Source organism: Nerophis ophidion, linkage group LG07 (genome assembly GCF_033978795.1).
Source record: "Nerophis ophidion isolate RoL-2023_Sa linkage group LG07, RoL_Noph_v1.0, whole genome shotgun sequence".
Taxonomy (NCBI): Eukaryota; Metazoa; Chordata; class Actinopteri; order Syngnathiformes; family Syngnathidae; genus Nerophis; species Nerophis ophidion.
Genome location: NC_084617.1, coordinates 66391212 through 66463300, shown reverse-complemented (window position 1 = coordinate 66463300; position 72089 = coordinate 66391212). Strand labels below are relative to the sequence as shown.

General features: G+C 40.9%; 1 protein-coding gene across 1 annotated transcript; it reads right to left on the bottom strand.

The window, feature by feature from the left end:
• Positions 1–20158: 20158 nt before the first annotated feature.
• fzd10 (frizzled class receptor 10) lies at positions 20159–26701 on the bottom strand. Its single transcript, XM_061906896.1, has one exon. It carries the CDS (start codon positions 26227–26229, stop codon positions 24496–24498), a length of 1734 nt encoding a protein of 577 aa, XP_061762880.1. The 5' UTR covers positions 26230–26701; the 3' UTR covers positions 20159–24495.
• Positions 26702–72089: the final 45388 nt, after the last annotated feature.

Sequence of the window (72089 nt, the reverse complement as noted above, 5' to 3'; positions counted from 1 at the left end):
TTTTCCCCCCCATCTTTTTCAATTTTCAATCATTTTTTAAAAATGCTCCAGGGAGTCACTAGGGCAGCACTAAAGAGCCGTGGGTTGCTGACCCCCGTCCTAAATGTCTCTATGGGTCTTGCTGTTACAATTGGCCTGATTACTACTATCAGGACCAGACAATCTGACCTACCACTGGTGTCCACGAGGCCAAGATTCTCTTTCCCGTGTTAGAGGTATCAAATAATCCCAAACCCTGGCCTTAGATACACTTGCAATCCCAGCAGTGAAGTCAGTCAACATTCCTCATTACTTTACCCAAATTGCTTCCAGTCGTGTGTCTGCATTAGGCAAGCTTGGAAACAATCTTGGAATGTTGCATTCAAACATATGTCACGTTTTCTGCCTGCCAATTCATATTTACTTAAAAAGGAGGAATGAAAGAAAAAAACGTTTAGACTTCTAAAAGCTGGAAATATGAGCAGGAAAACCACTAGACGACTGACAAATAACATAATTGTTGCAATATGGCTTTTCAAACACTACGGCCAAGCAAGTGGATATCAGCGATACAGTAGCTGGTTAGAGATCTGTTTCATTTTATGCAGTCGAGTTGGTTTAGTTTTTTTGTGAAACATAGTTAATTTAATTGTGTTGTACAAACCCCGTTTCCATTTGAGTTGAGAAATTGTGTTGGATGTAAATATAAACGGAATACAATGATTTGCAAATCCTTTTCAACCCATATTCAGTCGAAATAGCTACAAAGACAACATATTTGATATTCAAACTGATAAATACATATATATATTTTTTGCGTTTCCTTTCCGGGTATGCCTTAGAGATGCTATTTCAGTAAAAGCATTTAAGTCCCATCTTAAAACTCATTTGTATACTCTAGCCCAGGGGTCGGGAACCTTTATGGCTGAGAAAGCCAAAAAGCCAAATATTTTAAAATGTATATCCGTAAAAGTCATTAATAATAATATTTTTTTTACACTGAACACAATTAATCACGTGCATTTTTAAGTAAAACCAACATTTCTAGGGTATAATAAGTCTGTTATTCTCTGTAATAACATTGTTATTCTGAAGCTAACTGTGGAGGGGGTGTGGCCTGCGGGCCTGCCGCGAAGCGGGGTGTGCCAGGACCGGCGTCGAAATCAGCGACAGGTGCGCAGTCGGCCCACTTGGGCCTTGTTATCTAATCACCTGTCGCTATGTTACAAGCAGCAGCCATGAGAAGAGACGGGTTTGGGGCTTGAGCCAGAGTGCGAGCGAGAACGAAAGAGAAAAAGACAATTGCTGGAATGCAACTGAGAGACTTATTGAAAAATAAAACAATATTGTAACCCTGAAACAGGCTCTCATGTCGGTGCTTGGTGGTCTGAAGAACCCCCAGGAGGGCAAGCCCCACATTAATCAATAATAAATAACTTTTTACCATTAACGCAACTTCTTGAACAGGTGCGGTAGAAAACGGATGGATGGATTAAAATGCACGAGAATGTTTTATATGTTGAACGTTAGTTTTAACACTGTGATTACAAGCGGAATTATTCATTACTTAGCGTGTTATGCAGTGTCAGCTCGGATTTATCCGAGAGCCAGATGCAGTCATCAAAAGAGCCAAATCTGGCTCTAGAGCCATAGGTTCCCTACCTCTGCTCTAGCATTTAAATAGACCCCCTTTTAGACCAGTTGATCTGCCGTCAACTTTTCTACTCTGCCCTCCACTCCTTCGAGGAGAGGTTATTAGGTGACCACAGATGAAACGCTAGCTGTTTAAAGTCAGGACCCGGGGTGGACCACTCATCTGTGCGTCAGTTGGGGACGACTCGACGCTGTTGACTTGTCACCACTCAAGATGACCCCCTGCTGGCCCCGCTATGGACTGGACTCTAACACTATTCTGCTAAAACCACTATGGGCTGGACTCTCACACTATTATAGTAGATCCACTCGACGTCCATTGCACCGGTCGCCCAGTGGGCGGGAGTCCCCACATCTGTGGTCCTCTCCAAGGTTTCTCATTGTCATCCCATTGGGTTGAGTTTTTTCTTGCCCTGATGTAGGATCGGAGCCGTGGATGTCGTAGTGGCTTGTGCAGCCCTTTGAGACACTCGTGATTTAGGGCTATATGAAGAAACTTTGATTTATTGATTGAAGTCGGACTAAGTAGGACATCACTAAAGGCCCAGGTGGGAAAAGCACGGCCCGCCACTGCGTATAATAATCCGGGCTCTAAATAATCAATTTACAGTCATTATATTTTATGACAGAACTCTCTAAAAGGTCTTCAATGTCTAGTCTTCTCAAGTGATTTGTTTACAGTGCTTAGAAAAGAAACAAAGTACATGGCATCGACTCCATCAAAGTTCATTTTTGCATGCAATTATTGATTCGCTTTGTTGCCGAGCTTGAATGCCAAACGTCTGCGTCCTATTTATTCCATCGACATGTTGTCTCCAAGTTTATATGACAGTCTATTATGTTGTTGCCTTTCATGTGATGTCCCTCTGTGCCGCCACTCTTTGTTTGGCTTGGTAAGCGCATGTGTGAACCACAGGCACTTGCTCTCAGCAGTCTTCACAATCACCGCCAGATCCGCCATCATTCTCTCCTCCTGTGCATCCTTCCCGAGCTTCTATCACTGTCTGTTCACTCTCACTATCAAACATATATATCATTTTGTACGTGCAAAGACGGTCTGGTGTGCTCGCTCTCGCCATGCCACCATCACTTCTGTCACCACTTGGCTGTCACATGCACAGCATGCACACTTTTTCAAGTAACGGCATCGTTAGTGTGTACACTGGTGTTTACATTAGTAATCTGACTCTTGACTTTAAAATGTATTCAATCATTTATATCTAATTTCGGTTAGATACGATCCGCCAGCGTCCAAAATCTGTCCCGCAAGTAGTCCCGGGTAAAAAAAAACCCAACATATATATATATATCCATCCATCCATCCATTTTCTACCGCTTATTCCCTTTCGGGGTCACGGGGGGCGCTGGCGCCTATCCCAGCTACAATCGGGCGGAAGGCAGGGTACACCCTGGACAAGTCGCCACCTCATCGCAGGGCCAACACAGATATATATATATATATGTGTATGTATATATATTTTTTTTTATTGTTTTTATCCGTCTTTTCTAGCCCATCCATTAATCCATTTCCTACCGCTCGTTACTCTCGGGTCTCCGGGTCGCTCAGACAAATCATAAATATATATATATATATATATATATATATATATATATATATATATATATATATATATATATATATATATATATATATATATATATATATATATATATATGTGTATATACACATACATATATATATGTATATACACATACATATATATATATATATATATATACACATACATATATATATATATATATATATATACACATACATATATACAAATTGGTGATGTCTCTGCGCTGCTGACTTGGCTCCATACAAGAGGATCCTCTGCTGGTCTCACTATGGACTGGACACTCACGTTATTAACCGTATTACTCGCCATCCATTGCACCGGTCACTCACTCACATCTGCTGTCCCTACCAAGGTGCCTCCTGTCATGTTTTAAGGCCACGTTTCGTTTGGTTTTGGACTCATTGGATACTCTTGTTTGTTTTGTCACCATGACTACCAATTAGTTTTCACCTGTCATGTCACGCACCGGGTTTGTTTGGACTCACGCACCTGTCAATAATCACAGCACTATTTAAGCCTTTAGTTGCCAGGCAGTCAGCCTGGCGACATCACCTTTTACACACCCTCTACACACTCCTGACACTTCTGATTGCTCACTTCTTGCCACAAATTAATGCTTTTCACGTCACAGTAAGTGTTTTCGTTTTTGTTGTTCATAGTTCTGCCATTTTGCGAGTTTTTGTTTTCAGAACTAGTTTTTGTACCTCCTCTGTGGGCGCTTTTTGTTTGTACCTTCTTTTGAGTTAAGATTAAAAGATGTCATTATCTTCACGCCATGTCCGGTCCAGTCCATTTGCACCACGGGAAAACAAACCACACCCAAGTCCAAGTCTTGACACCTGTGAGTTTTTTCTTGCCCTGCTGCGGGATGCTATGATTCAGGGCTATATAAATAAACTTTCGTTGGGCTTTGATTTACTTTGGACATCCCTGATTTATACGTTGTGACGGACTCATGCCGTCACGTGGGTTCCCAGGACCATCGAGGAAGGACATTGCTTGAGCAGGTTTGACTTGCTTTATTTTTCAATCAGCTTGTCTACGGTCGGGTCGCTCTTCCACGGCGTTTCCTGTCTCCCTCTGCTGCTCGCTCCGCCGTCTGCTTTTCAGCCGCCCCCGTCGTCGTCGTCTGCCTCTTGCTCTCTGTTGCTTCCGCTCTTCATTCACCGCTGCAGGCTCTCCAACTCCTTCCGCCTCACCCCCTCCTCTGCTGCTACCCTTTTATACAGCGAGAGGAGATTCACCGATATTGTACAGGTGCGCGATCCACGCACCTGACCTCTATCGTTACGTCGCTCCCGGCACGCCCCGCCTCTCCGCTCGGTCGCCGTCCCCGCCTCCTCGCCGCCATCCTGGGCCGGGCTCCGCCTCTTCACATACGTAAATCGATTTTCTGCAAATTCTAACACTGGGAGAGCCAGTCGTCTAATGAGCTACAAAGGGCATCGTCGGGCTAGAAAGCCGAGGCTAGGAGAAGTCGCCGCCTGACTGATGTTTTATTCAGTCTGACTAACTGGTCCGCAGAGGAAGTGCGTCGCTGCCCCGCTTGTATACAGGGGGAGGGTCTGTTTGCGCAGGTCTCCATCAGTTAACACTAATCTGCCTGATCTCCACCTCAAAGTCACTCGCTTCTCCTCATGCAAATAAACATATTCAGTCGTCTTTCAAACCAAAGCCTCTATCAAACACTTGTTTGATCAGCAGAGGGCCTGCAAGGCGGTTCATTATGCATTTTTAAAAGTGCCCTGCCCCCTCCCGGACTAAGGAGAGCTCATTGTTGCCTGTTTTGATGTAATTACTCTCACCTTTGGGTGTTGAACAAGCGCCTGCATGGCACATGGTATGTGTCTGGGAGCTTCTAGACCAGTGGTTCTTAACCTGGGTTCGATCGAACCCTAGGGGTTCGGTGAGTCGGCCTCAGGGGTTCGGCGGAGGTCCAATCACACCCAACTCATTGTGTAAATACAATCTTCTTCCTATCTGTGTTTTACGGATACGGCAACAGCAAAAGTCACACTGATTTGCAGGTGTGTAATTAATTGTGAGTTTATGCACTGTGTCGATTTTGTTCTTTGAACAAAGTGATGTTCATAAACGGTTCATTTTGTGCACCAGTAAAAAAACAAAACATGGTAAGACTTCAGTACAGGGAACGTATTCAGCATTAATTAGTTGCTTATTAACATGCAAATTAGTAACATATTGGATCTTAACTAGTCAGTATTAAGTACTTATTAATGCCTTATTCGGCATGGTCTTATTATAACTCTAACCCTCCAACCCTGACCCTAACCCTAACCAAATAACTCAAAATTAAGTCTTTATTACTTAGAATGTGTACCCCGAGTGTCCATTACTCTAAATTAAGTATTTGTTACTTAGAATATGTTCCCCTAGTTTCCAAAATAACTCTAAATTAAGTCTCTGTTACTTAGAATATGTTCCCCAAGTGTCCAAATAACTCTAAATTAAGTCTTTGTTACTTGGAATATGTTCCTCTAGTGTCCAAATAACTCTAAATTAAGTCTTTATTACTTAGAATATTTTCCCAGAGTGTCCAAATAACTCAAAATTAAGTCTTTATTACTTGGAATATTTTCCCAGAGTGTCAAAATAACTCTAAATTAAGTCTTTATTACTTAGAATATGTATCCAGAGTGTCAAAATAACTCTAAATTAAGTCTTTATTACTCAGAATATTTCCCAGACTGTCAAAATAACTCTAAATTAAGTATTTGTTCTTAGAATATGGTCCCCTAGTGTCCAAATAACTCTAAATTAAGTCTTTATTACTTAGAATATTTATCCAGAGTGTCAAAATAACTCTAAATGAAGTCTTTATTACTCAGAATATTTTCCCAGAGTGTCAAAATAACTCTAAACTAAGTGTTTGTTCTTGGAATATGGTCCCCTGGTGTCCAAATAACTGTAAATTAAGTCTTTATTACTTGGAATATTTTTCCAGAGTGTCAAAATAACCCTAAATTAAGTCTTTATTACTTAGAATATGTATCCAGAGTGTCAAAATAACTCTAAATTAAGTATTTGTTACTTAGAATATGTTCCCCGAGTGTCCAAATAACTCTAAATTAAGTCTTTGTTACTCAGAATATGTTCCCCTAGTTTCCAAAATAACTCTAAATTAAGTTTTTATTACTTAGAATATGTTCCCCTAGTGTCCAAATAACTCTAAATTAAGTCTTTGTTCTTAGAATATGTTCCCCTAGTGTCCAAATAACTCTAAATTAAGTCTTTATTAGTTAGAATATTTTCCCAGAGTGTCAAAATAACTCTAAATTAAGTCTTTATTACTCAGAATATGTTCCCCGAGTGTAATAATAACCCTAAATTAAGTCTATGTTACTTAAAATATGTTCCCAGAGTGTCAAAATAACTCTAAATTAAATCTTTATTACTCAGAATATGTTCCCCGAGTGTAATAATAACTCTAAATTAAGTCTTTGTTACTTAGAATATGTTCCCCGAGTGTAAAAATAACTCTAAATTAAGTCTTTGTTACTTAGAATATGTTCCCCTAGTTTCCAAAATAACTCTAAATTAAGTCTTTGTTACTTAGAATATGTTCCCCGAGTGTCCAAATAACTCTAAATTAAGTCTTTGTTCTTAGACTATGTTCCCCTAGTGTCCAAATAACTCTAAATTAAGTCTTTATTACTTAGAATATTTTCCCAGAGTGTCCAAATAACTCTAAATTAAGTCTTTGTTACTTAGAATATGTTCCCCTAGTGTCTAAATAACTCTAGATTAAGTCTTTATTACTTAGAATATTTTCCCAGAGTGTCAAAATAACTCTAAATTAAGTCTCTGTTCTTAGAATATGTTCCCCTAGTGTCCAAATAACTCTAAATTAAGTCTTTATTACTTAGAATATTTTCCCAGAGTGTCCAAATAACTTTAAATTAAGTCTTTATTACTTGGAATATTTTCCCAGAATTTCAAAATAACTCTAAATTAAGTCTTTATTACTTAGAATATGTATCCAGAGTGTCAAAATAACTCTAAATTAAGTATTTGTTCTTAGAATATGTTCCCCTAGTGTCCAAATAACTCTAAATTAAGTATTTTTTACTTAGAATATTTTCCCAGAGTGTCAAAATAACTCTAAATTAAGTCTTTATTACTCAGAATATTTCCCAGACTGTCAAAATAACTCTAAATTAAGTATTTGTTCTTAGAATATGGTCCCCTAGTGTCCAAATAACTCTAAATTAAGTCTTTATTACTTAGAATATTTATCAAGAGTGTCAAAATAACTCTAAATGAAGTCTTTATTACTCAGAATATTTTCCTAGAGTGTCAAAATAACTCTAAACTAAGTGTTTGTTCTTGGAATATGGTCTCCTGGTGTCCAAATAACTGTAAATTAAGTCTTTATTACTTGGAATATTTTTCCAGAGTGTCAAAATAACCCTAAATTAAGTCTTTATTACTTAGAATATGTATCCAGAGTGTCAAAATAACTCTAAATTAAGTCTTTGCTACTTAAAATATGTTCCCCGAGTGTCCAAATAACTCTAAATTAAGTCTTTGTTACTTAGAATATGTTCCCCTAGTTTCCAAAATAACTCTAAATTAAGTCTTTATTACTTGGAATATGTTCCCCTAGTGTCCAAATAACTCTAAATTAAGTCTTTGTTCTTAGAATATGTTCCCCTAGTGTCCAAATAACTCTAAATTAAGTCTTTATTAGTTAGAATATTTTCCCAAAGTGTCAAAATAACTCTAAATTAAGTCTTTATTACTCAGAATATGTTCCCCGAGTGTAATAATAACCCTAAATTAAGTCTTTGTTACTTAGAATATGTTCCCAGAGTGTCAAAATAACTCTAAATTAAATCTTTATTACTCAGAATATGTTCCCCGAGTGTAATAATAACTCTAAATTAAGTCTTTGTTACTTAGAATATGTTCCCCGAGTGTAAAAATAACTCTAAATTAAGTCTTTGTTACTTAGAATATGTTCCCCTAGTTTCCAAAATAACTCTAAATTAAGTCTTTGTTCTTTATAATATGTTCCCCTAGTGTCCAAATAACTCTAAATTAAGTCTTTATTACTTAGAATATTTTCCCAGAGTGTCCAAATAACTGTAAATTAAGTCTTTGTTCTTTATAATATGTTCCCCTAGTGTCCAAATAACTCTAAATTAAGTCTTTGTTCTTTATAATATGTTCCCCTAGTGTCCAAATAACTCTAAATTAAGTCTTTATTACTTAGAATATTTTCCCAGAGTGTCCAAATAACTGTAAATTAAGTCTTTATTACTTGGAATATTTTCCCAGGGTGTCAAAATAACTCTAAATTAAGTCTTTATTACTTAGAATATGTATCCAGAGTGTCAAAATAACTCTAACTTAAGTCTTTGTTCTTAGAATATGTTCCCCTAGTGTCCAAACAATTCTAAATTAAGTCTTTTTTACATAGAATATTTTCCCAGAGTGTCAAAATAACTCTAAATTAAGTCTTTATTACTCAGAATATGTTCCCCGGGTGTAAAAATAACTCTAAATTAAGTCTTTGTTACTTAGAATATGTTCCCCTAGTGTCTAAATAACTCTAGATTAAGTCTTTATTACTTAGAATATGTATCCAGAGTGTCAAAATAACTCTAAATTAAGTCTTTGTTCTTAGAATATGTTCCCCTAGTGTCCAAATAACTCTAAATTAAGTCTTTATTACTTAGAATATTTTCCCAGAGTGTCCAAATAACTTTAAATTAAGTCTTTATTACTTGGAATATTTTCCCAGAATTTCAAAATAACTCTAAATTAAGTCTTTATTACTTAGAATATGTATCCAGAGTGTCAAAATAACTCTAAATTAAGTATTTGTTCTTAGAATATGTTCCCCTAGTGTCCAAAATAACTCTAAATTAAGTCTTTTTTACTTAGAATATTTTCCCAGAGTGTCAAAATAACTCTAAATTAAGTCTTTATTACTCAGAATATGTTCCCCGAGTGTAAAAATAACTCTAAATTAAGTCTTTGTTACTTAGAATATGTTCCCCTAGTGTCTAAATAACTCTAGATTAAGTCTTTATTACTTAGAATATTTTCCCAGAGTGTCCAAATAACTGTAAATTAAGTATTTATTACTTGGAATATTTTCCCAGGGTGTCAAAATAACTCTAAATTAAGTCTTTATTACTTAGAATATGTATCCAGAGTGTCAAAATAACTCTAAATTAAGTCTTTATTACTCAGAATATTTCCCAGAGTGTCAAAATAACTCTAAATTAAGTCTTTGTTCTTAGAATATGGTCCCCTACTGTCCAAATAACTCTAAATTAAGTCTTTATTACTTAGAATATTTATCCAGAGTGTCCAAATAACTGTAAATGAAGTCTTTATTACTCAGAATATTTTCCCAGAGTGTCAAAATAACTCTAAACTAAGTGTTTATTCTTAGAATATGGTCCCCTGGTGTCCAAATAACTGTAAATTAAGTCTTTATTACTTAGAATATTTTCCCAGAGTGTCAAAATAACTCTAAACTAAATGTTTATTCTTAGAATATGGTCCCCTGGTGTCCAAATAACTGTAAATTAAGTCTTTATTACTTAGAATATTTTCCCAGAGTGTCAAAATAACTCTAAACTAAGTGTTTGTTCTTGGAATATGGTCCCCTGGTGTCCAAATAACTGTAAATTAAGTCTTTATTACTTAGAATATTTTCCCAGAGTGTCAAAATAACTCTAAATTAAGTCGTTGTTACTTAGAATATGTTCCCCATAACAAACTGTTAACAAAAACATATAACTTTATCTTGAATTTGAAAAAAAAATTAAAAAAACAAACTTTTAATTTTTCACTAAAGAAGGGTTCGGTGAATGCTTATACGAAACTGTTGGATTCGGTACCTCCAACAAGGTTGAGAACCACTGTTCTAGTTGCTGCACATCGAGCATGTATACAGTATTTGTGTCCCCCTTGATGCTTTGCAATACAGATCAGTAGAGAACATAAAGGCCACCCACGCATCCTCGAACCATAATCCTCTGAAATCTGGATTTGTGCATCAGAGGACCTTGAGGGATGAGAGGGTGCTTTCATTGCATTCTTTGAAAACTCCTTGGGTCTCTGAAAGTTGACACTCTCTCTGTAAAGTTGTGCCGTCGCGTTGTCTCCAAGTTACAAATATTTCTTCAACGACCAAACAAAGTGTTTCATTTCAAGAATAACTTTCTGAAAGGCAAAAACATTTATACGGAGTTCAGCTGCCTCTTTAAGACAAACCAGTATGCACATTAGCAGCACATATGTTCAAAGGAGGCGCCCGCCCACCCCCGAGCACTAGTCAAGATTCCTTTGTGAGTATGTCTGCGCGTCACGTATGAGTCTGTGACACTGACACTCACATCGGCTTTGCAAAAACAGACAGGCCCGGACTGGTAAACAGGTGCTCCTGTAGCAGCTCAGGATGAGGACATGAGGGCGTTTCCAAAGAGCCAGATCAAAGAGAAGCTGCCTCAGCCGCCAGTCATCCCAAACGCTTGATTCATGTCACCGTGTCCCACAACTTTATGGCTACAGAAGCAGACTAAGTCAATTTACACACAAGCTTATATACAACCCCATTAAGAGAGAGGTGTGTCTGTTTGCCAATGTTGAAGCAGGACTCAAAGAAGGGTGAAGCTACTTTACCGCTTTAGCTCTCACACAAGATTTTCCTTTTGTCTTTTCACTGGTACTTTTTGTTGTTGTTTTTTTTTTTATTACAGGCTGTTTTCATTAGTAATCTGTTCCAAAAGGTATGACAGGGCAGATTTAGGCCCTTTTTACAATAAGCCAGCTCAGGTTATCCAGGGTAAATCCCACCTCACCTTGTCCTTGTCCACACACACACACACACACGCTATATGGTCGTTTAAGACCCCCTCCCCTTACGTCCGCCGGCGCAACGCGACCTACTACGCATGCACGGAAAATTTGCACGTTATAGTCACCTCTAGTGTTGCTTTGTGTGCGATTTCTTAAATTAAATATGACTTATCTGAACAATATCCAGTGTTGTGGTATTTCAATTTACTGGAATCCATTGTGATGTGGAGCCCTATTGTAGTGAATCACACCTGAGCCATCGACATGTGGAAGTAAACATTGTGATGACGAACATTTTACATCAGTCAATCGAGGGATCTAGATATCTAGTCAGATATATGTATATATATATATAAATATATATATATGTATATATATATAGAGAGAGAGAGAGAGAGAGAGAGAGAGAGAGAGAGTGAGAAAGAGAGAAATATACACACATATATACATAAATTTATATATATACATATATATTTACATATTTACATATATACAGTACATATATACATATATACATATAAATATATATATATATATGTGTGTATATATATATATACATATAAATATATATATATATATATATGTGTGTGTGTATATATATATATATATATATATATATATATATATATATATATACATACATATATATACATATATATACATATAAAAATATATATATATGTGTATATATATATATACACATATATATATATATTTATATGTATATAGGGCTTCACGGTGGCAGAGGGGTTAGTGCGTCTGCCGCACAATACGAAGGTCATGCAGTCCTGGGTTCAAATCCAGGCTCGGGATCTTTCTGTGTGGAGTTTGCATGTTCTCCCCGTGAATGCGTGGGTTCCCTCCGGGTACTCCGGCTTCCTCCCACCTCCAAAGACATGCACCTGGGGCAACACTGATTGGCAACACTAAAAATTGGCCCTAGTGTGTGAATGTGAGTGTGAATGTTGTCTGTCTATCTGTGTTGGCCCTGCGATGAGGTGGCGACTTGTCCAAGGTGTACCCCGCCTTCCGCCCAATTGTAGCTGAGATAGGCGCCAGCGCCCCCCGCGACCCCAAAAGGGAATAAGCGGTAGGAAATGGATGGATGGATGGATGTATATATATGTATATATATATATATATACATATATATACATACAAATATATATATATGTGTATATATATATATATATATATATATATATATATATATATATATATATATATATATATATATATATATATATATATATATATATACATACCGTATTTCCTTGAATTGCCGCCGGGGCCCTAATTAATTTAAAACCTCTTCTCACTCCAGCGCTTACCAAAGGCTTTCGGTACAAGTAAGCATGCGCTAATTATTTTAAAACCTCTTCTCACTCCCGCACTTACCAAAGGTATGCAGTAAAAATTTGAGTGTGATGTAAACTTGGACCTTAAATCCTACTGAATAGCTCTTAATCTTCTTCCCTTTATGTGGTATCAAATTACTGGTATTGAAATCAGCCTCCTCCATTTTGATATTCAATAGGCCCCCCCAGCAGGCCTATTGAATATCTCCCTAATTCTGAGATCTCAAGGTTGGCAAGTATATATTAATATAGACTCATTTCCATTTTTGTAAAATGTTACTCTACAAGTTGTGCAGAAAGTTGCATTAAACAAGTGTCATGCTGCATATGTTGGTCATGTAGGTTGTATACACTGTGGAAAAGAAACCTGCAGTATAAAAAAATTAAAGTGAAATAATAACTTGCAGTTTAAATTTCTTTTTTTAGCTACTGTGGACTGTCCAGTTGTGTAAATCCGTAACAAAAACGGCCAGACTGATATTAAAAGGATTTCCAGGATAAAGACTATGAGTTGAGAAAAAATACAAATAAAAAAAGCCTAGGGACTGAGTCTGCAATGAAGACAAAGTTAACAATGGAGATCACAGACAGAATATCTTTTTTGTCAACACATCATACGCCAACCCCGACCTTGCACCACACGTCTGCAAGAACAAGAGGCAAAAAAAAACTGAGGCTAGATGTGGAATAATGCTGAAAACTGGTTTTGTTTGAATATTCTTGCAAAAGAAAAGTTATATGTTACACTGTGACAACCCCTACTCCTGGAAAAAAAAAAAAAAAAAAAAAAAAAAACCCTTTCTCAACAGCAGCAATACTTTGCCATTGCTCTGAGCTGAATTTCTTCCCTTTGAAGGGAGAATACAAGTGAAGCCTGCATGGCTGAAGAAACCCTGGAGGGGGGGCGCTAACTGTCACTTATGTTTACAGCCCTCCCAGACACCTTGGGGGCTCTTATCCAGGTGGCCTCTGCCAGAGCTCTCGGAAGAGCTCACACCTTAGTTACAGCGTCAATAGGCAGTGCTGTACTTTGATTCAGCCACACAGCTTGTGAGTCATGGGCTTTTTTTTTTTTTTGGACTGTTGAAAAAAAAAAACAGGTTGGGTTGATGCTGCAACTTGAATGCCCTCGGGAATCAAACGCATCATGAGGATTCTGGAACTCTTACATGAAATATGCTACTTAATTGCTGAAGTCACCTATATTTGAAACAACGCAACACAAAAAAAATTTGTTCCATGTTTTGCTTAATTTTAGATGTAACAATTCTACCATTCAAATTTGAAGCCTATAATCAACATGTCATATTTAAGTGCAACATTGATGCAAAAAGCTTAAAAAAAAAACCACTTAGTTCAGAACCGTTTTGTGTGTTTTATTCTACTATGCTTCTCTGATTAAGACCGGATGACATATATTTTGTATTTCGGGTGTGCAGCAATCCTCTGAAGGCCTTCAAACTGTCTAATACTGTCCTGAATGAGAGCTGGATTATCGAACCAAACCCCTCCATTGGTCGGCACCGACACATGCGAGGGAGAGAAAAGCAGATGTCCGTCTACGTCAGGGGTGTCAAACACAAATACAGAGTGGGCCGAAATTTAAAATGGAACAAAGCCGCGGGCCACGGTTGAACAAATGAAGCTTTTAAGAGGGATCCAAAAAAGTTTTGCATTGAATATTGAACAGGGCTTCACGGTGGCAGAGGGGTTAGTGCGTCTGCCTCACAATATGAAGTTCCTGCAGTCCTGGGTTGAAATCCAGGCTCGGGATCTTTCTGTGTGGAGTTTGCATGTTCTCCCCGTGAATGCGTGGGTTCCCTCCGGGTACTCCGGCTTCCTCCCACCTCCAAAGACATGCACCTGGGGATAGGTTGATTGGCAACACTAAATTGGCCCTAGTGTGTGAATGTGAGTGTGAATGTTGTCTGTCTATCTGTGTTGGCCCTGTGATGAGGTGGCGACTTGTCCAGGGTGTACCCTGCCTTCCGCCCGATTGTAGCTGAGATAGGCGCCAGCGCCCCCCGCGACCCCGAAAGGGAATAAGCGGTAGAAAATGGATGGATGGATGAATATTGAACAAGCAAGGCTTATATAACTTTATAGTGACATGTAAAGTCCAGTTTCAAATCATCCATCCAGCCATCCATTTTCTACCGCTTGTCCCTTCTGGGGTCGCTGCAGCCTATCACAGCTGCATTCGGGCGGAAGGCAGTGTACACCCTGGACAAGTCTCCACCTCATCACAGGGCCAACACAGATAGAGAGACAACATGCACACCAGAGCCAATTTAGTGTTTCCATTCAACCTATCAATAATGATTTAAAAATATAAATGGCATGTCAAATAAAATTGTAACAAAAATTGGAGGCGGGGGGGGGGGGGGGGCAGGTTTGGTGGTAGCGGGGGTGTATATTATAGCATCCCGGTAGAGTTAGTGCTGCAAGGGGTTCTGTGTATTACGTGTGTTACGGTGCAGAAGTTCTCCCGAAATGTGTTTTTTCATTCTTGTTTGGTGTGGGTTCACAGTGTGGCGCATATTTGTAACAGTGTTAAAGTCGTTTATACGTGACCTGTATGGCTGTTGACCAAGTATGCCTTGCATTCATTCGTGTGTGTTAAAGCCGCAGATATTATGTGACTGGGCCGGCACATTGTTTCTATGGCGGAAAAGCGGACGTGACAACAGGTTGTAAAGGACGCTAAAGGCAGTGCCTTCGAGGCACGCCCCCAATATTGTTATCCGAGTGGAAATCGGGAGAAATTTGGAAGAATTGTTGCCCCGGGAGATTTACGGGAGGGGCTGTGAAATTCGGGAGGGTTGGCAAATGCGTTGTTACAGAGGCACCGCCCCTGTATAATACCGGCGGGCCAGCTCTAATCTTGATTTGATATCACCTCAAGGGCCAAATCAAATCACATGGCGGGCCAAATTTGGCCCACGGGCCAGAGTTTGACTCCCATGGTCTATGTGCTGCATTTTTAAAAATGGGGGAACTCATATCATAAAATGTTCTTTATTATCCTAAGAAAACTTAACCGTTGACTAATGGTGGCCATAAAGATATTAAACATTTAAACCTCAGAGAACAAAGGCTACATTTACTGTCTTTTCAACACATTTTAAATGTATTTTTGTAGTATTACTTCATTATACATGTTTTTATCATGTCAATTTTTTACATTTAAATGTCCAATTTGCAGTTTTTTGACAATACCTCAAAGCCAAACAATGAATAAAAGGGCATAAAATTATTTTGGATTCATTTTACTTGTTTTTTTCCCCAAATATCTTAACTACAGCCATGAACAACAAATAACAAAACATTTGTTTGTACCCTTTGAAGGCCTTTTAAACCACAGTCACAGTCGTAAATGTTTGTAAATTTGCATAACATTAGGGATTTTACTCATTTACATCACCCTGACATCATCTGAACAAAAGGCCTTCAAAAAAAAGGGGTCACGATTAAAAATATACCAAATTCACATTTGATATTTTTGCTTAAGACTAAAGTTTAAAGAAGAATTTAAGCAAAAATACAAAAGGAAAAAAATATTTAAAATGTTTTTACACCCTTCAAAGCGTAAGGCCCTGTTTGGCTTTGATGATAATTACAATCCAATGAGGGTTATGGCCCTATTTTTTGCACGACTCCAGAATTACAATACATTACAAGTTATTATTTATTTTAGGGATTTTGCATTTTTTTTGGGCAACATATGTATGGTTTGTTTAACTCAGTGGTGTCCAAAGTGCTGCCCGGGGGGGCTATTTGCGGCCTGCACCTAATTTTTGAATGGACCCTGAAAAATTATCTGATCAAAAGGACTCAAAAGGGGTCACGATTAAAAATATACGAAATTCACATTGGATATTTTTGCTTAAGGCTAAAGTTTAATGAAGAATTTAAGCAAAAAAATTAAAAAGGAAAAAAATATTCAATATGTTTTAACGCCCTAAAGCGTAAGGCTTTTCATGACTTGTTTTGGCTTTGAAAATAATTAAAATCAAATGAGGGTTATGGCCCTATTTTTTGCACGACTCCAGAATTACAATACATAACAATGTATTATTTATTGTAGGGATTTCACTTTTTTTTTCGGCTAAATATGAATTGCATGGTTTGTATAACTCAGCGGTGTCCAAAGGGCTGCCTGGGGGGCTATTTGCGGCCTGCACCTAATTTTTGAATGGCCCCTGAAAAATGATCTGATCAAAAGGACTCAAAAGGGGTCACGATTAAAAATATACGAAATTCAAATTTGATATGTATGCTTAAGGCTAAAGTTTAATGACGAATTTAAGCAAAAAAAGAAAAAAGGAAAAAAAAAATGTTCGAAATGTTTTAACGTCCTTAAACGTAAGGATTATCCTGCCCTGTTTGGCTTTGATGATAATTAAAATCAAATGAGGGTTATGGCCCTATTTTTTGCACGACTCCAGAATTACAATATATAACAATTTATAATTTTTTACTGTAGGGATTTCACTTTTTTTTTGGCAAAATATGAATTGCATGATTTGTATAACTCAGTGGTGTCCAAAGTGTTGGGAGTGGATTTTTCTCCATGTGGCCCCCGATATAAAATGAGTTTGACACCTTTGATATAGAAATTAGGTGTTTGATAATGAAACTAAGTAATGTATGATATATTTAAAAAACAATGTATGACTGAGGCCTTACAGCAGGGGTGTCCAATTTTTTTTCCACAGACTGAAAAATCAAAGCAAGCGGCCATTTTGACAATTGTTTTTATTTTAAAAACCAATACAATATATGTATGACCAATACACATTTAGGCCTCCACTCAGGCTTGATCCCGGAGACCCCAAAGGGTTTTGGTCAAAAAAATATCAAAACTGTGTCATTATTCAGTATTATTTTGTTTTATTATTATTCAAGTTTTAAATCTCCAGATCAACATTAGGTCTATCTGTCAATATAATGATTTTAAAGATTTAAGTTGTATGCTTTTTTTGTCAAAGAAAAAACACAAAATATGCAATATTATCACCCAATATTTTTTTGAAGTGGAATATTTGACATTTTATAATAATTGGAGCCTTAAAAAAGCCAATAACTAATAACACCATTGATTTTAATTCATTATTATTTTTTTGAGCAATGACACTTAAAAACAAATCACACTAAAATTATTGGGGATCCAAAATTGTCCTACTCATTAAAGTGTTAAAAAACAAATTATACATTTTTTTCTGTTTACTTTTAACCCAATAATCTTGAGATCAATTTCAGGTCTATCCGTCAATTCTAAGTTTTATTATTGTTTATGGTTTTTGTTTGTTCGTTTTAGGCCCTTCTTTAAAAGAAAAACAGCTCAGTTTATTATATGGCAAACACAAAATATGCAACATTTTCCCCCCAAAATATCTCAAAGTGGAATATTTAATGTGACGTAATCGGAGCCTTGAATAGGTCAATAATTCATAATGACATTGATTTTGATTCATTATTATTGAAAAAAAAAAAACAGCCTGCATGGCAGTTTTGTGTTATTAGAGTAAACATTGCAACATTTTCTTGTTACATTTCACCCGTTTGCTCCTTTATATCACTTTTTACGCTTAAATTTTTTTTCAATCGTACTTTTAAAATGTGCCGTGGGGCCGTTAAAAAAATTACCTAAGGGCCGCAAATGGCCCCCGGGCCACACTTTGGACACCCCTGGGATCAAAACTTGAGGTGAACCCTAAAGGTAAAAAAAAAATTATATATTGTATTGGTTTTCAAAATGAAAAAAATATCTAAATGTCCCCCAAATGCTTTTATTTTTCAGTGTACGGCCCTCAGTAGAAAAAGTATGGACACCCCTGGTGTAACCCAAATAAAATACTCCTAACTTGAAAAAAAACAAACACATATAGTCACAGGGTGTATTTGACCCAATGCCAAAATGTCAAATGAAATCCAAATTTTGCAATGAAAATCATAGCAAAGCAAAATTATTGCTCACTGATCACTTCCTGTTTAACTAGTTTTGCACTTTCAGTAAGTGGGCCTGGTCAGTAAGGAGGCGGCAGGTGTGGAACTCAGTACCTGGGGAGGTTAAACGGGTCACAACATACAAGCAAGGCCTTCACAAAAAAAAATGAAAAAGTGTCTTATCAACGCCAAATATGAGCCTGTTTTGATGCCATGATAAATGTTATGTTGTGATGTTTTATTTTATTTTTTATTATACCGTATAAGTATTCAGTGCTTTTTTTTTTTTTTCTTTGAAATTGTAATTTTACTGCATTTTTTATGCATCATGGCCATGGGGACTATATATAAAAAAACTAACCTTCTGGCTAATTCTGGCTTTTTTAACCATGTGTAGTCATGTGTTTTTTTTTAATGAAATTGCATTGTCCCCTTTGAAAAAAACTCATCTTATATAACCAAAAAAAGCAACCAGATGCAACACAATGCATTATTTTGTATTGGATCTAGTGTTGTAATGATATCAATGTTTTGGTACCGGTACTAAAATTATTTTGGTGCTTTTCTAAATAAAGGGAACCACAAAACATTGCATTAATTGCATTATTTTAACAAAAAAATCTTATATTAAACATATATCTCTTATTGCAGTTAAGTCCTTAAATAAAATAGTGAATATACTAGACAACTTGTCTTTTATTAGTAAGTGAACAAACAAAGGCTCACAATTTAGTCTGCTGACATATGCAGTAACATATTGTGTCATGTATCATTCTATTATTTTGTCAACATTATTAAGGAAAAGTGGTAGAAAATGAATTATTAATCAACTTGTTCATTTACTGTTAATATCTGCTTATTTTCTCTTTTAACATATTCTATCTACACTTCTGTTAAAAGGCAATAAGCACTTATTATTCTGTTATTTCAAACTTTACATTAGTTTTGGATGATATCACAATTTTTGGTATCAATCCGATATCAAGTAGTTACAGGATCATACATGAGTCATAGTCAAAGTCCTCATGTGTCCAGGGACATATTTCCTGAGTTTATAAACATAATATACATTTAAAAAAAAACTAAAGATGTTATGATGCCAAAAAATATCAACGTAATCATAGTAGTATCGACTGGATACATGCCTGTATTTGATATCATTACAGTGGATGCTAGGTGTTGATCCACTAATAGCGTTTGTTTACATTTTGACGCCGTTGAGCTACGGTGTGTAGTGAAGCATGTCTAGCTATTCCTCGTCCTGCAGTGATAATGATACTTGTAAGCAACTTACTTTATCTGACGCCATCTAGGCGAAGATTAGTGATTTAGAAGTAGCTAAAACACTCTCAACTGCGCCATGTGTTATAACTTCACCTTTATCATTAGTTTTTATGCCAAAATGCGACTGTTCTCCCTTTTCTGTCTACACACGGTGTCTTTTTGTAAGTACTCTGTGATTGTGCGCTGCCGAACATGCTCCTCTGGTGTTAACCCAGCAATGTCACGACGTGACTTTGACGCGGTACTTTTCAGAGGCGGTATAGTACCGAATATGATTCATTAGTATCGCGGTACTATACAACCCTAATTTGATCTAATAAGCGTATAGCAACATTTATGTAAAAAAATTAATAAATACATAAAAAAGCTTTTTATAAACTCTGTCTTTGACATAGCAGCATGGATTTTTCTGATGTGGGTCGGGGAATACCAAAAACAAGCTTGGCGCCGCTATGTAAGACAAACAACAACTGCAACACAATCCCCGGCTTGACCACCATTTAAAACAAGAACTTTAAAAAAAAAAAAAAAAGTTTTATTAATTGTTCTATAAAATCTGCAGTTTTAGAAACACATACAAACATTTCCCGGTGCTGTAAAACAACAACTGAAGGTGTTTAAAAAAACCAAAAACTTGTCAATACAGAACGCTTGAGTCATTTACAGCAGTGGTCCCCAACCAACGGTCCGGAGGACCGGTACCGGTCCCTGACGCATTTGCTACCGGGACATTAAATATTTGCATTTTCTTTGACATAACTTTCTCCTGTCCCAATAATACACTTCTTTATAGGGTTAAACCTAACCCTAACCCAATAAAACTCCTCATAGGAAGTTAACCATTTCTTATATTTGTCCTAACTCCGTGACATGAAACAAAGCACATTAATGAACATCCATATTCTACCGTTTGTCCCTTTTTGGGATTGCCTATACCAGCTGCATTCGGGCGGAAGGCGGCGTACACCCTGGACAAGTCGCCACCTCATCACAGGGTTCAACACAGATAGACAACATTCACACTCACAATCAAACACACAATTTTAGTGTTGCCAATAAACCTATCCCCAGGTGCATGTCTTTGGAAGTGGGAGGGGCCTATCCCCAGGTGGATGTCTTTGGAGGTGGGAGGGGCCTATCCCCAGGTGCATGTCTTTGGAAGTGGGAGGAAGCCGGAGCGCCCGGAGGGGGAGAACATGCAAACTCCACACAGAAGGATCCGAAGCCCAGGATTGAACCCAGGACTACTCAGAACCTTTGTATTGTGAGGCACATGCACTAACCCCTCTCCCACCGTACTACCCACATTAATTAAAACCTCTAAAGGCCTCAGTGGCCACATGCGTGGACAGCACCATTTAGCTCTTATTTCCAAAACTGGAGACTAGCTTGCAGTCATGCACTGACCAATATACAAGTCGATAATATCAAGAAAGCGCACCTTTGTGCATTCACGCACAGCATCAAACTTTTGGTGGACAAAATGAGACGAATAAGGAGTGGAAGATTTTACATGTAAACAAACTGTTGCGTCGCAGTCCACACTATGGTGAGTTCAAGAACCACCAAAAATTAGTAGGACAAAACAATGTTCACCCTGTCCCCCACCAAAAAAGAAAGGATACTAAATTAGTTCAAATATCGCTACAAATGAGGCATAATGATGCAATATGTACATACAGCTAGTCTAAATAGCATGTTAGCATTGATTAGCTTGCAGTCATGCACTGACCAATATACAAGTAAATAACATCAACAAAGTGCACCTTTGTGCGTTGCCGCACAGCATAAAACTTTTGGTGGACGAAATGAGACAAAGAAGGAGTGGAACATCTTACATGTAAACAAACTGTCGCGTCACAGGCCACACTAAGAGTATAATAAGTACACGTTTGTGTACTGTGTACTTATGGACTAAGTACGCCATATTAAAAGATTATTTTTTTAGTTTTTATTCTAAATAGGCTCCAATAAGCCCAAATAGCAAAGAGACATTAAAAAAAGGATGTAAACAAACAGCTTGGGCCTTAAGAGGTTATTTATAATTATTAAAAGCCTACTGAAACCCACTACTACCGACCACGCAGTCTGATAGTTTATATATCAATGATGAAATATTAACATTGCAACACATGCCAATACGGCCGCTTTAGTTTACTAAATTACAATTTTAAATTTCCCGCGGAGTTTACTGTTGAAAACGTCGCGGAATGATGATGCGTGTTTGTGACGTTATTGGTTGGAGGGGACATATTAGCGCAGCACCACTTGCGGCTAAAAGTCGTCTCTTTTCATCGCGCAATTACACAGTATTTTGGACATCTGTGTTGCTGAATCTTTTGCAATTTGTTCAATTAATAATGGAGAAGTCAAAGTAGAAAGATGGAGGTGGGAAGCTTTTAGCCTTTAGCCTCACAAACTCATGGTGTTTCCTCGTTTTAAATTCCCGGAGGTGAAGTTTTACTATGGATCAGAGTGGTCAAGCGAACAAATATCCCGACCACTTGTCAACCGGCAAGATTTCGGTGAGAAAATTGTGGTAAAAAGTCGCCTCTTACCGGAGATCAGCGGAGCTTGCGTCCTGCTGCAGCTGCGTGACTTGTCTCAGAGACTGGCGTCAACACACCCCTCCGACTATCAGGTACTATTTAACTCACTAAAACACTAGCAACACAATAGAAAGATAAGGGATTTCCCAGAATTATCCTAGTAAATGTGTCTAAAAACATCTAGTCCTTCACTCTAAATTTCCTCATCCACGAATCTTTCATCCTCGCTCAAATTAATGGGGAAATTGTAGTTTTCTTGGTCCGAATTGCTCTTGCTGCTGGAAGCTCACATTATAAACAAAGTGAGGATGTGAGGAGCCCTCACACCGGTGACGTCATCGTCTGCTACTTCCGGTAAAGGCAAGGCTTTTTTATTAGTGACCAAAAGTTGCGAACTTTATGGTCGATGTTCTCTACTAAATCCTTTCAGCAAAAATATGGAAATATTGCAAAATGATCAAGTATGACACATACAGTGGGGCAAAAAAGTATTTAGTCAGCCACAGATTGTGCGAGATCTCCCACTTAAAATGATGACAGAGGTCTGTCATTTTCATCATAGGTACACTTCAACTGTGAGAGACAGAATGTGAAAAAAAAATCAAAGAATTCGTAAATTATGGTGGAAAATAAGTATTTGGTCAACCATTCAAAGCGCTCACTGATGGAAGGAGGTTTTGGCTCAAAATCTCACGATACATGGACCCATTCATTCTTTCCTTAACACGGATCAATCGTCCTGTCCCCTTAGCAGAAAAACAGTCCCAAAGCATGATGTTTCCACCCCCATGCTTCACAGTAGGTATGGTGTTCTTGGGATGCAACTCAGTATTCTTCTTCCTCCAAACACGACGAGTTGAGTTAATACCAAAATGGCATTCTCCCAATCCTCTGCTGTATCATCCATGTATCCATTTTGGTATAAACTCAACTCGCCGTGTTTGGAGGAAGAAGAATACTGAGTTGCATCCCAAGAACACCACACCTACTGTGAAGCATGGGGGTGGAAACATCATGCTGTGGGGCTGTTTTTCTGCTAAGGGGACTGGACGATTGATCCGTGTTAAGGAAAGAATGAATGGGGCCATGTATCGTGAGATTTTCAGCCAAAACCTCCTTCCATCAGTGAGAGCTTTGAATGGTTGACCAAATACTTATTTTCCACCATAATTTACAAATAAATTCTTTAAAATTCCTACAATGTGAATTCCTGGATTTTTTTTTTCACATTCTGTCTCTCACAGTTGAAGTGTACCTATGATGAAAATTACAGACCTCTGTCATCATTTTAAGTGGGAGAACTTGCACAATCGGTGGCCGACTAAATGCTGTTGCTCCCAAGCTCTGGAACGACCTACCTTTGAGTGTTAGACAAGCCTCCTCTCTTCCTGTTTTTAAATCTCTCTTAAAAACACACTTTTATTCCTGGGCTTTTTAACACTAAGTGATATCCATCCTGCAATGGCGCCCCATTATACACCTGCTGTGAACCTGTTTTATGTTTTATTTATTTATTTCTTATCATGTTCTCTTTGTGTTGTGTTGGTTGCTCGGTCCTCGTATTATCTTTGAACCTGTCCATTGTACAGCACTTTGGCTACTAATTTTAAATGTGCTTCATGAATAAATTTGATTTGATTTGATTTGATAAATACATTTTTGCCCCACTGTAGAATGGACCTGCTAACCCCGTTTGAATAAGAAAATCTAATTTCAGTAGGACTTTAATGAACATTTGCAATATGAAGGTGACAGATTGTAGCCAAAGGTCGATTTTCTACCCGCAAAAAAACTAATTCAGCGTTATAGGGAGTTGTATTTTGGTGGAAAATTATTTCCCTGCAAAATAAAGGTTGGGGACCACCGATTATACAGCAGAAGGTCTTGCTTTCTCGACAGCTGTTCCCGCTCCAGTTCAAACATACATGACACCGCCTTGTCGCCATTTCCATGAAAAAAAAAAACAAAAAAAAGGAGGCTCCAAAGGCAAACACTCGTCTCTCTTGGCCATTTGCCGGCAAGTTCTTTTGTCTGTCGTCTGCCTGGAAAGCGAAACATCTATTGCACGTTATTCAAGTAACCGGTTGTTGTTTTTTTTTTTTTTTTTTTTTTTGCACCTAATTGAAGCAAGTTCCTCCGTGGGGGGAAAACTGAATCCAGATTTGTTTTTGGAACAAAAGGCAGCTCTTGTTGCATGAGATGAAAAGGAAACATGTCGCATAAATAAACGGCGCTGAATAAAAAAAAAATATACAAAAAATAAGGGCTTCGTAAGTGTTTTTAAGGGTTAGTCCGCGCGGCTCACACGCACGTGGGAGGCGGCCGAGTGGGTTCGTACTTGCCGGCGTGGCTTTTGAGTGACAGGTGAGGTTTGATGTAGGCCTGGCTGCTGGTGAACACGCTGCTGGCCTTCCTCCCCGTCCTCTTCTTCAGTTTCCTGCCGAACACGTTCTGCCACGACTGCAGGGTCTTGGAGGTCCAGATCCACATGCCGCTGGTGATGCCCACCACCAGCAGCATGAAGATCTTCACCATGAAGACCTCCACGGCGGGGATGGACGCCTCCATGAGGCACTCGGACTCGGGCCCGCCGCACGTGGCCTTCTCGGCCAGCGCCCGCCAGTGCTCCGTGTTGAGGCGCTCGTAGAAATAGCAGGCGATGACGCAGGTGGCGGGGACGGTGTAGAGCACGGAGAAGACCCCGATGCGCACCATCAGCTTCTCCAGCTTGTCCGTGTTCTCCCCTTCCGTTTTCATGATCTTGCGGATGTTGAAGAGGGCCACGAAGCCCGAGAGGAGGAAGGAGGTGCCGGCGACCAGGTAGCAGGAGAGCGGGATGAGCACGAAGCCGGTGAGGGCTTTCACGTCCATGCTGCCCACGTAGCAGACCCCCGTCAGCTCGTCCCCCGCCACCTTCCTCATCACCAGGATCAGGATGGTCTTCACCGCCGGGATGGCCCACGCCGCCAGGTGGAAGTAGCTACTGTTGGCCTCGATGGCCTCGTGGCCCCACTTCTTCCCCGCCGCCAGGAACCAGGTGAGGGTGAGGACCACCCACCAAAGGGAGCTGGCCATGCCGAAGTAATACAGGATGAGGAAGACGATGGTGCAGCCGGTGCTCTCCAGGCCCTCCTGGATGACGTACTGGACGCCGTCGTCTCGGTCGCAGGCGATGCTGTCGGCGCCCACGAAGAGACGGACCAGGTAGCCCACCGAGTAAACGCAGTAGGACATGGAGAGGAAGATGATGGGCCTCTCCGGGTATTTGAAGCGCTGGGGGTCGATGAGGAAGGTGAGCACGGTGAAGGCGCTGGAGACGAAGCACAGGATGGACCAGACGGCCAGCCAGACCAGGGAGAAGCGCTTGTCCCCCCGGCTCCAGTACACGTCCACTTTGGCGTGACACTTGGGGGCGCACGACTCGCTTTTCTCCACGCGGTGGAACTTCCCGGGGTTGCCGCACCCGGGCTTGACGTCGGGGTCCCGCGAGCGGAGCTCCTGCCCGCTCGACGGGGGCTGCAGCCTGAAATCCGGCGGCCGGGTGTGGGACACCTTGGGGGGGTCGTCCGAGCCGTTGTCGGGCGCCTCCATGCACAGGTTGTTGGGGTCGTTCTTAGTGGGCAGCCGGGCGCAGTCCAAAGAGTCGGGCCAGGGGAAGTTGAACTGCTCCAAAATGGGCAGGCACTTGACTTTGACCTGCTCGCACATGACCCGGCACGCCGGGATGGGGTTGGACACCTGCTCGGTGCACATGGGGGCGCAGAGGGAGCAGAGGAAGAACTTGAGGTGGCCGTGGCAGCCGAACTGGATCAGCGGGGCAAACTCCTGCAGCTTCATGGCGGCTTCTTTCTGGCTGTTGTGGCCCATCAGGTTGGGCATGCGAGTCATGTTGTAGCCGATGTCCTTGCACAGGGGGATGCTGACCTGTTGACATTTGCCCTCTCCCGGCCAGTCCGGGTCCATGGAGCTGATGGCCCGGCCTCCTCGGCCGCACAAAACCACCAGCAGCATGGGTAGCACCACGCTGGAACACATCCTTGCTTCTTTACTTTAAAAAAAAAAAAAAAAAAAAAGTGTCTTTCATAAAAGCAAACGATGGTTCAATTTACAGACCTCCAGACTTTTACTACTCCGGCAGTTTTGCAAGAAGAGTGCATTCCCGTGCATGCTTTCAAGTTGCACAATGTGTGCAAAAAAGTAAAAAAATTAATAAAAAAATGTAAATTCCACATGCGGCGTCTCCTCTCACTCCATGGTGCGGCGTCCCGGTGCAAGAAGTTGGAGGAAATGCTCCCTCACTATTTAAAAAAAAAAAAAAAAAAGACCTTCACGCTCAATCCCAACTGAGCAATAATACTAATAATAATACTAACACTACTAATAATAATAAATCCACGCCACAAGAAGTATTGCGTAATGCTCGCGCTCCTGCAAGGCGAGTTGTTGATGCCTTTGGTGGCTGCGCGCGTCTGAGCTGCTCTGCTGCTGCAGCTCCGGTCCTGCATGGTCCGACCTGCCAAAAGATCCGCCTTCAAAGACACCTACTTAGCATAAGAAAGATGACACTGACACGCCGATTATTTTCTAATCGTGCGGAACAGCTTCTTCATTGCTGCATTCTCAAGGCGCGCCCCCCCCCCCCTCCCTCCCTAAAGCCTGCAACTTCCCTCGCAGCACACATGCAGTTTATGTTTTGTTTTTTTTGTTTTTTTAAATATTAGATTGCACACCAAAACTTCTCTTGGGAAGATGTTTGGATGAGGCAAGGTGCGATTTTGGTGGTTTGAAGTTCATTTGAAGGAATTTACTCAAGATCAGGGGGTGTCAAACTCCATCCATCCATCCATTTTCTACCGCTTATTCCCTTTTGGGGTCGCGGTGGGCGCTGGCGCCTATCTCAGCTACAATCGGGCGGAAGGCGGGTTACGCCCTGGACAAGTCGCCACCTCATCGCAGGGCCAACACAGATAGACAGACAACATTCGCACTCATTTTTGGTAAAATCACGGCGCGATAACTTAAAAATAAAGACAACTTCTGATTGGTTTTTCTTTGTTTGAAAATAGAACAAGCACATTCTGAAAATTTACAAATCATAATGTTGTTGTTTTTTAAATTTTTTTTACACTTACATCAGGGGTGTCCAAACTTTATTTTTTTTTCTTTGTCGTGAAAAAGAGAGTTTTTTTGTGGTTGGTGCACTAATTGTGAGTCTATATTGTGTTTTTTATGTTGATTTAATAAAAATAAAATATATATATTATTATTATTATTACTTTTTTGTTTGTCATGAAAAAGGGACGTTTTTGTCTTGAAAAAGGGAGGTTTTTGTGGTTGGTGCACTAATTGTAAGTGTATATTTAGTTTTTTATGTTGATTTAATAAAATATTTTTTTTTTTTTTGTTTTTATTTTATTTATTTTTTTTGTCATGAAAAAGGGAGGTTTTTGTGGTTGGTGCACTAATTGTGAGTGTATATTGTGTTTTTTATGTTGATTTAAAAAAAAATATATATATATATAAAAAAAAAAAAATATATATATATATATATCGTTGCCCGATTGTTACCTGGCCGCAGAAGAATTTTTAATTAATTTTTTTTTTTTTTTTAAATATGTATATATATATATATATATATATATATATATATATACATATTTAAAAAAATAAATAAAAAAATCTTCTGCGGCCAGGTAACAATCGGGCCACGGCCCGGGCCACAGCCCGGTGGTTGGGGACCACTGATATAAGCTCTGCCTGTTCCATGGGAGGAAGCCCGAGTACCCGGAGGGAACCCACGCAGTCACGGGGAGAACATGCAAACTCCACACAGAAAGATCCCGAGCCCGGGATTGAACCCAGGATTACTCAGGACCTTCATATTGTGAGGCAGATACACTAACCCCTGTACCACCGTGCTGCCCTATTTAAGCCCAGCCATCCTATTAAAATATTTACTGCAAAACTTGTTTGGGTCCCTATTAAAAGGTTAATTTGTTCAACCTTGGCTCGCGGCTTTGTTCACTTTTAAATTTTGGCCCACTCTGTATTTGAGTTTGACACCCCTGATCTAGAGATTTAAACCTTGAATAACAATTATACAAAATAATGACACATTTTAAATATTTTTTTGAGCAAAATCCTTTGGGGTCCCTGGTATCAAGCCGGAGTTGAGGCCTAAATGTATATTTTTACAAATATATTTTATTGGTTTTTGAAATAAAAACATATCAAAATGGCCCACGCTTGTTTTGATTTTTTTAGTGTGCGGCCCTCAGTGGAAAAAGTTTGGTCACCCCTGGCATATACTATAAATGACATCTGATGTAAAATGACGGGTTGAAAATGTGACATTTACATACAATTTTTATGAATGAACAAAAAAGGAGCTTCTTTAAAATGCAGTTGTTGTAGACTCAGTTTGCTGCTGCTAATTCTTTTACAACTAACTAACACCTTCCAGTAATTTCCTGTCTTTGTCAATAAAGGAAGTAAGACAACAATAGACACAAAAGACGTGTTTGTTTTTATTCTCTCGACCTGAAGGGCAAACATTGTTCTATTGTGGAACCCAGACATCTAAAAGTTTTCAGTAAATCAGTTTCTGAATATTAATTCACACCCCTGCTGTATATGTACGCTAACATATGCACTTACAGATGTAGCAACAAAGTGTAGTTACTGACAGTGGTTTTCTGAAGTGTTCCTGAGCCCATGTGGTGATATCATTTACACCAGGGGTCGGGAACCTTTTTGGCTGAGAGAGCCATGAAAGCCAAAGATTTAAAAATGTATTTCCGTGAGAGCCATATTATATTTTTCAACACTGAATACAACTAAATGTGTGCATTTTTAAGTAAGACCAACATGTTTAGAGTATAATAAATCCCTTATTCGTTTTAATAACATTCTTATTCTGAAGTTAACCAATAATAAATCAAATACTTCTTACCATTAATGCGACTTCTTGAACAAGTCTGGTAGAAAACGGATGGATGGATAAAATGCATGAGAATGTTTTGTATTTTGAACGTTATTTTTAGTTCTGTGCTTACTAGTGGAACTATTCATAATTATCGTGTTAAGCCAGGGGTGTCCAAACTTTTTCCACTGAGGGCCACACACTGAAAAATCAGAGCAAGCGGGGGCCATTTTCATAAATTTTATTTTAAAAACCAATACAATATGTGTATAAAAAATATACATTTAGGCCTCCACTCAGTTATGATCCCGGGGACCCCAAAGGGTTTTGGTCCAAAAAATATTAAAAATGTGTCATTATTCAGTATTATTATTTTTATTATTATGCAAGTTTTAAATCTCTAGATCAACATTAGAAAAAAAAAATGGAAAAAACACAAAATATGCAATATTTTCACCCAATAATTTTTTTAGGTGGGATATTTGAGATTATAAAATAAATGGAGCCTTAATTTGGGATTTTGATTCATTATTATTTTTTGAGCAATGACACTTAAAAACAAATCACACTAAAATAATTGGGAATCCAAAAGTGTCCGACTTATTAAAGTGTTAAAAAATTAATTATAAATGTTTTTTACTGTTTACTTTTAGCACAATAATCTCAAGATCAACTGCAGATATATCCGTCAATTTTAAGTTTTATTGTTGTTTATGTTTTGTTTGTTTGTTTTAGGCCCTTCTTAAAAAAAAAAAAACAGCTCATTTTTTTATATGGTAAAACACAAAATATGCAACATTTTCCCGCAAAAATATCTCAAAGCGGAATATTTAATGTGACGTAATTGAAGCCTTTATTGGTCAATAATTCAAAATGACATTGATTTTGATTCATTATTCTTTTTTAACGAAAGAAACAGCCTGCATGGCAGCTTTTGTGTTATAAGAGTAAGCATTGCAAAAATTTCTTGTTAACATTTCACCTGTTTGCTCTTTTATACCACTTTTTATGTATTTAATTTTTTTTTAATTGTATTCTTAAAATGTGCCGTGGGGCCGTTAAAAAATGACACGCGGGCCACACTTTGGACAGCCCTGTGTTAAGCAATGTCAGCTAAGATTTATCTGAGAGCCAGATGAAGTCATCAAAAGAGCCACATCTGGCTCTAGAGCCATGGGGTCCCTACCCCCGATTTACACGCTGATGTCGCTTTTTGATGCGGTACCGCCAGAGGGATCGAAAGTCCATAATATAAAAATATGCATAACTGTATATGTATATGGGTATAAAAGCAGCTTCCATGAAGTCACAAAAAATTTTTAATATAATTTTATCCTACTGATATTTGAGACCAATGAAAACTATTATGCATAAGTTTTATGGATATTACTCTAGTCCAGCGGTCGGCAACCCAGAATGTTGAAAGAGCCATATTGGACCAACTACACAAAAACAAATCTGTCTGGAGCAGCAAAGAATTAAAAGCCATATTACATACAGATAGTGTGTCATTAGATATAAATTCAATTAAGAGGATTTAAAGGAAACTAAATGAGCTCAAATATAGCTACAAATGAGGCATAATGATGCAATGTTTTATGATCCGCTAGTTTTTCGGGTCACTTGTGTTTTTCTGTTAGTGTTGGACTCCGTTTAGTTCCTGTTTATGCACCTCTTGTCAGGCTTGCCCCTGACAGTTTGTCTATGTTTGAGTTTTTTCCTCTGCATGTGTCTGTTTCCTGTGTTTAGTATTTCCTGTCCTTAGTTCCTGTCTAGTGCTCTTAATTTGTCAGCTTCCTGTCTTGTTCCCTGAGTGTTGTGTTCCTCCTCAGTGTGTTTAGTACTTCCTGTCTTCTACTCCCTGTCAAGTGCTCTTAATTTGTCAGCTTCCTGTCTTGTTCCCTGAGTGCTGTGTTCCTTCTCAGTGTGTTTAGTATTTCCTGTCCTTAGTTCCTCTCTAGTGCTCTTAATTTGTCAGCTTCCTGTCTTGTTCCCTGAGTGCTGTGTTCCTCCTCAGTGTGTTTAGTATTTCCTGTCCTTAGTGCCTGTCAAGTGCTCTTAATTAGTCAGCTTCCTGTCTTGTTCCCTGAGTGCTGTGTTCCTCCTCAGTGTGTTTAGTATTTCCTGTCCTTAGTTCCTGTCTAGTGCTCTTATTTTGTCAGCTTCCAGTCTTGTTCCCTGAGTGCTGTGTTCTTCCCCAGTGTGTTTAGTATTTCCTGTCCTTAGTTCCTGTCTAGTGCTCTTAATTTGTCAGCTTCCTGTCTTGTTCCCTGAGTGCTGTGTTCCTTCTCAGTGTGTTTAGTATTTCCTGTCCTTAGTTCCTGTCTAGTGCTCTTAATTTGTCAGCTTCCTGTCTTGTTCCCTGAGTGCTGTGTTCCTCCTCAGTGTGTTTAGTATTTCCTGTCCTTAGTTCCTGTCTAGTGCTCTTAATTTGTCAGCTTCCTGTCTTGTTCCCTGAGTGCTGTGTTCCTCCTCAGTGTGTTTAGTATTTCCTGTCCTTAGTTCCTCTCTAGTGCTCTTAATTTGTCAGCTTCCTGTCTTGTTCCCTGAGTGCTGTGTTCCTCCTCAGTGTGTTTAGTATTTCCTGTCCTTAGTTCCTGTCTAGTGCTCTTAATTTGTCAGCTTCCTGTCTTGTTCCCTGAGTGCTGTGTTCCTCCTCAGTGTGTTTAGTATTTCCTGTCTTCTAGTCCCTGTCAAGTGCTCTTATTTTGTCAGCTTCCTGTCTTGTTCCCTGAGTGCTGTGTTCCTCCTCAGTGTGTTTAGTATTTCCTGTCCTTAGTTCCTGTCTAGTGCTCTTATTTTGTGAGCTTCCTGTCTTGTTCCCTGAGTGCTGTGTTCCTCCTCAGTGTGTTTAGTATTTCCTGTCCTTAGTTCCTCTCTAGTGCTCTTAATTTGTCAGCTTCCTGTCTTGTTCCCTGAGTGCTGTGTTCCTCCTCAGTGTGTTTAGTATTTCCTGTCCTTAGTTCCTCTCTAGTGCTCTTAATTTGTCAGCTTCCTGTCTTGTTCCCTGAGTGCTGTGTTCCTCCTCAGTGTGTTTAGTATTTCCTGTCCTTAGTTCCTGTCTAGTGCTCTTAATTTGTCAGCTTCCTGTCTTGTTCCCTGAGTGCTGTGTTCCTCCTCAGTGTGTTTAGTATTTCCTGTCCTTAGTTCCTGTCTAGTGCTCTTATTTTGTCAGCTTCCCGTCTTGTTCCCTGAGTGCTGTGTTCCTCCTCAGTGTGTTTATTATTTCCTTTCTTCTAGTCCCTGTCAAGTGCTCTTAATTTGTCAGCTTCCTGTCTTGTTCCCTGAGTGCTGTGTTCCTCCTCAGTGTGTTTAGTATTTCCTTTCCTTAGTCCCTGTCAAGTGCTCTTAATTTGTCAGCTTCCTGTCTTGTTCCCTGAGTGCTGTGTTCCTCCTCTGTGTTTAGTATTTCCTGTCCTTAGTCCCTGTCAAGTGCTCTTAATTTGTCAACTTCCTGTCTTGTTCCCTGAGTGCTGTGTTCCTCCTCAGTGTGTTTAGTATTTCCTGTCCTTAGTTCCTGTCTAGTGCTCTTATTTTGTCAGCTTCCTGTCTTGTTCCCTGAGTGCTGTGTTCCTCCTCAATTTGTTTAGTATTTCCTGTCCTTAGTCCCTGTCTAGTGCTCTTAATTTGTCAGCTTCCTGTCTTGTTCCCTGAGTGCTGTGTTCCTTCTCAGTGCGTTTAGTATTTCCTGTCTTCTAGTCCCCGTCAAGTGCTCTTAATTTGTCAGCTTCCTGTCTTGTTCCCTGAGTGCTGTGTTCCTCCTCAGTGTGTTTAGTATTTCCTGTCCTTAGTACCTGTCTAGTGCTCTTAATTTGTCAGCTTCCTGTCTTGTTCCCTGAGTGCTGTGTTCCTCCTCAGTGTGTTTAGTATTTCCTGTCCTTAGTTCCTGTCTAGTGCTCTTATTTTGTCAGCTTCCTGTCTTGTTCCCTGAGTGCTGTGTTCCTCCTCAATTTGTTTAGTATTTCCTGTCCTTAGTCCCTGTCTAGTGCTCTTAATTTGTCAGCTTCCTGTCTTGTTCCCTGAGTGCTGTGTTCCTTCTCAGTGTGTTTAGTATTTCCTGTCTTCTAGTCCCCGTCAAGTGCTCTTAATTTGTCAGCTTCCTGTCTTGTTCCCTGAGTGCTGTGTTCCTCCTCAGTGTGTTTAGCATTTCCTGTCCTTAGTTCCTGTCTAGTGCTCTTAATTTGTCAGCTTCCTGTCTTGTTCCCTGAGTGCTGTGTTCCTTCTCAGTGTGTTTAGTATTTCCTGTCCTTAGTTCCTGTCTAGTGCTCTTAATTTGTCAGCTTCCTGTCTTGTTCCCTGAGTGCTGTGTTCCTCCTCAGTGTGTTTAGTATTTCCTGTCCTTAGTTCCTGTCTAGTGCTCTTAATTTGTCAGCTTCCTGTCTTGTTCCCTGAGTGCTGTGTTCCTCCTCAGTGTGTTTAGTATTTCCTGTCCTTAGTTCCTGTCTAGTACTCTTATTTTGTCAGCTTCCTGTCTTGTTCCCTGAGTGCTGTGCTCCTCCTCAGTGTGTTTGGTATTTCCTGTCCTTAGTTCCTGTCTAGTGCTCTTAATTTGTCAGCTTCCTGTCTTGTTCCCTGAGTGCTGTGTTCCTCCTCAGTGTGTTTAGTATTTCATGTCTTCTAGTCCCTGTCAAGTGCTCTTAATTTGTCAGCTTCCTGTCTTGTTCCCTGAGTGCTGTGTTCCTCCTCAGTGTGTTTAGTATTTCCTGTCCTTAGTTCCTCTTTAGTGCTCTTAATTTGTCAGCTTCCTGTCTTGTTCCCTGAGTGCTGTGTTCCTCCTCAGTGTGTTTAGTATTTCCTGTCCTTAGTTCCTGTCTAGTGCTCTTAATTTGTCAGCTTCCTGTCTTGTTCCCTGAGTGCTGTGTTCCTCCTCAGTGTGTTTAGTATTTCCTGTCTTCTAGTCCCTGTCAAGTGCTCTTATTTTGTCAGCTTCCTGTCTTGTTCCCTGAGTGCTGTGTTCCTCCTCAGTGTGTTTAGTATTTCCTGTCCTTAGTTCCTGTCTAGTGCTCTTATTTTGTGAGCTTCCTGTCTTGTTCCCTGAGTGCTGTGTTCCTCCTCAGTGTGTTTAGTATTTCCTGTCCTTAGTTCCTCTCTAGTGCTCTTAATTTGTCAGCTTCCTGTCTTGTTCCCTGAGTGCTGTGTTCCTCCTCAGGTTGTTTAGTATTTCCTGTCTTCTAGTCCCTGTCAAGTGCTCTTAATTTGTCAGCTTCCTGTCTTGTTCCCTGAGTGCTGTGTTCCTCCTCAGTGTGTTTAGTATTTCCTGTCCTTAGTTCCTGTCTAGTGCTCTTAATTTGTCAGCTTCCTGTCTTGTTCCCTGAGTGCTGTGTTCCTCCTCAGTGTGTTTAGTATTTCCCGTCTTCTAGTCCCTGTCAAGTGCTCTTAATTTGTCAGCTTCCTGTCTTGTTCCCTGAGTGCTGTGTTCCTCCTCAGTGTGTTTAGTATTTCCTGTCCTTAGTTCCTGTCTAGTACTCCTATTTTGTCAGCTTCCTGTCTTGTTCCCTGAGTGCTGTGTTCCTCCTCTGTGTTTAGTATTTCCTGTCCTTAGTCCCTGTCAAGTGCTCTTAATTTGTCAACTTCCTGTCTTGTTCCCTGAGTGCTGTGTTCCTCCTCAGTGTGTTTATTATTTCCTGTCCTTAGTTCCTGTCAAGTGCTCTTAATTAGTCAGCTTCCTGTCTTGTTCCCTGAGTGCTGTGTTCCTCCTCAGTGTGTTTAGTATTTCCTGTCCTTAGTTCCTGTCTAGTGCTCTTATTTTGTCAGCTTCCTGTCTTGTTCCCTGATTGCTGTGTTCCTCCTCAGTGTGTTTAGTATTTCCTGTCCTTAGTCCCTGTCAAGTGCTCTTAATTTGTCAGCTTCCTGTCTTGTTCCCTGAGTGCTGTGTTCCTCCTCAGTGTGTTTAGTATTTCCTGTCCTTAGTTCCTGTCTAGTGCTCTTATTTTGTCAGCTTCCAGTCTTGTTCCCTGAGTTCTGTGTTCCCCTTCAGCTGCGGCTGATTGGCACCTGGCCACACCTGTTGCCAATCAGCCTATTTGTACCTCCTTTGTCTTGTGTCAGTTGCTGGATCGTTGTATTGTATTGCATTGTCGTTGCCACATGTCACTCTTGTCGTGCTACCTGTCGTGTCATTTTGTTACAGCCCCTACCTGTCATGCTACACTTTGTCCTGGTCGTCGTAGCGGTGAGCTGTTTCTGTTAGCATTAGGTATTTCCAGTTTTTCTGTTTGCTATCCACTAGCTTCCATGCTAAAGTTCCTTTTTGTTTTTCTAGCTCCCAGTGCTAGCTCCCAGTGCTAGCTCCCTTAGTTGGTTATTCCGCCCACGTGCGTGCTTTTTGTTTGTTTTTGTTTACTTTTAATTAAATCATGTGTTCTTATCCAATGCCTGCCTCCATCTCTGCATCATGGGGTTCAACGGCAAATAACCCTGACACCTCTGAGTTTTACCATAGCAACTTATTACTTTCACCTGCCGCTTGTGTTCCAGATGCACACCCGTTTGTCATCACTGACAGGGACGGCGTGGCGCAGTGGGAGAGTGGCCGTGCGCAACCCGAGGGTCACTGGTTCAAATCCCACCTAGAACCAACCTCGTCATGTCCGTTGTGTCCTGAGCAAAACACTTCACCCTTGCTCCTGATGGGTGCTGGTTGGCGCCTTGCATGGCAGCTCCCTCCATCAGTGTGTGAATGTGTGTGTGAATGGGTAAATGTGGAAGTAGTGTCAAAGCGCTTTGAGTACCTTGAAGGTAGAAAAGCGCTATACAAGTACAACCCATTTATCATTTATTTATCATTATTTAAGCCTGCCTTTGCCAGTTAGTCGGGAAAGTTGAGGAATGCTCATCAAACACTTATGTGGAACATCCCACAGGTGAACAGGCTCATTGGGAACCGGTGGGTGCCATGATATGGGTATAAAAGCAGCTTCCATGAAATCACGGACAAGGATGGGGCGAGGGTCACCGCTTTGTGAACAAAAGCGTGAGCAAATTTTCAAACAGTTTAATAGTAAAAATTCTCAACAAGCTATTGCAAGGAATTTAGGGATTTCACCATCTAAAGTGCGTAAAATCTTGAAAAGGTTGAGAGAATCTGGAGCAATCACTCCAAGTAAGCTATCATATTATGGACCTTTGCTCCCTCAGGCGGTACCGCATCAAAAAGCGACATCAGTGTGTAAATGATATCCCCACATGGGCTCAGGAACACTTCAGAAAACCACTGTCAGTAACTACACTTTGTTGCTACATCTGTAAGTGCAAGTTAAAGCTCTACTATGCAAAGCCAAAGCCATTTATCAACAACACCGAGAAACGCCGCCGGCTTTGCTCGGCCCGAGCTCATCTAAGATGGACTGATGCAAAGTGGAAAGGGGTTCTGTGGTCTGACCAGTCCACATTTCAAATTGTTTTTGGAAACTGTGAACGTCGTTTCGTCTGGAACAAAGAGGAAAAGAACCGTCCGGATTGTTCTAGGCGCAAAGTTCAAAAGCCAGCATCTGTGATGGTATGGGGGTGTATTAGTGCCCAAAGCATGGGTAACTTACACATCTGTGATGGCACCATTAATGCTGAAAGGTACATACAGGTTTTGGAGCAACATATGTTGCCATCCAAACAACGCTATCATGGACGCCCCTGCTTATTTCAGCAAGAAACTTGGACGACATTAATGAATGGATGGGTGTGGGGTGTGGGGGTTGGGGGGATTAGTATCTTAGATGAGTTTTCACACTGTGGATAGATAACTTGTTTGTTTCAACTTGTTGTAAAATTGAAGCTTCTGTTCTGACAGGACACACACCCTCCTGTCCTGGAATATAGCTCAGTATAGCTCCGTTGGTAGAGAAGCCGTGCCAGCAACTTGTGGGTTCCAGGTTCGATCCCCGCTTCCGCCATCCTTGTCACTGCCGTTGTGTCCTTGGGCAAGACACTTTACCCACTTGACCCCAGTGCCACCCACACTGCTTTAAATGTAACTTAGATATTATGTTTCTCTATGTAAAAGCGCTTTGAGTCACTAGAGAAAAACGCTATATAAATATAAATTCACTTCACTTTTTCTATTTTTATACATTTTTGAAAAATGTGCTAAAGAGGCGCAGGTGGCTCTAGAGCCGCTGGTTGCAGACCCCCCAGGGTAAGGCTTTGGGGGCGGTATAGTACGGTTGGTAGAAAGGCCGTGCCAGCAACTTGAGGGTTCCGGGTTCGATCCCTGCTTACGTCATCCTAGTCTTTGTCGTTGTGTCCTTGGGCAAGACACTTTACCCACTTTCCCCCAGTGCCACCCACACTGCTTTAAATGTAACTTAGATATTGGGTCTCACTATGTAAAAGCGCTGTGAGTCACTAGAGAAAAGCGCTATATAAATATAAATTCACATCACTTTTTCTATTTTTATACATTTTTGAAAAATGTGCTAAAATGTGCTAGAGCATCGGGTTGCAGGGTTTAGAATGAAAAAAATCCTGGCTTTTATTGTCCCAATACCTACTCAGTGGCCTAGTGGTTAGAGTGTCCGCCCTGAGATCGGTAGGTCGTGAGTTGAAACCCCGGCCCAGTCATACCAAGGTCTATAAAAATGGGACCTGTTACATCCCTGCTTGGCACTCAGCATCAAGGGTTTGAATTGGGGGTTACATCACCAAAAATTATTCCCGGGCGCGGCCACCACTGCTGCTCACTGCTCCCCTCACCTCCCTAGGGGGTGAACAAGGGGATGGGTCAAATGCAGAGGACAAATTTCACCACACCTAGTGTGTGTGTGATAATCATTGGCACTTTACTTTAATAACACAAAATAATTCCTACTGTAATGTGCAACTTTATAGCAACATCAGTTCCAATTATTTACATGAACACGCCTCGTGCTTTTCTGTGTGTGTTTATGAGAGATCCTCCAGACCTTGTAAAATGTTTGCAACCTAAAGATTTATCCTCTGGTCTTCGTCGGCTATGAAATCCCTCATCACGTGGAGCTGCGACGCCTTAAGTGCATTTTTATAGGAGTACCTAAAGTGCTTGAAGGGGCATCTCAGCCCCGATGCTTGTATCTTAATGCAAGCCTTTCAGCTGTTGGGGTTCAGGGCGAACATGTGGTCATTGTACACATAACATGATACTCACGCCTATGCGGGACGGAACATGTGCCGCACAGACCTCGCTCATCCAGCTGTTGGCGCTTTAAGAGGCTCGGTCTCAACTTGAGTTACGGCGGTCACATGCGGAATTTAATAAGATGCAAGACAAGAATTGGGGGAAAAAAAAAGAATAATTAGAGGTTTTCATTAAGGCCCCTTCTACAAACCCCGTTTCCATATGAGTTGGGAAATTGTGTTAGATGTAAATATAAACGTAATACAATAATTTGCAGTCTGGACAGCATGGATTAACAGGGGTTAGGGCGTCTGCCTCACAATACGAAGGTCTTGAGTAGTCGTGGGTTCAATGCCAGGCAGGCTTGGGATCTTTCTGTGTGGAGTTTGCATGTTCTCCCCGTGACTGCGTGGTTTCGCTCCGGGTACTCCGGCTTCCTCTCACCTGTATGTATTGCAGCTTCTGGATGTTCTTGCTGGGGATCCCGACAGGAAGTGCGTTGCAGTAGTCTAGCTGTGACGGTTAGCTGGCATCGTGGTGCGGGTTCGTTCTCTCTATGATGCAGTCGGATTGGACACAGCGTGAAGGTGAGATATGAAGATTTATTTATACTACAGAACACAGACTAGGAACATAAACACTTGCACAAGGCACTGAAGGCAAAAGAAAAAGAACTAGCATGGGAGCAAGAAAGAACTAAAAGCGCTAGCATGTGAGCTAGGGCAGTGGTCCCCAACCTTTTTGTATCCGCGGACCGGTCAACGCTTAATAATTTGTCCCGCGGCCCTGGGGAGGCGGGGGGGGGGGTCCTTTTTTTTTTTTTTTTCTTTGTCCTGAAAAAGGGACGTTTTTGTCATAAAAAAAGAGTTTTTTGTGGTTGCTGAACTAATTGTAAGTGTATATTATGTTTTTTATGTTGATTTAATAAAAAAAAAAAAAAAAAAAATTGGTTGGGGACCACTGAGCTAGGGAACAAACAAAGGAGTAGCGTGGAAGCTAGCAGGTACAAAACAGTTCTTAAACACAAACGGGAATCAGCGTCGTCACCTGTTGCATGGAACAGAAATTACTAGGATGCGAGCGCGAGTGAACAGAAAGGGCAAGCTTAAATAAGGTGATAATCACCAGGCAGGTGCGCGTAAAAAACAAGAGACAGGTGACACTAATGCGTGACTATGGCAACGGAAACAAACAGGAAGTGCCACCAGGAACTAAGGAAGATAAATACTAGGGCTGTGGATCTTTGGGTGTCCCACGTTTCGATTCAATGTCGATTATTGGGGTCACGATTTGATAATATATCGATTTATTCCATTCGATTCGATTCTCGAATTCAAAAACAATATTTTTCCGATTCAATACATAGGATTTCAGCAGGATCTACCCCAGTCTGCTGACATGCAAGCAGAGTAGTAGATTTAAAAAAAAGCTTTTATAATTGTAAAGGAGAATGTTTTATCAACTGATTGCAATAATGTAAATTTGTTTTAACTATTAAACGAACCGAAAATATGACTTATTTTATCTTTGTGAAAACATTGGACAGTGTGTTGTCAAGTTTATGAGATGCGATGCAAGTGTAAGCCACTGTGACACTTTTCTAATTTTTATAAATGTCTAATGATAATGTCAATGAGGGATTTTTAATCACTGCGATGCTGAAATTATAACTAATATTGATACTGTTGTTGATAATATTCATTTTTGTTTCAATACTTTAGGTTTGTTTTGTGTCGTGTTTGTGTCTCCTCTCAATTGCTCTGTTTATTGCAGTTCTGAGTGTTGCTGGGTCAGGTTTGGTTTTGGAATTGGATTGCATTGTTATGGTATTGCTGTGTAGTGGTTTGTTGGATCGATAAAAAAAATAAAAATAAAAATAAAAAGATTTTTTAAAAATAAGAATCGATTCTGAATCGCACAACGTATTCGATTCAATTCGTATTCGAATGGATTTTCCCCCAAACCCCTAATAAATACCAAACAGGATGTGATACAAAAACTGAACAAAACCAGAATATGATATGAACCGAGCAGCGGATCATGACACTAGCCTGGTCTAGTTTAACTCGGGGGTCAGCAACCCGCGACTCTCGAGCCACATGCAGCTATTTATCGGCACCCTGGTGGCTCCATAGAGCTTTTTCAAAAATGTATGAAAATGGAAAAAAAAGATGGGGGTAAAAGTAAGCATTTTTTTTTACATGTTTAACTTTCTCCAACGCTGCCACAAAAAGACGTGTTTTATGCCACTCCTCCTTTGTCTCATTTTGTCCACCAAACGTTTTATACTGTGCGTGAATGCACAGCATTGAGCTTCGTTGATGCTATTGACTTGTTGGCATGCTAATCCGGCATATTTGGTCAGTGCATGACTGCAAGCTAATCATGCTGTTTCGGCATGATGGATGGATGGATGGACTCTTCAGTCTGACTCATTAGAATGGATCGCTACAAACTAAAACCGTATCGGCCGTAGGCAACAGCAGCGTATGTCATACACCGATTAACATCTGTCAGGGACAACAGCTGGCACGCACGCCTTTGTCCTTATTCTCTGCCCGGCTTTTATTATGCGGGCCGGCTGTAGAAGTAGAACAAACCGAAACGACAGCTTGAATGTGCAAAACAGTCAGTGATATTAAAACGTTCTCAGTGGGAAAGGAAGTCCATTTTATTTATCCGTCTGTCAGGCAGTGCATGTGGCAGATTGCGCAATACTCTCATCACAGCATTGCCGAGCGCACTGATAAGACTCTTGTTTGTTTCTAATGAGTCGTCTTAGTCGTGTCTCTTTCCTGCACGACTGTCGCTTTCGCTTTGAAAACGAAGCAAGAACCCGCGGAAATCAAGGCTGCCTGTTGAGAGTTTAACATGCATGGCATTCACAGCTACAACTGTCCCTTTCATCATTTTTTTACATTGACTTTTTTTTTTTTTACACACCTATAGATCAGTGGTTCTCAACCTTTTTTTCAGTGATGTACCCCCTGTGAACATTTTTTTAATGTAAGTATCCAAGTATTTGATATTTTTTTATTTTCAAAACCAATACAGTATAAACCTTTTTTTAATTATTATTGTTGGGGCTCCCTCAAGTTAGCTCCTAAGGACCCAGAAGGGCTTCAGTCTTAAAAAAATGTAAAAAATAACTCATATGATTTTTTTTCATAAAACCCTGGAATCTCTAATTCAACTTTATTATTTATATTTTTTTTACATTTTACAAGATTTTTGTCAAATCCCTATTTTTTGGGTCGAAAATACAAAATATACAATATTTTTACCCCCAAAATATTTCAAAGTGGAATATTTGATATGGAGTAATTGGATCCTAACAAGGTCAATAATTCATAGCAAAATTGATTTGAATTTATTCTATTTTTTTTTTTTTTTTAATAGCAGTTGTTATTAAATTCCATTAAAATTATTGGGGACCCAAAAGTGGCCCACTCATAAAAATGCCATACTTTTTAATTTACTTTTTATTTTCCATTCAACACGGTATAGCTCGCTTGGTAGAGTGGCCGTGCCAGCAACTTGAGGGTTCCAGGTTTGATCCCCGCTTCCGACTTCCTAGTCACTGCCGTTGTGTCCTTGGGCAAGACACTTTACCCACCTGCTCCCAGTGCCACCCACACTGGTTTAAATGTAACTTAGATATTGGGTTTCACTATGTAAAGTGCTTTGAGTCACTAGAGAAAAGCGCTATATAAATATAATTCACTTCACTCTTTATCAGCTTCGGATAATATATTGTGTAATCAGTTTAGTATATTTATAATAGCAATCAGTAGAATAATTAGCATAATTGGTATTTGTATATAAGTAGTATGTAACTTTTTAAACCATTTTCATATTTTTGTTGGATTTATGTCCTTTTTGTCCTTAAATAAATCAATAATTTATAGAAACATTGATTTTGATTCATTATTATTTTTTGAGGAATGCTGTTATTAGAGTCAACAATGCAACTTTTTCTCCTTGCATTTCACCAATTTGCTCTTTTATTCCACTTTTTATTGTTTAAAAAAATAAATATATATATATTTTAATATTTTTAGAATGATGTGCTGCGGGCCGGTAAAACATTAGCTGCGGGCCGCAAATGGCCCCCGGGCGGTATAGCTCGGTTGGTAGAGCGCCCGTGCCAGCAACTTGAGGGTTCCAGGTTTGATCCCCACTTCCGACTTCCTAGTCACTGCCGTTGTGTCCTTGGGCAAGACACTTTACCCACCTGCACCAAGTGCCACCCACACTGGTTTAAATGTAACTTAGATATTGGGTTTCACTATGTAAAGCGCGTTGAGTCACTAGAGAAAAGCGCTATATAAATATGATTCGCTTCACTTCACTCTTTATCAGTTTCGGATACTATATTGTGTAATTAGTTTAGTATATTTATAATAGCAATCAGTAGAATAATTAGCATAATTAGTATTTGTATATAAGTAGTATGTCTCTTTTAAACAATTTTTTAAATTTTATTGTATTTATGTCTTTTTTGTCCTTAAATCAATCAATAATTTATAGAAACATTGAATTTGATTCATTATTAGTTTTTGAAGAATTATAAAAAAAAAAAGGTGTTACTAGAGTCAACAATGCAACTTTTTCTCGTTGCATTTCACCAATTTGCTCTTTTATTCCACTTTTTATTGTTTAAAAAAAAACATATATTTTAGTATTTTTAGAATGATGTGCTGCGGGCCGGTAAAACATTAGCTGCGGGCCGCAAATGGCCCCTGGGCCACACTTTGGACACCCCTGCCCTAATCAGAGCAAAGCATTTTTGGTTGAAAAAAAAAAGATAAAGAAGTACAACACAGCACTATGTCATCAGTTTCTGATTCATTAAATTGTATAACAGTGCAAAATATTGCTCATTTGTAGTGGTCTTTCTTAAACTATTTGGGGAAAAAAGATATAAAAATAACTAAAAACTTGTTGAAAAATAAACAAGTGATTTGATTATAAATAAAGATTTCTAAACATAGAAGTAATCATCAACTTAAAGTGCCCTCTTTGGGGATTGTAATAGAGATCCATCTGGATTCATGAACTTAAATCTAAACATTTCTTCACAAAAAAAAAAATCTTTAACATCAATATTTATGGAACATGTCCACAAAAAATGTAGCTGTCAACACTGAATATTGCATTGTTGCATTTGTTTTCACTGTTTATGAATGTGAACAACTTTCCCTGTCGCCGCTCGGGTTCCACTGACCATCCAGGAAGGGCATCTATTTTGCACAGGTTATGACTTCTTTATTTTGCAATAAAGCTTTAGTGTGGGTCGAGTCGCTTTTCAACTCCTTCTCCGCTGCTCGCTCCTAAGTCGCTTTTCAGCCGGTCGCATCTCCGTCTCCCGTGTCTCGCTCTTTGCTTCCGCTCCACGGTCGCTGCTGCACTTCGCTCTCCTCCTCCTCCTTCCCTTTTATACATCATGCGGAGATAAGTTAATTGTGTCCCGGTGTGCGAGACACGCACCTGATCTCGCTCGTAGCGTCGCTCCCGGCACGCCCCGCCTCTCCACTCGGTCGTCGTCTCCGCCTCCTTGCCGCCATCTTGGGCCGGGCTCCAGCGTGCCCTGCCCCGCTGCTCGTTCGCCGGCTGCGCCTCTCCACAATAAACTTACATTCATATTTTGTTGAACTATTATTCAATAAATATATTCATAAAGGATTTTTGAATTGTTGCTATTTTTAGAATATTTAAAAAAAAATCTCACGTACCCCTTGGCATACCTTCAAGTACCCCCATTTGAGAACCCCTGCTATAGACCAGGGGTCGGGAACCTTTTTGGCTGAGAGAGCCATGAAAGCTAAATATTTAAAAATGTATTTCCATGAGAGCCATGTAATATTTTTTTAAAAACTGAATACAACTAAATACGTACATTTTTAAGTAAGACCAACATTTTTAGAGTATATTAAGTATCTCATTCTTTTTAATAACATTGTTATTCTTAAGCAGAACCAATAATAAATAAAATACTTGTTGTACAAGTGCGGTAGAAAACGGACGGATGGATTAAAATGCATGAGAAGGTTTTATATTTTGAACGTTATTTTTAACACTGTGATTACCAGCGGAATTATTCATTAATTATCGTGTTAAAGCCCTACTGAAATGAGATTTTCTTATTTAAACGGGGATAGCAGGTCCATTCTATGTGTCATACTTGATCATTTCGTGATATTGCCATATTTTTGCTGAAAGGATTGAGTAGAGAACATCAACCATAAAGTTCGCAACTTTTGGTGCTGATAAAAAAAACCTTGCCTGAGCCAGAAGTAGCAGATAATGTGCGCCTGACATCACGGGTTGTGGAGCTCCTCACATCTGAACTTTGTTTACAATCATGGCCACCAGTAGCGAGAGCGATTCGGGCGATGAAAGATTCGTGCATGAGGAAAGTGAGAGTGAAGGACTAGAAAAAAAAGAAAAATACTATACAGTGGGAGTGATTCAGACGTTATTAGACAAATTTACTAGGATAATTCTGGAAAATCCCTTAACTGCTTGGTGTGTTACTAGTGTTTTAGTGAGATTATATGGTCGTACCTGTACAACCTGAAGGTCGGCCCCGCACCTTTCTTCAGCACCAGTCGACAAGCGATGCCCATTTCTGCCCTTCGCAAGGAACCCTCTTCGAAACACGATCTTTCGAAATGATCGCTGCAAAATACACTGTACTTTGTGTGTGTGGTCCAATCCGACCCTGTTCACTTGACCGCTCTGTTCCATAGTAAAGCTTCACCGTCATCGTTCGGGAATGTAAACAATGAAACACCGGCTGTGTTTGTGTTGCTAAGGGCGGCCGCAATACACCGCTTCCCACCTACAGCTTTCTTCTTTGACGTCTCTATTATTCATTGAACAAATTGCAAAAGATTCAGCAACACAGATGTCCACAATACTGTGGAATTATGCGATTAAAAACAGACGACTTATAGTTGGGAACGATGCTGGAACAAAATTTCCTCTACAATGCGACGTTTCAGCAGGATACTTCGGCGCAAATTTTAATATTGCAATTTAGTAAACTAACCCGGCCATATTGGCATGTGTTGCAATGTTAATATTTCATCATTGATATATAAACTATCAGACTGCATGGTCGGTAGTAGTGGGTTTCAGTAGGCCTTTAAATAATGTCAGCTAGAGCCATAGGTTCCCTCCCCCCCGCTACAGACCATGCTACCTCACACATATGCAACACGATCGGAAACCTGGAACCACAACGGTGTGTGTGTGAAGGGAAGGGAATTAAAACCGCACCATCTCTAAGAAATCAGCAACTGTGAGATAATTCTGTAACTAATAAAGTGAAAAGAGGGGAGGACTTTGATGGCCGAAGCTGAAAAGATATATATATATATATATTTTTTTTTTTTGTCTGTGTGGGATTTAAGATCTGTGATTCTATGGAGCTCGCTGGCTCCCCTGCTGTTATGCTCTGGAGCCTAACAGCCCCCCCCCCCCCCCTAATGTTATGGAGAATCGGAGGAATTTTATGGCTGTCTTTTCCCTTAGACCCCCTTTTTTTCTTTTGTTCCCCCTTTGAAGAATGACTTTAGACATTTTATTTACATATTTAACCACGGATGAAAGAAAAGGAAGAGAGAAAAGCTCCTCGGGGTTTTGAAGTGAATTTCGATCAATAAAACCAGCGGAACCTGATACATTTTGCCCGTGCTTTTGAGTTCGATTGATGTCCGAGATGACACCTGGCAGACACAAATTTTTTTTTTTAATCTTTCTTGCATCTTCTTATTAGCCTCGGTTTAATGGCTCGTCCTCCGCTCCGTCATGTGAGGTATGCCATGGGAGAGATGAGGGACGTTTTGGACATGTTTGCTATTGTTGGCGGCGTTGAAAGGGCATGTTGATTAAACGTACGGGTGGGGCAGGGCTCTAATCTTCTTAACCAAGGCCCTCCTCTTCTCTTTCAGAAAGCACAATGAGAAGAAACAACACACTCAGCTGGAGGTGAGACTATTTGTTCATATGTCCCGCACATTGTCCGGGGATCCTGTTCTCCCTCCTGATTGCACACATTCAGCATTTAGCTGGGGATGATCCTCTTTTATCAACGTAATCTGTTATTTTCGCCCTTAGAAGCACTCAGACTAAAAAAAAAAAAATAGTGTTTATTTTGCAATCATGATAGATTTGCAATCACAGAAAATAGCGGTTCTCAATCAGGTTGTTGGCGTTTTGTGGTCCTAAAAAAACAGCACTTAAAAAAAACGTATTTAGAAAGTCACAGAAAGCTACACAGCTCTCACTTAAAAAAAAAAAAATAATAATAATAATACATTGTATTTGTAAAAAGCACTTCACATTGAGTAAACAACCCCAAAGTGCTACGTATTAAAAAATATAATAAAAAGATAAAAAATAAATACAAATAAAAACTAGAAACAGCCAAATAACTAGAATTAGTATGCATATATCTAAAAAAAAATGTTTTTTTTTAAAAAAGAAGGGTTTTTAAAGGCCTACTGAAATGAGATTTTCTTATTTAAACGGGGATAACAGGTCCGTTCTATGTGTCATACTTGACCATTTTGCCATATTGCCATATTTTTGCTGAAAGGATTTAGTAGAGAACATCCACGATAAAGTTCGCCACTTTTGGTCGCTAATAAAAAAGCCTTGCCTTTACCGGAAGTAGCAGACAATGTGCGCGATGTTAGCTCCTCACATCTGAACATTGTTTATAATGTGAGCCTCCAGCAGCAAGAGCTATACGGACCGAGAAAGCGACAATTTCCTCATTAATTTGAGCGAGGCTGAAAGATTTGTGGATGAGGAAAGTTAGAGTGCAGCACCAAAAAAAAGAAAAAAAAAAGAAAAGGCGACGGCTCCAGGCGGCGGCAGTGGGACCGTTTCAGATATAATTAGACACATTTACTAGGATAATTCTGTAAGATCCCTTATCTGCTTATTGTTTTAATAGTGTTTTAGTGAGGTTGTAAAGTCATACCTGAAAGTCGGATGGCTGCGGTGAACGCCAGTGTTTATCAGAGAAGCCAATGGAGGAGCCAACATCACAGCTGCCTTTTTGAGCTGCAGGAGGAAGTCGCATAACCCACTGAAGTCTCCGGTAAGAGCCGACTTGATATCACAATTTTCCCATCCAAAAACTTGCTGGTTGACGTAGAGAAACATGTTCGCTTGACTGCTCTGTGTTAAAGCTTCACAACAAACAAAGAAACACCGGCTGTGTTTCGGTGCTAAAGGCAGCTGCAATCCACCGCTTTCCACCAACAGCATTATACTTTATAGTCTCCATTATCAATTGAACAAATTGCAAAAGATTCAGCAACACAGATGTCCAAATTACTGTGTAATTATGCGATGAAAAGAGACGACTTTTAGCCGTGTGTGGTGCTGGGCTACAACCCGAGACGTCACGAACACGCGTCATCATTCCGCGACGTTTTCAACAAGAAACTCCGCGGGAAATTTAAAATTGCAATTTAGTAAACTAAAAAGGCCGTATTGGCATGTGTTGCAATGTTAATATTTCATCATTTATATATAAACTATCAGACAGCGTGGTCGGTAATAGAGGGTTTCAGTTTACGCCTTTTTTAAAAGCGTCCACAGTCTGTGGTGCCCTCAGGTGGTCAGGGAGAGCGTTCCACAGACTGGAAGCTGCATGGCAGAAAGTCCGGTCTCCCATTGTTCGTAGCTTTGTCCTCGGAGGTTGGAGGAGGTTAGCCTGTCCAAAGCGGAGGTGGGAGGTGTTGTGTGGAGGATTTAGTTAGGGTTAATTAGTTTATTATTTCTTCGGTCAGTGGTCAACAAAGCAAACAAACTATTTTAAATTCATAAATTGACAATTTTACACACCGAAAGGGTGTAGGCTGAAGTTATTATTATTATTTTCGCCTAATCGTATAAACAATCTCAAATACAAGATGTAGTAAAACCAGGATCTTTTACTTGTTTTAAGGGTTTTGGTTCTAAATGATCTCAGTAAGATATTTCAGCTTGTTGCTGAGTTTTTATGCCTTATATTGAGTAAAACATGCTTGAAACTAGAATATCTAGTGTTGCAAAGCTGTGTCATCAACACTCACTAGCATAAAATTACTTTTTTAACGTAACAATTTCTTATTTCAAGCATGAAAAAAAAAAAATCATGATGCCGAGCGCATATCATTATGTCAAGATGATGGCACTAGCATTTACCTAAAAGGGAACATTATCACAATTTCAAAAGGCTTAAAAACCATAAAAATCAGTTCCCAGTGGCTTGTTGTATTTTTTGAAGTTTTTTTCAAAATTTTACCGATCTCGTCCATCCATTTTCTACCGCTTATTCCCTTTTGGGGTCGCGGGGGGCGCTGGCGCCTATCTCAGCTAAAATCGGGCGGAAGGCGGGGTACACCCTGGACAAGTCGCCACCTCATCGCAGGGCCAACACAGATAGACAGACAACATTCACACTCACATTCACACACTAGGGCCAATTTAGTGTTGCCAATCAACCTATCCCCAGGTGCATGTCTTTGGAAGTGGGAGGAAGCCGGAGTACCCGGAGGGAACCCACGCATTCACGGGGAGAACATGCAAACTCCACACAGAAAGTTCCCGAGCCTGGATTTGAACCCAGGACTGCAGGAACTTCGTATTGTGAGGCAGACGCACTAACCCCTCTGCCACCGTGAAGCCCTACCGATCTCGTAATATCCCTAATTAAAGCTTTAAAGTGCCTTATTTTCGCTATCTTCGAAACCACTATCCATTTCCCTGTGACGTCATACAGTGCTGCCAATGTAAACAAACAATGGCAGACACCACAGCAAGATATAGCGACATTAGCTCGGATTCAAACTCGGATTTCAGCGACTTAAGCGATTCAACAGATTACGCATGTATTGAAACAGATGGTTGGAGTATGAAAGTATTGAAGAAGAAACTGAAGCTATTGAGCAAATAGCTATTGACGCTATTCATAGCCATAGCATGGCCGAATAGCTGCGTTAGCATCGCCGGTAAAATGTGCGGACCAAACACTGGAGCAACTTAAATCCTTCGATTTGTAAGTGTTTTTATCGCATTAAATGTGGGTGGAAGGAAATGTAATATAGTTGCAAATGCATCTGCAGGTTATCCATACATCTCTGTGCCATGTCTGCTTTAGCACCGCCGGTAAATAGCATGTTAGCATCGATTAGCATAGCATGTTAGCATCGATTAGCTGGCAGTCAACATCAACAAAACTCACCTTTGTGATTTCATTGACTTTATCGTTGCAAATGCATCTGCAGGTTATCCATACATCTCTGTGCCATGTCTGCTTTAACACCGCCGGTAAATAGCATGTTAGCATCGATTAGCATAGCATGTTAGCATCGATTAGCTGGCAGTCAACATCAACAAAACTCACCTTTGTGATTTCGTTGACTTTATCGTTGCAAACGCATCCGCAGGTTATCCATACATCTCTGTGCCATGTCTGCCTTAGCATCGCCGGTAAAATGTGGAGACACTCTGGCACATTCAATGGGGGTCTGGCGGCAGACACTTTCGCATCTTCGGGCCAGTGGTGCAACTTGAATCCCTCCCTGTTAGTGTTGTTACACCCTCCCACAACACACCGACGGGGCATGATGTCTCCAAGGTTCCAAAAAATTGTCAAAAAAACGGAAAATAACCGAGCTGAGACCCGGTGTTTGTAATGTGTTGAAAATGAAAAGGGCGGGTGTGTTACCTCGGTGACGTCACATTCTGACGTCATCGCTTCCAGAGCGATAAACAGAAAGGCGTTTAATTCGCCAAAATTCACCCATTTAGAGTTCGGAAATTGGTTAAAAAAATATATGGTCTTTTTACTGCACCATCAAGGTATATATTGACGCTTACATAGGTCTGGTGATAATGTTCCCCTTTAATTTAAGAATATTTTTTAATATATTGAGCAAAAAGGTCTCATTTTTTTTCTACCAATAAAAGTGCACTTGTTATTAGTGAGAATATACTTATTTGAAGGTATTATTGAGTTCATTGAGGTTAACTCATTTTACGTGTTTTGGAAAGTCTTGACAAGCCTAATTTTCTTGTTCTATTGGCAGATAATTTTGCTCCGTTCAAATAAAATGCCCCTAATTTTTGTAAAAAAAATTTTAACACTGACTTTTTGCAGTGTACACTTTGTACACAACATGAACACTGTTCAAATATATAAATAGTAAATACATACAAACAGTTGTGAAATATCTCTCTACACGTGTTGGTTAAACATTTGTATCAATAATATATTCTATACAAACACTTATACTTGATTGTTATTATATGTTATTGATATAAAGTGATTTATTATGTGATTTATTAAGTATTATTATATTGTGGCAGTGTTGGAGAAAGTTATACATGTAAAAAAAATGTATACTTTTACCCCCATCTTTTTTCCATTTTCATACATTTTTGAAAAAGCTCTATGGAGCCACTTATTGGGATCCCCCAACAAGAACATCCAGAATCTGCAATACATAGAGAATATTGCTGCTAGGATCCTGATGAGAGTGCGGAAATACGGCCATTTCACACCAATTCTCAAATCCCTTCACTGTCTTCCTGTTCCACTCAGTATTGAATACAAAGTCTCCCTACTAACCCACCAGTGCCTCCATGGAAATGCTCCCCCGTCTACCTCAAATAACTACTCACCCCCAAATCCTCCACACAACACCTTCGCTCCGGACAGGCTAACCTCCTCCAACCTCGGAGGACAATGCTATGAAGAATGGGAGACCGGGCTTTCTGCTCTGTTGCTCCCAGTCTGTGGAACTCTCTCCCTGACCACATTAGGGTACCACAGACTGTGGAGGCTTTTAAAAAAAGGCTTACAAACCCTTCTTTTTTTAAAAGCCTTTTTTTTTTATATATGCATACTAGTTCTAGCTATTAAGCTGTTCTAGTTTTTATTTTTTATTTTTATTTTTTAATACAATGTAGCACTTTAAGGTTGTTTACTCAATGTAAAGTGCTTTTACAAATAAAATCTATTATTATTATTATTATTATTATTATTATTGGTTGATTGGTCCAAAGGAAAAATAAATGTGTTTGATATCTTGCAGTGGAGTCAATCCAAAACTGTTATGGTGCTTTGGCGTTCATTGAAACAGTAAAGAAAACACAATAAATGGGGTAAAATCTATAGAAAAAAAAACAATGCTTTTAGACAATACATACTTAATTTAAATATATACTTAAATAGTATGGTTGTTTTGTGTATCCTATTTATCTATCTATGTATTCATATATTAAAGGCCTACTGAAACCCACTACTAATGGGGTGGTATAGCTCGGTTGGTAGAGCGTCCGTGCCAACAACTTGAGGGTTGCAGGTTAGATCCCCGCTTCCGCCACCCTAGTCACTGCCGTTGTGTCCTTGGGCAAGACACTTTACCCACCTGCTCCCAGTGCCACCCACACTGGTTTAAATGTAACTTAGATATTGGGTTTCACTATGTAAAGCGCTTTGAGTCACTAGAGAAAAGCGCTATATAAATATAATTCACTTCACTACCGACCACGCAGTCTGATAGTTTATATATCAATGATGAAATATTAACATTGCAACACATGCCAATACGGCCTTTTTAGTTTACGAAATTGCAATTTTAAATTTCGCGGGAAGTATCCTGTTGGAAAACGTTGCGGTATGATGACTCACGCGCGTGATGTCACGGATTGTAGCGGAAATTTTTTTTCAGACCCGATCCCAGCTATAAGTCGTCTGCTTTAATCGCATAATTACACAGTATTCTGGACATCTGTGTCGCTGAATCTTTTGCAATTTGTTCAATAAATAATGGAGACGTCAAAGAAGAAAGATGTAGGTGGGAAGCGGTGTATTGTAGCCGCCTTTAGCAACACAAATACAGGCGGTGTTTCCTTGTTTACATTCCCGAACGATGACGGTGAAGCTTTACTATGGAACAGAGCGGTCAAGCATTCATGGTTCCCTACCACATGTCAACCGGCAGGACACTTCACCCTTTGCCCCCGGTGCCGCTCACACTGGTGAATGAATGATGAATGAATGATTGGTGGTGGTCGGAGGGGCCGTGGGCGCAAACTGGCAGCCACGCTTCCGTCAGTTTACCCCAGGGCAGCTGTGGCTACAGATGTAGCTTACCACCACCAGGTGTGAATGTATGATGGGTTCCCACTTCACTGTGAGTGCTTTGAGTATCTAACAATAGAAAAGCGCGATATAAATTTAATCCATCATTATTATTATTATTATTATTGTTCCTCGTGCACCTGTCAAAGAGGCAGCTGCGGACCCGGACGCCCCCGAACGTGGGATGCTTTTACCGTGGAGGAGGAAAAAAAAAAAAATCTCAGCCCGGCCCCAAACGTAGCTTCCCTTCAGAGACACTGGCGGTCACCACACCCGTGGCCACACACCTCCGACTTTCACTAAAACGCTAAAACACTAGTAACACAATAAGCACATAAGTGATTTTCCAGAATTATCCTACTAAATGTGTCTAATAACATCTGAATCGCTCTGCCGTCTGTTTTTTTCTTTTTTCTAGTCCTTTACTCTCACTTTCCTCATCCACAAATCTTTCATCCTCGTTCAAATTATTCGGGAAATCGTCGCTTTCTCGGTCCGAATCGCTCTCGCTGCTGGTGGCCATGATTGTAAACAATGTGAGGATGTGAGGCGTTCCACAACCCGTGACGCCGCGCGCATATCGTCTGCTACTTCCGGTACAGGCAAGGCTTTTTTTATTAGCGACCAAAAGTTGCGAACTTTATCGTCGATGTTCTCTACTAAATCCTTTCAGCAAAAATATGGCAATACCGCAAAATGATCAAGTATGACACATAGAATGGACCTGCTATCCCCGTTTAAATAAGACAATCTAATTTCAGTAGAAAGGGGAACATTATCACAATTTCAAAAGGGTTAAAAACAATAAAAATCAGTTCCCAGTGGCTTGTTGTATTTTTTGAAGTTTTTTTCAAAATTTTACCGGCCCCAGAATATCCCTAATTAAAGCTTTAAAGTGCCTTATTTTCGCTATCTTTGAAACCACTATCCATTTCCCTGTGACGTCATACAGTACTGCCAATACAAACAACATGGCGGTTACCACAGCAAGATATAGCGACATTGGCTCGGATTCAGACTCGGATTTCAGCGGCTTAAGCGATTCAACAGATTACGCATGTATTGAAACAGATGGTTGGAGTATGGAGGCAGATAGCGAAAACGAAATTGAAGAAGAAACTGAAGCTATTGAGCGAATAGCTATTGACGCTATTCGGCCATAGTGTGGGTGTACCTAATGAAGTGGCCCATAGATTGGCTGCCTTATTAGCATCGCCGGTAAAATGTGCAGACCAAACAATCAGGACTTTCGCATCTTGTGACACTGGAGCAACTTAAATCCGTCGATTGGTATGTGTTTGTTTCGCATTAAATGTGGGTATCTAGTTTCAAATGTACACACAGCTAGCGTAAATAGCATGTTAGCATCGATTAGCGTAGCATGTTAGCATCGATTAGCTGGCAGTCATGCCGTGACCTAATATGTCGGATTAGCACACAAGTCAACTACGTCAACAAAACTCACCTTTGTGATTTCGTTGACTTAATAGTTGCAAATGCATCTGCAGGTTATCCAGACATCTCTGTGCCATGTCCGTCTTAGCATCGCCGGTAAAATGTGAAGACACTCTGGTACATTCAATGGGGGTCTGGCGGCAGATTTCTTGCCAGTGGTGCAACTTGAATCCCTCCCTGTTAGTGTTGTTACACCCTCCGACAACACACCGACGAGGCATGATGTCTCCAAGGTTCCAAAAAATATTCGAAAAAATGTAAAATAACAGAGCTGAGACCCGGTGTTTATAATGTGAAAACGAATTTGGCGGGTGTGTTACCTCGGTGACGTCACGTTCTGACGACCGATAAACAGAAAGGCGTTTAATTTGCCAAAATTCACCCATTTAGAGTTCGGAAATCGGTTAAAAAAATACATGGTCTTTTTTCTGCAACATCAAGGTATATATTGACGCTTACATAGGTCTGGTGATAATGTTCCCCTTTAACGATATATTTATAATACTAGTTCTAGCTAGGGCTTCACGGTGGGAGAGGGGTTAGTGCGTCTGCCTCACAATACGAAGGTCCTGCAGTCCTGGGTTCAAATCCAGGCTCGGGATCTTTCTGTGTGGAGTTTGCATGTTCTCCCCGTGACTGCGTGGGTTCCCTCCGGGTACTCCGGCTTCCTCCCACCTTCAAAGACATGCACCTGGGGATAAGTTGATTGGCAACACTAAATTGGCCCTAGTGTGTGAATGTGAGTGTGAATGTTGTCTGTCTATCTGTGTTGGCCCCTGCGGCTTGTCCAGGGTGTACCCCGCCTTCCGCCCGATTGTAGCTGAGATAGGCGCCAGCGCCCCCCGCGACCCCGAAAGGGAATAAGCGGTAGAAAATGGATGGGATGGATAGTTCTAGCTATTAGGCTGTTGTATTTTATTATCTTTTTATTTTTATTTTTTTAATACACTGTAGCAATTTGAGCTTGTGTACTCAATGTAAAGTGCTTTTAAAAATAAAATCTATTACTATTATTATTATTATTATTATTAATATTAATATTATTATTATTATTAAACCATTTGTTGATTGGTCCAAAGGAAAAATAAATGTGTTTGATATCTTCTACAGCAGTGGAGTCAATTCAAAACTGTTATGGTGCTTTGACAATAATGGAAACCGTAAAGAAAACACAATAAATGGGGAAAAAAACTATAAAAATAAATAAATAAATGCTTTTAGACAATATCTATCTCAGGTAAATGTAAATATACAGTATATACTTAATTTAAATATATACCTAAATAGTATGGTTGTTTTGTATATCCTATTTATCTGTCTATATATCCATTGATTAAATCTGTCACGATGACACTTGAAGTGATACTAAAGTGGCAATTATCTCTAATTTTGATTGGACGCGACTGTGATGTTGCGAAACCGAACTAAAGCCAATACAGAGGACATGACTCACCGCTGTATAAAAGTTTTTGCGGAAACAAAGTACGACTGTATCCATGACAACGATGACGATCAGCTACTGAAGTGATCGGTCACCACCGTAGTCTCTTCTAGTCGTTTTGGCCCCAAACAACCTGAAAGTGTTGATGCCAAAGGCCAGCCCAACCCAAACATTGCATTTTCCTGTCCTGTCTCAAAGGCTGGAGCTGCAGTTTTAGTAGACAGTCTGATATTTTTGAGGAAACGCATATGAATCGAGTGATTAAATATTAACGAGGCCTCAGAGCCTCATCAATGCCCACAGTATTCATGCTCACATGTTTTAAATATTCCAATAAAATGATTAATGAGGGCTAATTTGTTCTGCTCGCTTATTTTTTTTTTTTGCCTCGCTTGGTCAATCCGCTTTGTTTCAGACGGTTACATCAAGGCCATCAATGGAGGCTTGCGATCTCTGACCTCGTTCTCGGCGCCATGTGCTTATTAAGTGGAAGTGGCAGAGTTATTGTAACACTAGAAGTGTTTAAAGAGTATCCAACCATCTTCTTCCGCTTATCCGAGGTCGGGTCACGGGGGCAGCAGCCTAAGCAGGGAAGCCCAGACTTCCCTCTCCCCAGCCACTTCGTCCAGCTCTTCCCGGGGGATCCCAAGGCGTTCCAGGGCCTAGTATTTAAAGAGTAGATTTGTGTAATTGTGGGGACCATGATAGCACCGAGTGGCCAATAAAGCCTTTTTCAATGACTTCTTGTTTGTTATGACGCCTAATGATGTCTCGAAGTTTAGGCTGCTATTAACTATATTAACATTTAAAAGCCAAAAATGAATAGGAGACGACATTCTAGAAAAGGGTAAGGATTAATTTAAGGAATCTAAAGCTACGTCTACACTAAGCCGGATAACTACTTAAACAAATAATTATTTAGCCTAAGCCCCGTGTCACACTGCAAAAACTGATATCTAAGTAATATTAAATATCTCAAATAAGGGTGATATTGACTTATTTTCTGTCTGATAAGATAATTCTTCTCACTAAGCAGATTTTATGTTTTACTTGTTCTAGGGGTTTTGGTCCTAAATGATCTCAGTAAGATATTACAGCTTGTTTCCGACATTTTATGACCTATATTGAGTAAAACATGCTTGAAACTATTTTTGTCCAAGTGTCCAAAACACACCCAGCAATGGTGCACAGGAAAGCGGGGAAGAAGAGGGGAAAAGGCGGCCAAAATGGTCAATCGTGTCCAAAATACCTCCTCAGGTTCCAGTCCCACGAGTCCCGCCGACGGGATGCGAAAAATGTCCAAAACGCACCCCAGCAAAGTCCCACGGGAAGTGGGGGAGAAAAGTGAGAAAAGTCGGCAAAAGTCCCCAAAAATGTTCAAAATACCTACCCAGGTTCGAGTCCCATCCGGGTTCGAGTTTGATTTTCGTGATTTTTGAACATTTTACCCACTTTCTCACTTTTCTCCCCGCCTTCCCGTGGGACTTTGCTGGCTTCGTTTTTGACATAATGAGCATTCCGGCCGGGCGGCGGAAGTTGTGGTCCTCGAACCTGGGGAGGTATTTGAAAATGTTTGGGACTTTTGCTGACTTTTCCAACTTTCATCCCCCCTTCCCATGGGACTCGGCTGGGTGTGTTATGGACATCTCGGGCATCCGGGACTTGCGCGGCCCATATATAAGATTTTATGTTTTGAGGCTTGCGATCTCTGACCTCGTTCTCGGCGCCATGAGCTTATTCAGTGGAAGTGGCAGAGTTATTGTAACACTAGAAGTGTTTAAAGAGTAGATTTGTGTAATTGTGGGGAACCATGATAGCACCGAGTGGCTGTCTGCCAATAAAGCCTTTTTCAATGGCTTTTTGTTTGTTATGACGCCTAATGATGTCTTGAAGTTTAGGCTGCTATTAACTATTTTAACATTTAAAAGCCAGAAATGAATAGAGGAAGACATTCTGGAAAAGGGTAGGGATTTATTTAAGGAATCTAAAGCTACATCTAGACTAAACCCGGATAACTCCTTAAACAAATCATTATTTAGCCTAAGCCCGGGTCACAACTGCAAAAACTGAAAATCTAAGTAAGATTAAATATCTCAAATAAGGGTGATAATTGACTTATTTTCTGACTGATAAGATATTCTTCTCACTAAGCAGATTTATGTTTACTTGTTCTAAGGGTTTGGTCCCTAAATGATTCTCAGTAAGATATTACAGCTATAATGAGTAAAACATGCTTGAAACTATTTTTGTCCAAGTGTCCAAAACACACCCAGCAATGGTGCACAGGAAAGCGGGGAAGAAGAGGGGAAAAGGCGGCCAAAATGGTCAATCGTGTCCAAAATACCTCCTCAGGTTCCAGTCCCACGAGTCCCACCGACGGGATGCGAAAAATGTCCAAAACGCACCCCAGCAAAGTCCCACGGGAAGTGGGAGAAAAGTGAGAAAAGTCGGCAAAAGTCCCCAAAAATGTTCAAAATACCTACCCAGGTTCGAGTCCCATCCGGTTCGAGTTTGATTTTCGTGATTTTTGAACATTCTACCCACTTTCTCACTTTCACCCCGCCTTCCCGTGGGACTTTGCTGACCCCGTTTTTGACATATCGGGCATTCCGGCCGGGCGGCGGTAGTTGTGGTCCTCGAACCTGGGTAGGTATTTTGAAAATGTTTGGGACTTTTGCTGACTTTTCAACTTTCATCCCCCCTCCCCATGGGACTTCGGCTGGGTGTGTTATGACATTTCGGGCATCCCGGGACTTGCGCTGCCATACATAAGATTTTATGTTTTGAGGCTTGCGATCTCTGACCTCGTTCTCGGCGCCATGTGCTTATTAAGTGGAAGTGGCAGAGTTATTGTAACGCTAGAAGTGTTTAAAGAGTAGATTTGTGTAATTGTGGGACGGCCCATGATAGCACCCAGTGGCTGTCTGCCAATAAAGCCTTTTTCAATGGCTTTTTTGTTTGTTATGACGCCTAATGATGTCTCGAAGTTTAGGCTGCTATTAAACTATATTAACATTTAAAAGCCAGAAATGAATAGGGGAAGACATTCTGGAAAAGGGTAAGGATTAATATAAGGAATCTAAAGCTACATCTAGACTAAGCCGGATAACTCCTTAAACAAATAATTATTTGGCCTAAGCCCCGTGTCACACTGCAAAAACTGAAATCTAAGTAAGATTAAATATCTCAAATAAGGGTGATATTGACTTATTTTCTGTCTGATAAGATAATTCTTCTCAATAAGCAGATTTTATGTTTTACTTGTTCTAAGGGTTTTGGTCCTAAATGATCTCAGTAAGATATTACAGCTTGTTTCCGACATTTTATGACCTATATTGAGTAAAACATGCTTGAAACTATTTTTGTCCAAGTGTCCAAAACACACCCAGCAATGGTGCACAGGAAAGCGGGGGGGGAGAGGGGAAAAGGCGGCCAAAATGGTCAATCGTGTCCAAAATACCTCCCCAGGTTCCAGTCCCACGAGTCCCGCCGACGGGATTCGAAACATGTCCAAATCGCACCCAGCAAAGTCCCACGGGAAGTGGGGGAGAAAAGTGAGAAAAGTCGGCAAAAGTCCCCAAAAATGTTCAAAATACCTACCCAGGTTCGAGTCCCATCCGGGTTCGAGTTTGAGTTCGAGTTTGATTTTCGTGATTTTTGAACATTTTACCCACTTTCTCACTTTTCTCCCCGCCTTCCCGTGGGACTTTGCTGACCCCGTTTTTGACATATCGGGCATTCCGGCCGGGCGGCGGAAGTTGTGGTCTTCGAACCTGGGTGGGTATTTTGAAAATTTTTGGGACATTTGCTGACTTTTCCAACGGCTGGGTGTGTTATGGACATTTCGGGCATCCCGGGACTTGCGCGGCCATATATAAGATTTTATGTTTTGAGGCTTGCGATCTCTGACCTCGTTCTCGGCGCCATGTGCTTATTAAGTGGAAGTGGCAGAGTTATTGTAACGCTAGAAGTGTTTAAAGAGTAGATTTGTGTAATTGTGGGGACCATGATAGCACCGAGTGGCTGTCTGCCAATAAAGCCTTTTTCAATGGCTCTTTTTTTGTTATGACGCCTAATGATGTCTCGAAGTTTAGGCTGCTATTAAGTATATTAACATTTAAAAGCCAGAAATGAATAGAGGAAGACATTCTAGAAAAGGGTAGGGATTAATTTAAGGAATCTAAAGCTACATCTAGACTAAGCCGGATAACTCCTTAAACAAATAATTATTTAGCCTAAGCCCCGTGTCACACTGCAAAAACTGAAATCTAAGTAAGATTAAATATCTCAAATAAGGGTAATATTGACTTATTTTCTGTCTGATAAGATAATTCTTCTCACTAAGCAGATTTTATGTTTCACTTGTTCTAAGGGTTTTGGTCCTAAATGATCTCAGTAAGATATTACAGCTTGTTTCCGACATTTTATGACCTATAATGAGTAAAACATGCTTGAAACTATTTTTGTCCAAGTGTCCAAAACACACCCAGCAATGGTGCACAGGAAAGCGGGGAAGAAGAGGGGAAAAGGCGGCCAAAATGGTCAATCGTGTCCAAAATACCTCCCCAGGTTCCAGTCCCACGAGTCCCGCTGACGGGATGCGAAAAATGTCCAAATCGCACCCAGCAAAGTCCCACGGGAAGTGGGGGAGAAAAGTGAGAAAAGTCGGCAAAAGTCCCCAAAAATGTTCAAAATACCTACCCGGGTTCGAGTCCCATCCGGGTTCGAGTTTGAGTTCGAGTTTGATTTTCGTGATTTTTGAACATTTTACCCACTTTCTCACTTTTCTCCCCGCCTTCCCGTGGGACTTTGCTGCCCGTCTTTTTGACATATTGGGCATTCCGACCGGGCGGTGGAAATTGTGGTCCTCGAACCTGGGTAGGTATTTTGAACATTTTTTGGACTTTTGCTGACTTTTCCAACTTTCATCCCACCTTCCCATGGGACTCGGCTGGGTGTGTTATGGACATTTCAGGCATCCCGGGACTTGCCCGGCCATATATAAGATTTTATGTTTTGAGGCTTGCGATCTCTGACCTCGTTCTCGGCGCCATGTGCTTATTAAGTGGAAGTGGCAGAGTTATTGTAACACTAGAAGTGTTTAAAGAGTAGATTTGTGTAATTGTGGGGACCATGATAGCACCGAGTGGCTGTCTACCAATAAAGCCTTTTTCAATGGCTTTTTGTTTGTTATGACGCCTAATGATGTCTCGAAGTTTAGGCTGCTATTAACTATATTAACAATTAAAAGCCAGAAATGAATAGGGGAAGACATTCTGGAAAAGGGTAGGGATTAATTTAAGGAATCTAAAGCTACATCTAGACTAAGCCGGATAACTCCTTAAACAAATCATTATTTAGCCTAAGCCCCGTGTCACACTGCAAAAACTGAAATCTAAGTAACCACCTCATCTGGCTCCTCTCGATGTGAGGTGGTTCGGGCATTTGGTCAGGATGCCACCCGAACGCCTCCCTAGGGAGGTGTTTAGGGCACGTCCAACAGGTAGGAGGCCACAGGGAAGACCCAGGACTCGTTGGGAAGACTATGTCTCCCGGTTGTCCTGGGAACGCCTCGGGATCCCCCGGGAGGAGCTGGACGAAGAGGCTGGGGAAAGAAAAGTCTGGGCTTTCTTGCTTAGGCTGCTGCCTCCGCAACCCGACCTCGGATAAGCGGAAAAAGATGGATGGATGGATGGATGGATGTCCGTCTAAGTTAGTTTTTGCTTCCCTACGCTTAGTTTGTGTCTACTGTTAGTGTTAAAATTAAATCTGGTTTCCACCTTCACGCCATGTCCCGAGTAGTCCGTCTGCCTTCCTGGGAAAAACGACCCCGCAGCAAGCTGCGCCCCCCCCCCTTTTTGACATATCCTTAGTGTACACAGGGCCTTAGACTGAATATTATTTTCTCACCCTAAACCTCTACCTGTTTCTCATAATTTTTTGTAAGGGAAGTTGGCAGACCTATCAGCGATCCTGTTCTGTCTCCCTGTCATGTTTGTCTGATCTTGACTGGGATTGTGCAGAAAATCTTAAGGGTCTACTGAAACCCACTACTACCGACCACGCAGTCTGATAGTTTATATATCAATGATGAAATATTAACATTGCAACACATGCCAATACGGCCGGGTTAGTTTACTAAATTGCAATTTTAAATTCCGCACGAAGTATCCTGTTGAAAACGTAGCGGTATGATGTGTATGATGACGTCACGGATTGTAGCGGACATTTTGAACCAGCACCGATCCCAGCTATAAGTCGTCTGCTTTACTCGCATAATTACACAGTATTCTGGACATCTGTGTTGCTGAATCTTTTGCGATTTGTTCAATTAATAATGGAGACGTCAAAGAAGAAAGATGTAGGCGGTAAGCGGTGTATTGCGGCCGCCTTTAGCAACACAAACACAGCCGGTGTTTCCTTGTTTGCATTCCGGAAAGCGCACGCGAAGCTTTACTATGGAACAGAGCGGTCAAGCGAACATGGTTCCCGATGAGAAAACGGTGGAAATAGGTCAAGTCTTACCGTAGCAATGAGCGTAGAGTTTGTGTCGTTCTTCCTGCGGCTGTGGACTCTCTTGCCTCCTTCCACCGGCCGCCCTCGACCGTCGGATGCTTACACCGTGGAGGGGGAGGGGATCTCTGCCCGGCTACCTTCCCTCGTCGAGAAACGTGGCTTCCCACGGAGACACTGGCGGTCACCACACCCCTCCGACTTTCAGGTACAACCATATAATCTCACTAAAACACTAGTAACACAATAAGCAGATAAGATCTTCAGCATGTACATGCTGCCGCTAGGTGACATCATACGCAAATACGGTGTTAGCTTTCACTGTTATGCTGATGACACCCAACTCTACATGCCCCTAAAGCTGACCAACATGCCGGATTGTAGTCAGCTGGAGGCGTGTCTTAATGAAATTAAACAATGGATGTCCGCTAACTTTTTGCAACTCAACGCCAAAAAAACGGAAATGCTGATTATCGGTCCTGCTAGACACCGAACTCTATTTAATAATACAACTCTAACATTTGACAACCAAACAATTAAACAAGGCGACACGGTAAAGAATCTGGGTATTATCTTCGACCCAACTCTCTCCTTTGAGGCAGACATTAAAAGCGTTACTAAAACGGCCTTCTTTCATCTCCGCAATATCGCTAAAATTCGCTCCATTCTGTCCACTAAAGACGCTGAGATCATTATTCATGCGTTTGTTACGTCTCGCCTCGATTACTGTAACGTATTACTTTCGGGTCTCCCCATGTCTAGCATTAAAAGATTACAGTTGGTACAAAATGCGGCTGCTAGACTTTTGACAAGAACAAGAAAGTTTGATCACATTACGCCTGTACTGGCTCACCTGCACTGGCTTCCTGTGCACTTAAGATGTGACTTTAAGGTTTTACTACTTACGTATAAAATACTACACGGTCTAGCTCCATCCTATCTTGCCGATCGTATTGTACCATATGTCCCGGCAAGAAATCTGCGTTCAAAGGACTCCGGCTTATTAGTGATCCCCAAAGCCCAAAAAAAGTCTGCGGGCTATAGAGCTTTTTCATTTCGGGCTCCAGTACTCTGGAATGCCCTCCCGGTAACAGTTCGCGATGCCACCTCAGTAGAAGCATTTAAGTCTGCCCTTAAAACTCATTTGTATACTCTAGCCTTTAAATAGACTCCCTTTTTAGACCAGTTGATCTGCCATTTCTTTTCTTTTTCTTCTATGTCCCACTCTCCTTTGTGGAGGGAGTCCGGTCCGATCCGGTGGCCATGTACTGCTCGCCTGTGTATCGGCTGGGGACATCTCTGCGCTGCTGATCAGCCTCCGCTTGGGATGGTTTCCTGCTGGCTCCGCTGTGAATGGGACTCTCGCTGCTGTGTTGGATCCGCTTTGGACTGGACTCTCGCGACTGTGTTGGATCCATTATGGATTGATCTTTCACAGTATCATGTTAGACCCGCTCGACATCCATTGCTTTCCTCCTCTCCAAGGTTCTCATAGTCATCATTGTCACCGACGTCCCACTGGGTCATCATTGTCACCGATGTCCCACTGGGTGTGAGTTTTCCTTGCCCTTATGTGGGCCTACCGAGGATGTCGTAGTGGTTTGTGCAGCCCTTTGAGACACTAGTGATTTAGGGCTATATAAGTAAACATCGATTGATTGATTGATAAGGGATTTTCCAGAATTATCTAAGTAAATGTGTCTAATAACATCTGAATCGCTCCCACTGCCCTTTTTTTTTTTTTTTTAGTCCTTCACTCTCACTTTCCTCATCCACGAATATTTCATCCTCACTCAAATTAAAGGGGAAATAGTTGCTTTCTCGGTTCGAATCGCTCTCGCTGCTGGTGGCCATGATTTTAAACAATGTTTAGAAATCTCATTTAAAGGCCTACTAAAATGAGATTTTCTTATTTAAACGGGGATAGCAAGTCCATTCTATGTGTCATACTTGATCATTTCGCGATATTGCCATATTTTTGCTGAAAGGATTTAGTAGAGAATATCGACGATAACGTTTGCAACTTTTGGTCGCTAATAAAAAAAGCCTTGCCTGTACCGGAAGTAGCAGACGATGACGTCGCCCGTTGATGGCTCCTCACATCCTCACATTGTTTTTAATGGCAACCTCCAATAAAAAGAGCTATTCGGACCAAGAAAACGATAATTTCCCCATTCATTTGAGCGAGGATGAAAGATTCGTGTTTGAGAGTATTGATAACGACTGACTAGAAAAAAAATAAATGAATAAATAAATCAAGTCAAAAAAAATAAAACGCAATTGCATTGGGACAGATTCAGATGTTTTTAGCACATTTACTAGGATAATTCTGGGAAATCCCTTATCTTTCTATTGTGTTGCCAGTGTTTTAGTGAGTTTAATAGTACCTGATAGTCGGAAAGGTGTGTCCACGGGTGTCTTGAGGCCAGTGTCTGATGGAAGTCGACCACAGCTGTATGGACGGCACAAGCTCAGCTGATCTCCGGTAAGTGGCGACTTTTTATCACAATTTTTCACCGAAAATTGCTGGTTGACATATGGTCGTGATCCATGTTCGCTTGACCGCTCTGATCCATAGTAAAGCTTCACCTCCGGGAATTTTAAACAAGGAATCACCGTGTGTTTGTGTGGCTAAAGGCTAAAGCTTCCCAACTCCATCTTTCTACTTGGGCTTCTCCATTATTAATTGAACAAATTGCAAAAGATTCAGCAACACAGATGTCCAAAATACAGTGTAATTATGCGATTGAAGCAGACGACTTTTAGCTGTGTGTGTGTGCAGCGCTAATATTTCCTTACAGTCGCGTACAGGTCATCATTCCGCGACATTTTCAACAAGAAACTCCCGGGAAAATTAAAATTGCAATTTAGTAAACTAAAAAGCCCATATTGGCATGTGTTGCAATGTTAATATTTCATCATTGATATATAAACTATCAGACTGCGTGGTCGGTAGTAGTGGGTTTCAGTAGGTCTTTAATTCCCCCTCAGGGATTGTTAAACTATTTCTGATCCTGATTCTGAAGTCCAGGCTGCTATTAACTGTATTAACACTTAAAAGCCAAAAATGAATAGAGGAAGACATTCTGGAAAGGGCTAGGGATTGATTTAAGGAATCCGAGATGAAACAATCCTCGAGTGTCGGTCGACTCTTTCGCAGAGTTAAGAGAGTGATTAGTGGAACCTATTTTTTTTTTTTACGCACGAGCTGGAACAAAGTCACACGGGATGAAAAGATATCGTTCTTGCTTGAGTGAAGGACGCTGATGGCGATATTATTAGCAGAGGTCCTCGTGGGGGGACTTGACTGCGAATTGTTAATCAGGAAGGCCCTCGCCGGTCTAATCCTTCTTAGAGTGGCCGGCCGGAATCGGCGCGTCAGGGGAGACTCCCCACTGCTTCTGGCTCTGGAGGCGCCATTCAATAGCCCGGCCCTCCTGTCCCATTCCCACAGTCCTCTCACACTGTGCGCCACATCCATGCATGTGCGCACACACACACATGTTCACACACACACACACACATACGCATATCCTGCTCTGTCCAAATTAGATTAGACCCTTCCCTTTCTCCCCCAGCAAGGCGCTGGTCTTTTCTCTGCCCGCGTCATTTATCCATTCCCCTTTTGTCTCGGCTGTATAAAAGAGAAACAAATTCCCCAAAACACCTCCCTCTTTTTGAGAATTTGCTGGTTTTGGGGGGAAAAAAAAGGATGAAGCAAGGGCGTCTTTAGGTGATGCTATGATATCGTCATCCCTTTGGTGTGTCACCTCTAATGATGTGTGGATGAGAGAGGTGGTGGGGGGGTGGGGGGTGGGGGGTGGGGCACCGCGCCCGCTTTGAGAACAACACCAGCTGTGCGTCATGTCAACCTGTTAGCACACATCGCCACCGAGCCGCCTCTGACAGCAGCACTAATTTGGACTATATCAAGCATATGCTTAAACAAGATTTTTGGCTGTATTTTAGTCTTTAATATTTTTTAATTTAACTCGCTGGGGCAGGGGGTGACCGGACTAATAAAATGATGGCATTAAAACTAAAAAAAAAAAAAAAAAAAAAAAAATATATATATATATATATATCCATCCATTTTCTACCGCTTATTCCCTTTTGGGGTCGCTGGCGCCTATCTCAGCTACAATCGGGCGGGAGGCGGGGTACACCCTGGACAAGTCGCCACCTCATCGCAGGGCCAACACAGATAGACAGACAACATTCACACTCACATTCACACACTAGGGCCAATTTTTAGTGTTGCCAATCAACCTATCCCCAGGTGCATGTCTTTGGAGGTGGGAGGAAGCCGGAGTACCCGGAGGGAACCCACGCATTCACGGGGAGAACATGCAAACTCCACATAGGAAGATCCCCAGCCTGGATTTGAACCCAGGACTGCAGGAACTTCTTATTGTGAGGCAGACGCACTAACCACTCTTCCATATACATATATATATATATATATATATAGTAGGGGTGTGGGAAAAATCGATTCGATTTGTATTCGAATCGATTGTGCGATTCAGAATTGATTCTCATTTTTAAAACACCGATTTTTTTATTTTTTTATTTTTTTAATCAATCCAACAAACCACTACACAGCAATACCATAACAATGCAATCCAATTCCAAAACCAAACCTGACCCAGCAACACTGCAATAAACAGAGCAATTGAGAGGAGACACAAACACGACACAGAACAAACCTAAAAGTAGTGAAACAAAAATGAATATTATCAACAACAGTATCAATAATAGTTATAATTTCAGCATAGCAGTGATTAAAAATCACTCATTGACATTATCATTAGACATTTATAAAAATAATAAAAAAGAACAATAGTGTCACAGTGGCTTACACTTGCATCGCATCTCACAAGCTTGACAACACACTGTCCAATGTTTTCACAAAGATAAAATAAGTCATATTTTTGGTTCGTTTAATAGTTAAAACAAATTTACATTATTGCAATCAGTTGATAAAATATTGTCTTTTACAATTATAAAAACAGTTTTTTTTCAAATCTACTACTCTGCTTGCATGTCAGCAGACTGGGAACAAAATTTCGTTACATAAACTCATGGTAGTGTAGGAGAAAAAAAAGCAACAAGGTGCATATATAACTAAATAAATATATATAAATAATATATAAATATATACCAACCGGCATAGCTCGGTTGGTAGAGCGGCCGTGCCAGCAACTTGAGGGTTGCAGGTTCGATTCCCGCTTACGCCATACTAGTCCCTGCCGTTGTGTCCTTGGGCAAGACACTTTACCCACCTGCTCCCAGTGCCACCCACACTGGTTTAAATGTAACTTAGATATTGGGTTTGCCTATGTAAAGCGCTTTGAGTCACTAGAGAAAAGCGCTATATAAATATAATTCACTTCACATATATATACAATTTATAAATATGTATAAATATATATAAATACATAAATAGATTACTGTACAGATAAATATATTGCACTTTTTTTATTGCAGCGAGTTAATCCATTTTGGGGGAGACTGAATTATGATGCGTTCAAGAGTCTTACGGCCTGTGGGAAGAAGCTGTTACAGAACCTAGAGGTTCTGCTTTGGAGGCTGCGGAACCTCCTTCTAGAGTCCAGCAGTGAAAACAGTCCTTGGTGGGGCTGGGAGGAGTCTTTTCATATTTTCTGAGCCCTGGTCAGGCAGCGGCTTTTTGCGATCTCCTGGATAGGAGAAAGAGGAGTCCTGATGATCTTTTCCGCCGTCTCTGGAGAGACTTCCAGTCTGAGGCACTGCAGGCTCCAGTCCAGACAGAGATGCAGTTGATCAGCAGGCTCTCTCTAGTTCCTCTGTAGAATGTGGTGAGAATAGGGGGGAGGGAGCTGTGCTCTTTTCATCCGACGCAAAAAGTGCATGCGCTGCTGAGCTCTTTTTACAAAGACCAGGTGCAGGGACCAGGTTATATTGTCAGTTGTCTGCACCCCCAGGAACTTGGTGTTGCTTACCATCTCCACGGCTGTGCCGTTGATGTAGAGTGGAGCGTGGCTGGACTGGTGCTTCCTGAAGTCAACGATGATCTCCTTGGTCTTGTTGACATTCAGGACCAGGTTGTTGGTTTTGCACCAGTCAACCAGATGTTTCACCTCCTCCCTGTAGTCCATGTCATTGTTGTCACGGATGAGGCCCACCACTATATATATATACAGTATATATATATATATATAAATAATCCGTTCATGAATGAGTATATCCGTTCGGCCACCGTGTTCAATGGAGGGTGTCTGATCTACAAAATTTGCAGGCGGCATACCCCTTCCCCTTCGAGCTGTCCTGGATGAACTGAAATAATTTTTTCAATCATTTATAACTTGCAAGGGTACCCCTTCTTCAATAACATCAACAAAGCTCACCTTTGTGCATTCACGCACAGTATAAAAAGTTTAGTGGACAAACCGAGACAAAGGAGTGGTATAAAACACATCTTTCTGTGGCAACATAAGAGAAAGTTTTACTTGTAAACAATCTACGGTGAGTTCATGGACCGCCCGAACTAGTAGGACAAATCGGCGCTCGCCAAATACACTCATCAGTGAAGCATGTTAAGTTGGAGTTAAAGTACCAATGATTGTCACACACACACTAGGTGTGGCGAATTTTGGCCCCTGCATTTGACCCATCCCCTTGATCACCCCCAGGGAGGTGAGGGGAGCAGTGAGCAGCAGCTGTGCCACGCCCAGGAATCATTTATAGTGATTTAACCCCCAATTCCAACCCTTGATGCTGAGTGCCAAGCTGGGAGGCAATGGGTCACATTTTTTAAGTCTTTGGTATGTTTAACATAAACAGTGGGATTGCTAAAAAATTAGGAACGTGCATAGATGGCCCAGGTGGGTCTTGTTATCTAATCACCTGTCCCCTTTATTAGCAGCGGCCTTGACGAGATGAGTCGTTGGGAGCTGGACACAGACGCAGAAAAGACACTTTGCTGAAAAAGCAAAAGATTTTGCACCGTTTGAGGAAAATAAAACAAGTGTTATACCCAGAATTCTGGGCTCTCCTGGCAGTGTGTGGTGGTCTGAAGAAGCCACTAGAGGGAAACCTCTACAGAAGGTTTGTCTCATGTTAAAGAAACCATATTAAAACAAAAAATATGATTTTTCCGCATATTTTTTATTTTAATACATTTTTGTTTGTGGCTCTAGAGCCGCCGGTTGCAGACCGTTTTGTTCCGTCCTCATGGAACGAAAACGATTACAAAGGACTGTATTAAAAGTTTAGCAGGCCGTACATTTGACACCCCTGATCTAAGTAGTACAAGGAAACACCCCCAGAACACAATGACTACGGCAGTAGCCGACCAGGCTCGACTACTGCAAACTACCACTTGTCGGGATCCCCAGCAAGAACATTCAGAAGCTGCAATACGTACAGAATAGTGCTGCTAGGATCCTGATGAGAGTGCGGAAATACGACCATATCACACCAACTATCAAATCCCTTCACTGGCTTCCTATTCCACTAAGGATTGAATACAAAGTCTCCCTACCAACCCACCAGGGCCTCCATGGAAATACCCCCCCTCTACCTCAAAGAACTACTCCCCCCCAAACACCTCCGCTCCAAACAGGCTAACCTCCTCCAACCTACGAGGACAAAGCTACGAACTCTGTGGAACTTTCTCCCTGACCACCTGAGGGTACCACAGACTGTGGAGGCTTTTAAAAAAGGCTTAAAAACCCTTCTTTTTTTAAAAAAAAAGCCTTTTTATAAATATATGCATACTACTTCTAGCTATTGAACTAGTATTCAACATTTGTAAGACCTGCTCAGTGGCCTTGTGGTTAGAGTGTCCGCCCTGAGATCGGTAGGTGGTGAGTTCAAACCCCGGCCGAGTCATACCAAAGACTACAAAAATGGGACCCATTACCTCCCTGAGGTTGGAATTGGGGGTTGAATCACCAAATGACACTCGGGCGTGGCCATCGCTGCTGCTCACTGCTCCCCTGTGGGAATGGGTCAAATACAGAGGATAATTTCACCACACCTTGTGTGTGTGTTTGTGTGACAATCATTGGCACTTGAATTTTGGGATGAGGAGGTGACTTGTCCAGGATGCAGCTGAGATAGGCTCCAGCGACCCTCCTTGGAAATGCCCCCCCTCTACTTCAAAGAACTGCTCACCCCTAAATCCTCCACACGACACCTCCGCTCCAAACAGACTAACCTCCTCCAACCTACGAGGACAAAGCTACGAACTATGAGAGACGGGGCTTTCTGCTCCGCCGCTCCCAGTCTGTGGAACGTTCTCCCTGACCACCTGAGGGTACCGCAGACTGTGGAGGCTTTTAAAAAAGGTTTAAAAACCCTTATTTAAAAAAAAAAAAAAAAAGCCTTTTTATAGATATATGCATAATAGTTCTAGCTATTGAAGTACTATTCAACATTTGTATGACCTGCTCAGTGGCCTTGTGGTTAGAGTGTCCACCCCGAGATCGGTAGGTCGTGAGTTCAAACCCCGGCCGAGTCATACCAAAGACTACAAAAATGGGACCCATTACCTCCCTGAGGTTGGAATTGGGGGTTGAATCACCAAATGACTCTCGGGCGTGGCCATTGCTGCTGCTCACTGCTCCCCTGTGGGAATGGGTCGAATACAGAGGATAATTTTACCACACCTTCTGTGTGTGTTTGTGTGACAATCATTGGCACTTGAACTTTGGGATGAGGTGGTGACTTGTCCAGGATACAGCTGAGATAGGCTCCAGTGACCCCCCCCGCCACCCCTAAAAGGGATAAGTGGTAGAAAATGGATGGATGGATCTTTTTATTATTATTATTATTGTTTTTTTTATACACTGTAGCATTTTGAGGTTGTTTGCTCAATGTAAAGGGCTTTCTTTTTACAAATAAAATCAACTATTTTTATTACTATTATTACCATGCTGCTGATCTTCTACTGAAGTGACTGGTGACGTGACACCCCCCCCCCCCCCCCCCCCCCCCCTCTCTCCACCCCACATTTCCCAATAAACGACGACCGCAGTGATCGGGATCAGGAGCCGACCCTGATCCCAAGTCCTGTACTATTAAGTTATTCTGATTCCTCTTGTCTTTATCCCTTGCAAACCTGTAATGGACACTGACACATATGGACAAAATCAAGGCCTCAACTGAAAGGGCCTTTTGTACAAAAGCCCTTTTGGAAGATCCCCCCCCACCCCCCACCCCCTCCTCTCTGCTTCTATGTGCAGCCAAGCTATCCCAAAAGCAGGCAAATTGAGATCAAAGCAAAATTAAAGCTGACTCGTTCAAAGCAAGATAAAAATGTGTGAGCCTGCAGCAATATTTTCTCTATTGATTTCCTCCTTTGCTTGCGCTTGGTGGGACCGTGTCGGCTGTGCTGTGCTCAGCGCCAGCACGGAGACTCGGATTGCTGCTGCTGCTGCTGCGGGGAAACCGGAAATTGTTATCGATCCCGACAGAAAAACCTCGGCGTATTGAACAGGAACATTATCCAAGATTTGGGTATTTCATTGCTAGTAAATTAGTTTGGGAGGAATGCAAATGCAGCTGGGATAGGCAACCTTGAGAGGATAAGCGGTAAAAAAAAATGGATTTAAAGACAATCCTGGTGTACACTATATTGCCAAAAGTACCTGACCACCCATCCAATTGATCAGAATCAGGTGTCCTAATCACTAGGCCTGTCCACATGGATGAGAGGGTCTGGTGCGGATGAACTTGACTGGCCTGCACAGAGTCCTGACCTGAACTCGATATAATCAATCAATCAATCAATCAATCAATGTTTACTTATATAGCCCTAAATCACTAGTGTCTCAAAGGGCTGCACAAACCACCACGACATCCTCGGTAGGCCCACATAAGGGCAAGGAAAACTCACACCCAGTGGGACATCGGTGACAATAATGACTATGAGAACCTTAGAGAGGAGAGGAAAGCAATGGATGTCGAGCGGGTCTAACATGATACTGTGAAAGTTCAATCCACAATGGATCCAACACAGTCGCGAGAGTCCAGTCCAAAGCGGATCCAACACAGCAGCGAGAGTCCCGTTCACAGCGGAGCCAGCAGGAAACCATCCCAAGCGGAGGCGGATCAGCAGCGCAGAGATGTCCCCAGCCGATACACAGGCAAGCAGTACATGGCCACCGGATCGGACCGGACCCCCTCCACAAGGGAGAGTGGGACATAGAAGAAAAAGAAAAGAAACTGCAGATCAACTGGTCTAAAAAGGGAGTCTATTTAAAGGCTAGAGTATACAAATGAGTTTTAAGGTGAGACTTAAATGCCTCTACTGGGGTAGCATCTCGAACTGTTACCG

What these genes read in the sequence shown, in the direction of transcription:
- fzd10 (XM_061906896.1), bottom strand. Translation starts at nt 26,229, where the DNA reads ATGTGTTCCAGCGTGGTGCTACCCATGCTGCTGGTGGTTTTGTGCGGC.